Source organism: Chiloscyllium punctatum, chromosome 48 (genome assembly GCF_047496795.1).
Source record: "Chiloscyllium punctatum isolate Juve2018m chromosome 48, sChiPun1.3, whole genome shotgun sequence".
In the NCBI taxonomy this organism is placed as follows: domain Eukaryota; kingdom Metazoa; phylum Chordata; class Chondrichthyes; order Orectolobiformes; family Hemiscylliidae; genus Chiloscyllium; species Chiloscyllium punctatum.
In genome coordinates this window covers 51,432,661-51,493,608 of record NC_092786.1, presented here as the reverse complement: position 1 = coordinate 51,493,608, position 60,948 = coordinate 51,432,661, and the positions used below count along the sequence as shown (strand labels likewise).

General features: G+C 43.3%; 1 protein-coding gene across 1 annotated transcript; it reads left to right on the top strand.

The window, feature by feature from the left end:
• Positions 1-401: 401 nt before the first annotated feature.
• On the top strand, positions 402-43,469 carry st8sia2 (ST8 alpha-N-acetyl-neuraminide alpha-2,8-sialyltransferase 2). Its single transcript, XM_072565208.1, has 6 exons — positions 402-935; positions 8,133-8,195; positions 20,447-20,581; positions 28,504-28,761; positions 33,418-33,711; positions 41,238-43,469. Exons 1-6 carry the CDS (start codon positions 838-840, stop codon positions 41,521-41,523), a joined length of 1,134 nt encoding a protein of 377 aa, XP_072421309.1. The 5' UTR covers positions 402-837; the 3' UTR covers positions 41,524-43,469.
• Positions 43,470-60,948: the final 17,479 nt, after the last annotated feature.

The window sequence follows — 60,948 nt, the reverse complement described above, 5'->3', positions numbered from 1 at the left end:
CAGCGGTTCAAGAAGGTAGCTCATCCCCACCTCCTCACGGGGCAACTAGGGACAAGGGCAGTAAATGCCGACCCAGCCAGTGACACCCATGTCCCACGAGTGAATTTTTAAAAAAGTGGAACAACAGTCGGAAAAATATACTGCGAAAAATCCTCTTTAACCCCTAAAAATAAATTGAAACTGCCCGGAACAAATTTTATTTGTTAATTTTTTTTACTGGTTTTAGCATCAAGTGGATTAATGTAGAAAATGGAATCTCGTGCCCAGTCCCGGACAATAGCCTTATGACTTTAAAGTTGTCAATAATTTGACTGGGTTGGAAATAGGCGGTACACCAGATATACCTGGTTAGAAAGCTCCACATTGATTTTGAATTTTCTTGTAAAGGTTGGGCGGCAGGGTTGTTAAACTGAAATGGGTGAACTGGGAGAAGGCTGGTTTCCACTTTAAGTGCAGCCGTTCCTCATGTTGTAGGTGACACGCCAGTCACCCCTCGTCTTTCCAATCCCTCTAACCTCTGCTAATGAACGTGAACTGGGAGAGTCAGGAGTCCCTCCAGACTCGGGAAACCTTGGAAACGCAGGGAGGAGGAGGAGGAGGAAGAGAGGAGACGCAATCGGGAATTGGGCAGTTGGATTGCAGAGAGTGCATTGAGCTGGGTTTGAATGGGAGACTCACACAGACACAGAGCCCAAACATATCCAGGGAAACCGTGCAGGCACACCGTCCAGGATCAGCAACGCAACTTGTTGTTGGAGAGGCCAGTGTCGACAGTTCCCAGCTCCCTGCGCCCACTTCCAAAAGTCTCTCTTTGTAACCATCACAAAGTGACACAGAATGCGCCTGGAATTCAGCGGCTGGTTGTTCGGGCTGCTCACTATCCTCGCAATCCTTCTTATCCTGGCTGATATTTCCAAAGTGGAGATGGAATTCGGGTAAACGTGTTCCTCTATTTACTCGCGATGTGCTTTTCTCGGCCGAGGTGTCAGTTTGACCTTCTAGGATTTGTTTACAGATGGAGAGATGGTTATAAAGCGGCGCGGGGGTGTTTCACAATTTCTTTTGTCCGCTTTTAAACGCTGCTGCCTTGTGTTACTTTAGTTAATGATTTCCCCATCGAGAGGCAGGCTTCGGGTTCCTGGCTGCTCTTTGTATTGTTCCTCCCCTATAACTCGTTTGAATCAGATGGAAAGTGAATTGATTCTGCGACAGAGTGCGAATGTGCCCCTGTCCCAGACAGACGCTGGGTTAGTTGACCGTTTCTCCTTTAGGAATGTTGTCCCTTCCTTCTCTGTCCCTTCCTTGTATCTTGCCACCATTCTCTTTGTCTGTGATTTCTTCATTCCCCTCCCTCCTTTTCCTCCCTTTGGTTCTCTTTGTTTCAATCTCTCATCACTCCCAATAAAATTATCTTTCATTGACTACCTTCTGTTTTCTTTTCATATCTGGATCCTTCCCTGATCTCTGACTTTGTCTCAGTCTCTTGCTCTTTTGTATGTCTCTCTGTCTTTCACACCCCTCTTTTTCCGGTCTGCCTCTCAGTCTCTGTACCTCTCTCTTCTAGGCTTATTTGTTTATTCTGTTCCCTACTCCTATCTACTGTTGTCTGTGTGTGTATTTGTGTTCTATCTTTCTGTATCTCTGGCATTAGTAATTCGCCCTGTTTTCAGTGCCTTCCCATGGCAGTTCACCATCATTTGGTACAACATTTGTGTCACTTAAACATGAAAGCAAACTGTTCAATGTGACAGTCTGTCTACATTTTCATTGCAATCTGCACTGAGTAACCATCTCTCGCATTACAGGGGGACGTGAAATCAGAGGCAGGAGACAGTGTCTCTGATTTTCACGAAAACAATTACACTTCATCTCATTTTCCAATTTTATCTATTTTTTAAAAAAAATTACTATTAGGGATGTATGAGAGACTTTTTGATCTCATTGTGAAAAGTGGAGCGCCAGGGGAGAATATTCCAGTTTCTGTTTTCCTGGGCATTTTGGGAGGATTCACCTGTGAAAATCTCTGCGAGAAGATTGTGTCTGACCTTAGCATTCTTCGTTTCTTCTCCATGTTGATTTAATAGTTTGTCTTCTCTTATTTCTGAAGGGCTCCACAATCTTAATTCAATCTCTCTGAATTATTTTCCCTAGTTGTACATCTCAAGCCTGTATCTCCTGCTTCATCCTGGACTCAATGGGCCAAATGGCCTCATTCTGCTCCTATATCTTATGGTCTTGTGGATTACTGATCAATCCCCATTTCTTCCACTGAGTATTCAGTCCCTACATTGTCCATGTTTGAAACTCTTGGCTTTCAGAGATCCCAGCTGCCTATGAGTTGGGCGGTGTAGTAGCTTAGTGGTTAGCACTGCTGTCTCACAGTGCTACGGACACAGATTCAACTCCACCATTGGCTGACATTTTGTATGAAGTTTGAATATTCTCCCCATGGCTGCATGGGTTTCCTCTGGGTACAATGCTTTCTTCCCACAGTCTAATGGTGGATTGGCCATGCTAAATTGACCATAGTCTCCAGGGATGTGCAGTCTAGGTGGGTTAGCCATGGCAGATATGGGGGGAGTCTGGATGGAATGCTCTTTGGAGGGTTGATGTGAACTCTATGAGCTGAATGGCCTGCTTCTACATATTCTTTGGGTCTTATTAATCCTTCAACTAACATGATTAAATCACGGTGATCTGGCTATGATTATGTTGCTGTTTGTGGGATCTTGCTGTGCATAGATTGGCTGCTGAGTTCCCTACATTGCCTTTTAAAAATTACTCACTAGGTTGTGAAGCACTTTAGGATGGCTCAAGGTTGTGAAAGGTGGTATATAATTTATTTTAGAATTACACTGCCCTGCTGCCTCTAAGTCTTCTTAAAATCCCCTTTCCCAGTTTAGGATCCTACCATTTGCTCAGTATTTTCCTTTCTACCCCAGTGCTACTGGGCACACTTCCCTACCTGAGGAGTGTGACAGGACAAGCGATGTTCAGTTCTGTCTCACAGGGATTGCCAACTAACTAGTTATGGAACAGACCCTTCAGAAATTTCTTAACAGGAACCAGGCACAGGGCACAGTTCTTCTGCCATGTACCAAGAAAGTCTGTGCCATGAAACAGCTGGGCACAACCAATCAGCCTGGATTTCATCTTCTCACCTGTCTTGATTCCTTGCATTCTGATAGTTTTAATATGTCTGACTTCAGGTCATTTACTGTCACTGAGGTTAATCTGGTAAAGTTTAACTTGTCCACTCATCCACTGGTACATTTGGTGAATGTGGTGCTGAACCACAGAATGGATGAAAGAACCAGAACCAATGATAATATTTCAGGGTGATGACCTATGCTCACAAATCCTGATGAGAGGTTATTGGCCTGAAACATTTGTTCAGATTCTCACTCCACAGACAAGACCGTAACCTGCTAAGTAATTCCTATCAAAAAGAAAATTGGTTTTATTACAGGTATTTTTAATTAAATTGCTCAAGAATGTTACTCGACACCTCTGGAGCAAGTGGGAATTGAACCCACCCTCCAAGCTCAGAGATAAGGACATTACCACAGTGCCACAAGAGCCCTTCCAGCATATTTTTCTTGTTCCTTCTTCCAGATTGTCAACATCTGCAGTCATTTGTGTTTGTTACATCGTTAACTCCTGCTCACTGCTGATTTGAGCTTGAATATCAATTGAAGTGCAGTTCACAGCATCTCTAGGTAAACCTGCTGAGAGATGTCATTATACACCTCTGGAACAGGTGGGACTTGAACTCCAGGTCTTCTGACTCAGAGGTCTGGACACTACCACAGCACCACTAGAGTCCCTTTCATTGTTAGACTTTAATAGGTTAAAAAGCTCCAGCTGGAGTTATGGAGTAACATGAACAACATCCTATTGCATCGAAACACCAAAGGTTAATGTGCAGCTGGAGAACCAAAAAAAAGACAGGTTTGTGAAAACATTGTTCTTTGACATTAGAGGGTCGGGAAAATTGCACTCAAATAAAGCCTTCCAATCCCTGAGTTGGTAGCATTGCGTCAGCATGTTAGTACTTGCTAAGGGTTAAGACCTTGGAGGTCACAGGACCCAGAGAACATGGTGGCCCAGCTGTTGATAGTGTGACAGGGAGGGGAGATGGGCACATATTCACCCTCTTTTTTGTTGGAAATAGCAGGAAAACAATACGTGCACGGAGTTGGCAGTATACCTTTAAACAACTAATTTCTTTCGGGTGAATCAAAGGGACCTGCTCTGATTCAGACTCATTCATCAGGCATACTGTACACCCTGGATAATGGCATCTGGTGCCCCTCATTGAACAAGATGAGCAATGAGGATTTTTAACCCACCTCGACCATTTCTACACACAGCCTAAAGATTTGTCTTTGAATCCGAAGTGTGGAGACATTGACTGTAGTACTGACAGTCTCACGTGCAGACACCTGCCATACTTGACTGTTATGGGTGCAACACTGCAGCAATACTTGGCCAAGATTGGAGACAGTAAGACCCTCCAAACGAATAGGGGTTTTCAGTATGTAACACAGTTAACAATTTTAAATGGAATTCATAACTGGCACTTGTGCCAACTCTACCATCTTGTTTCTGGCAATAATAAAGTCCACTTGCATTGGAAAAAAAAATGTCACTGCTGTCTAACAGTTGGTGGGGGCCCATGCCCAAATTTTATAGGTGCATTATCTTTCAAAACACTTTTGCATTAATCGGCCCCCTCTTGAAATGTCTCCTTATATATGCCTTGACTCTTTTCACTCATTAGGAGTAATCTCTCAGAGCACTTTCTCATAAAGAGGAAGAGGAGATGTGGAAATTATTGCTGCCTATTAATCCTATCAATTTCTTCTCTTCATGTGTAACATTGACTGCCCTTTCTTGTTGCTGACCATCTACCCCAGGACAATTAGAATCGAGAATCTTCAAAAAAAACTCAGCATCAGCTGACCAACAGCTCAACCCCCACCAGATATCGGCTGAGCTCTGGCAGGTCATAACCTAGACCGAACCTAATCTGTAGGTGTACTTAACATTCCAGCATTTGGTTGGGCAAAAGTAGGAGGAAAACCCCTTAATGTTTGCTAGAAAGACTTTTAGTTTGTGAGTATGTTTTAATACTGTTATTAAATTATACAGTTATTAACATGACATAGAGTCACTCACAGCAAGACCCCACGCCACAACTCTCAAGTAGGTGTAGATATCTTCTAATCAATCTGTTCAGAAATGTTACTACACCCCTCCAGGGAATTGAACCCAGGGCTGCCTAGATAGATGTAGGTACACTAACACTGCACCGCAAGAGCCCTTCCCAGGTACTTCAATGATACAGGTCTTACTTATCTCTTTCTTTTTAATATATCCAGAGGTGCTCTTGCACACAATTGAACATTTTCCTCCCATCATCACACATAGCCTTTTTCCATTGATTAATCACCACCTGTAAACTGCTAGCATTTCCAGTTGAATAATTTTACATCCAAAGCCTGTTAAGGCCAATGATGTGAGGGCGCTATGTTGGACTGGGGTGGACAAAGTCAGAAGTCTGACGACACCAGATTAGAGTCCAGCAGGTTTATTTGAAATCACAGCACTCTGAAAGCTTGTGATTTCAAATAAACCTGTTGGCCTATAACCTAGTGTTGTCAGACTTCTGACTTTGTTAAGGGCAATGCAGACTATGAAAGGTAAAGGAGAGAGAGAGGGAGGGACTAAATGGAAATGGGGCAGAGGAAGAGATCTTACTTCTCTATTAATTTCAACCTCATAAGAATTAATTAAAGGCCTCCTCCCTCCAGGCTACAATTTACTCATCTGCAAACAGATGATCCACCCAACAGTTAATCTGTTTATAATCGAGGACATGTACGGATGGGTCAACCTCGGTTCATGACACCCATCAGAGAATCTGTCCCACCCACAAATCACTTGCCTGAAACCTGGATTGCCCTTCCAGCAGCAGCCACAGCCTTGTCCCATTGCTGCTGTTGTACAAAGATTTGAAAGTGTTATTACCAAGGAATGCCTTCAGTACTAACAACCTAAGATGTTGGCATACAGACTAGGTTAGAGATCAGCTTAGGATTGTTAAGGACAAGGGCAGTTAATACTTGGGAATGTCACCACCTACAAGTGCCCCTTCAAGCCACGCACCATCCTGTCTTGAACCTGTATTGCCAATCCTTCACTATTACTGCAACAGAATCCTGGAGCACCCTTCAAAACAGCACTGTGAGCATCTCACAACAAACATGAGAGAGAGGACCAAATTACAATGGAATTGGAGAAAACCACTCCTTAAATATGTGCTTCAATGAGCCTCAGCTGCTCTGTTATTTCTGGAACATGTTCTGATTCATTCTTAAAGGGGCCTTCATTTATAATATGGTCAGTTGCTACAATACTTGAGGAATATTACTAACAAGGCAAGTAAAGTAATTGCATGATAGTTCTCAAAATGTTCCTCTAACCAACCTGGTCAGACATATTATTAAACCCCTCAATAGCAGATGGGACTTGAACCTGGGCCTCCTGATCTGCATTGTTTTAACTGAGGAAGTAACCTAAAATTAAAATAATAGATGGAGGAATTTGAACAAAATCTGTCAGTATGTTTTACATTATTATCATGTGGCAAATTTTAAAGAATAGCTAAATTTAACACAAAAAGTTTTCAAAAAGTAACACTAAAAAGCAGAATCCCATCAAAATTTTAATTATTCTTTTATATTGGAAATCTTTGAAGTTTTGATTGAACAGGAAATAGGAATATGTTGTGGGATGGCTTTCTTTTATTCATTGACTGGATGTGGATATTGTTAGTAAGGTCAGTATCTATTGTCTGTTCCTAATTGCCCATAGAATCATAGAATCTCTACAGTGCAGAAACAGGCCATTTGGCTCATCAAGTCCACACTGACTCTCTGAAGAGCATCCCACCCAGACCCACCCCTTACCCTATCCTCATAGCCCCGTGTTTCCCATGGCTAATCCATCTAACCTACACATCCCTGGACACTATGGGCAATTTAGCATGGCCAATCCACCTAACCTACTCATCCATGGATACTGTGGGCAATTTCGCACGGCCAGTCCACCTAACGTAGACATTTTGGACTGGAGAAAGTGATGATCAGCCAGCTTTCTCAGTACAACTCAATGACTTTCCAGGCTATTGGCAGTTAAGAGTGTACACCATATCTTGGCCTAATAAGCTTGACACCATCCAGGTCAAGCAGCTGACTTGACTGATGCATCCCATTTAACACATTAAACATTTAATCCCTCCACTGCCAATTCAGTGGCAGTAGTGTGCACCACTCATAAGGTGCATTGCAATGAATCACTAGTGGTTCTTCAACAGCAGTTTCCAAACTTGTATGCTCTACCATCTAGAAAGCCAACGGTAGCCGATAAATAGGAACACCAGTGGTGGTGATTAATCGATGGAAAAATGCGCAGATAGTGGGAGGAAAATGTTTAAGTGTGTAAAAGGGCACCTTTGGATATATAAAACACAGAGAGAAATAAGCACTTTATCACCGAACAATTGGAAGTTCACCTGCGAGCTGCTTACCATCCTGATTTGGAAATATCTATCACTGGGTCAAAATTCTGTGGTGTTCCTACATCCAACTAAGTGCAATGGTTCAAGAAGGTAGCTCACCACCAACTTCTAAAGGGCAATTAGGAATGGGCAGTAAAGGCAGCCACACCCACATCCCATGAAGATTCAATGAAAGGTTGGAATGATACATTTCCTTCCTTACAGCGCATTCATGAACAAGTGGATTTTATGGCAATCCCAGTTATTTCACGGTCATCTTTACGAACGTTAACCTTTTGTCTCAGAATTAGTAGAGTGCCCTCTTTTCTGTGTTGGGACTTGAACCACGGTCTTCTGGTCGTTGGTCTGGATTTCTGGAAGGGAGCAGTATTCAGAGGAACAGTGACCGTCGTATTATTTATCACGTAGAAAAACTTGATGAAAAGAGAAAGATTAGAGGTCGGGGCTAAGGGAAAGATCAAAGAGAATATTTCTTTCTTTCACCTTCCAGTCAAAGAGTTGAGTGAGACTGTGTGAGCTGTGAATATATATTCTTTATTCCCTGTAGATTTTCAAATGGAAGGATGGCAATGAGACCAGCCAAGGATTCTCTGCAGAATAAATGCTGTAGGTATGTAAGTTGTGGACATATTCACATTTTTACTCTTTAATTGGGACCATGAGATTTGCATCCCTAGCAAAGATCACAATCCCAAACACTGTCTTGCTTGTGGATGATGTTATTGAGTAATTCGATGTTATTGAGAGATGGCCCTAGGTCTATGCCTGTAATCTCCTCACAGGTTATAAATTTCTCTTGCAGCGCTGGGCATTTATGAAATGTAGATCAGGCATCTCTGCACAAGAAACGATTGAAACATAGACACAATAATTCCACCTTCATGGGGCCCTACTCCTCAATGACATTGCCAAACATTTCCAAGATGTTAGGAAATGAGGACCATCACAAAATCACAAATTGATCGACATCCCAAAGCCAGGAAAGTTGTGAACAGAGGCTCCCAATATGCAGTTTACAAATGGTCTACTGAGGGTCAAAGGTGAAAGGAGAGGTCATAGCTCCCTCAACTTAAGGAGAGTCCAATCAGTGGCTTGATTGAAGAAGGCAAGTCAAAGGAACCAAAGTCTGTTTAAATGTAAACAGAAAATGCTGGAAATTCTCAGCTGGTTAGATGGCATGTGTGGAGAAAGAAGCTACATGTTGATGTTTTGATGGGGTATCTTCAAGGATTAATGAGAGTTCAGGAGTGCACTCTGGTGTCCTGGAGATTATCTGTTCTCCAACCAATGCCTCAAGTTAATGTTGTTCATGGGATCTTGCTGTGCTTAAATTGACCCGCACATTTCCTACATTGCAACAGCGCAGCAACTACTCTTCAAAATGTATTTAACTGGGACTTTTCCTGGTGTTGAATGGTGACATGTAGATGCAAATCCCCTTTCTCTCTCTACACACCATCCTGACTTGGAAATATATAATGATCCCCTCACCATTGCTGTGTTAAAAGTCTGGAACGTCCTTCCTAGTAGCACTATGGGTGCCTCTACAGCTGAAAGACTTTATCCAAGGCAATTTGGGATGGGCAATAATTGCTGCTGTAGCCAGTGACACATCCAATAAACAAATAAAGCAAACTTGTAATTCTTAGACTCCAAATTATAGACCATTTACACAGCGGCTTCTCAGCTGACGTCTAGCTATCACGCTGTTTACACGGAGTTTCAGGCATGGCACTGCAAATATCATCTTGTCGCTCTGTCTCCAGCCTGTTCACATACACAACATTCCTCTGGGGTTTAAGCAGATACTAATGTGTCTCTGCAGAGCCTGTCACTGGCACATGTTGTGAATGTTCTCCCACTGCTGTTTGTATTTCACAGCATCACACACTATTGTCAGCAACCAACCCTCACTTTGAGTGTGATTTCTGCATGGGCTGTGAGTTTCTGCATTGGGTCTTATGTGACTGAGCAGATTCTCAACTCCCATATCTTTGGGAACATGGGGCAGGATGTCTCAAATGGTCGTGAGATCTGGAGGGCAGGATTTAAGTTACTTCCTTTTCCTTCTCTTCCACCAATTTGCCTCATCATTAAGTCATCAGGACTCCATGAGACTAAGATGTCAGAGCAGAAGTAGGCAGTTCAGCCTATCACAGTTGCCCTGCCATTCAATGACATCATGGTTGATCGGATAATCCTCAACTCCACTTTCCTCCTTTTACCCTTACTGATTAAAAAGCTGCCTGTCTCAACTTTGAATATACATAATGACCCAGCTTTGACAGCCCTCTGTGGTAAAGAATTCACTACCCACTGGGAGAAAAGGATCCTCCTTATCCCTGTCTTAAATATGCAACTCCTCATTCCAAGATGATGCCCTCTCATCCTAGAGGGACTTGGGGAAACAATCTGTCCACATCTTCCTTTCAAGTCCTATAAGAATTTTATGTTTCATTAAGGCCACCTTTCATTCTTCGCTATCCTACAGGGTACAGATCCAATTTACTCAACCTCTCCTCTTTAGGCATTTGGAGGGTCTGCCTTATGTGCCCTCCCTGCTCTGCATCCATTGCCAATCTATTTTTCCTTAGATAAGGGGCTCTGAACTGTTCAGTGTTCCAGCTGTGGTCTGACTTGTGTTTCATACAGTTTTAGCACGTCCCTACTTTTCCCACTGAAATAAAGTCCAACGTCCCATTTGCCCGACCTTTTTCACTTACGATGGCAAATGTACCAGCTGCAAGTTCCTCCCAAAGTCAGGCGCTACCCTGACTGAGAACTACATCACCATTTCCTCATGGTCACTGTGTCAAAATCCTGCAACTCCCTCCTGTTGGCTCTGGAAAGGTAACAGAAGGTAGCTCATCCCCACATTCTTAAGGGTAATTAGCGATGGACAATAAGTGCTGACCCAGTCAGCGACATCTATATCCTGGAAGTGGATGCAAAAGTTAATAAGTGTGATGTAGCTCTTTGGACAAGTTGCAGCCATTGTGAATAATTGATAGCAAGTTGCTGCCAGCTGAGATCATTCCAATTGTCAAGGTGAGAAAAGTTCTGGATTAGTGGTGCTGGAAGAGCACAGCCATTCAGGCAGCATCCAAGGAGCTTCGAAATCGATGTTTCGGGCAAAAGCCCTTACTCACTGCCCTATCACTGTGGTGACTGTAACTCACTGCCCTGACACTGTGATCTCTGTAGGGCTTTTGTCCGAAACGTCGATTTCGAAGCTCCTTGGATGCTGCCTGAACTGCTGTGCTCTTCCAACACCACTAATCCAGAATCTGGTTTCCAGCATCTGCAGTTATTGTTTTTACCAGGGTATGAAAGTTGCAATTGCACTAGCTGTGTCTCTGTGACTGTAATGTAAAACAGGGTGAATTCGACAGCACCAGTTATGTAGTGGGTGTCAACAGGAGTAGGCCATTCAGCCCATCGAGTCTGCTGCACTGTTTAATACAATCATGACTGATCAAATAAGTAAAACCATTTCGGTTCATATTAATCTAGGAAGTGTGGACTGGTTGGAAATCTGAGCCAGTCTTGCATATCTACCTATAATGCACCGCAGAATAAAGACCTGATCCAGCAGAAGATAAACCCTGTTGTTTAAGGTAAATTGGAAGCAGTTGGACCAGTACAGTTATCCCCAATGTGTGACACCAGTTGTCACTAATAGGTGAATGTGAGGACTGCAGATGCTGGAGATCAGAGCTGAAAATGTGTTGCTGGAAAAGCGCAGCAGGTCAGGCAGCATCCAAGGAACAGGAGAATCGACGGTTCGGGCATAAGCTCTTCTTCAGGAATGAGGAAAGTGTGTCCAGCAGGCTAAGATAAAAGGTAGGGAGGAGGGACTTGGGGGAGGGGCGTTGGAAATGCGATAGGTGGAAGGAGGTCAAGGTGAGGGTGATAGGCTGGAGTGGGGTGGGGGCGGAGAGGTCAGGAAGAAGATTGCAGGTTAGGAAGGCGGTGCTGAGTTCGAGGGATTTGACTGAGACAAGGTGGGGGGAGGGGAAATGAGGAAACTGGAGAAATCTGAGTTCATCCCTTGTGGTTGGAGGGTTCCTAGGCGGAAGATGAGGCGCTCTTCCTCCAACCGTCGTGTTGCTATTGTCTGGTGATGGAGGAGTCCAAGGACCTGCATGTCCTTGGTGGAGTGGGAGGGGGAGTTGAGGTGTTGAGCTACGGGGTGGTTGGGTTGGTTGGTCCGGGTGTCCCAGAGCTGTTCTCTGAAACGTTCTGCAAGTAGGCAGCCTGTTTCCCCAATATAGAGGAGGTCACATCGGGTGCAGCGGATGCAATAGATGATGTGTGTGGAGATGCAAATGAATTTGTGGCGGATATGGCGTTTAGCCTCAGTGGTAAGGGAGGCGCGGTAGTAGTTTGGCGAAGGGAGGCGCGGTAGTAGTTTGGCGCACCAACCTTTACACCACTGAGGCTAAACGCCAGCTCGCGGACACCACCTCCTACTGCCTCCTTGACCATGACCCCACCTCCCACCACCAAACCATCATCTCCCAGACCATCACCTCAGGGGATCTCCCATCCACCGCTTCCAACCTCATAGTCCCACAACCCCGCACTGCCCGTTTCTACCTCCTGCCCAAAATCCACAAACCTGACTGCCCCGGCCGACCCATTGTCTCAGCCTGCTCCTGCCCCACTGAACTTATCTCTGCATACCTTGACAAGGTCCTGTCCCCATTAGTCCAAGAACTCCCCACCTACGTTCGGGACACCACCTACGCCCTCCACCTCCTCCATGATTTGCGCTTCCCCGGTCCCTAACGCCTTATCTTCACCATGGACATCCAGTCCCTGTACACCTCCATCCCCCATCACGAAGGACTCAAAGCCCTCCAATTCTTCCTTTCCCGCCGTACCAACCAGTACCCTTCCACTGACACCCTCCTTCGACTGACTGAACTGGTCCTCACCCTGAACAACTTCTCTTTCCAATCCTCCCACTTTCTCCAAACCAAAGGAGTAGCCATGGGCACCCACATGGGCCCTAGCTATTCCTGCCTCTTCGTAGGATATGTGGAACAGTCCATCTTCCGCAGCTACACTGGCACCACCCCCCACCTTTTCCTCCGCTACATCGATGACTGTATCGGCGCTGCCTCGTGCTCCCACGAGGAGGTTGAACAGTTCATCCACTTTATCAACACCTTCCACCCCGACCTCAAATTCACCTGGACCGTCTCAGACTCCTCCCTCCCCTTCCTAGACCTTTCCATTTCTATCTCTGGCGACCGATCAACACGGACATTTAATATAAACCGACCGACTCCCACAGCTACCTAGACTACACCTCCTCCCACCCTGCCCCCTGTAAAAACGCCATTCCATATTCCCAATTCCTTCGTCTCCGCCGCATCTGCTCTCAGGAGGACCAGTTCCAAAACCGTACAACCCAGATGGCCTCCTTCTTCAAGGACCGCAATTTCCCCCCAGACATGGTCGACGATGCCCTCCACCGCATCTCTTCCACTTCCCGCTCTTCCACCCTTGAGTCCCGCCCCTCCAACCGCCACCAGGACAGAACCCCACTGGTCCTCACCTACCACCCCACCAACCTCCATGTACAGCATATCATCCACCGTCATTTCTGCCACCTCCAAACGGACCCCACCACCAGGGACATATTTCCCATCCCTCCCCTATCAGCGTTCTGAAAAGACCACTCCCTCCGTGACTCCCTCGTCAGGTCCACACACCCCACCAACCCAACCTCCACTCCCGGCACCTTCCCCTGCAACCGCAAGAAATGCAAAACTTGCGCCCACACCTCCCCCCTTACTTCCCTCCAAGGCCCCAAGGGATACTTCCATATCCGCCACAAATTCACTTGCATCTCCACACACATCATCTATTGCATCCGCTGCACCCGATGTGGCCTCCTCTATATTGGGGAAACAGGCCGCCGACTTGCGGAACGTTTCAGAGAACACCTCTGGGACACCCGGACCAACCAACCCAACCACCCCGTAGCTCAACACTTCAACTCCCCCTCCCACTCCACCAAGGACATGCAGGTCCTTGGACTCCTCCATCACCAGACCATGGCAACACGACGGTTGGAGGAAGAGCGCCTCATCTTCCACCTAGGAACCCTCCAACCACAAGGGATGAACTCAGATTTCTCCAGTTTCCTCATTTCCCTTCCCCCCCACCTTGTCTCATTCAAATCCCTTGAACTCAGCACCGCCTTCCTAACCTGCAATCTTCTTCCTGACCTCTCCGCCCCCACCCCACTCCGGCCTATCCCCCTCACCTTGACCTCCTTACACCTATCGCATTTACAACGCCCCTCCCCCAAGTCCCTCCTCCCTACCTTTTATCTTAGCTTGCTGGACACACTTTCCTCATTCCTGAAGAAGGGCTTATGCCCGAAACGTCGATTCTCCTGCTCCTTGGATGCTGCCTGACCTGCTGCACTTTTCCAGCAACACATTTTCAGCACTAGTAGGTGAATGCATGGCCTAATGTGGCAATGAGTCGAGAGTGTGGTGCTGGCAAAGCACAGCTGGTCAGGCAGCATCTGAGGAGCAGGAGAGGTGTCATTTCGGGCATAAGCCCTTCATCAGCCAATGCAACCATTTTCATATTACAGTTTTCCTCAGCCAGAACAACAATAACAATGCTACAATTAGCCAGGATTACTACTCAAACTCTCTGATCAGTTACCTCCACCCCCAGCCCCCCCACCGCCCCCCCACTCCCCAACCCAAGCTTGGACATACAACTGTTGTTTTAAAGCTGGACTCCACATTGCAATTTCTCTCATCCTTGAGGAATCCAGTGAGCAAATTTGAGAAAGGGAAAGGTTGTGACAACAGATATATGAAGAAATCAAAAGAATTCACCAACAATTTAAAAAATCCCAAATAATAAGCCTTATGGCAAAGCCAATTTGTGCTTTTTTGGTGAAGAGGCAGAGCTAGAGAGATGTAAAGATTCAGCCCCAAGTCATGATCATCAGGATGTGGGTGATGACTGGAGCTGACTTAAGGAGTAGCTTTTTACCCTTGGGTCACATCTGGTGGGTCACCTCTGGGTGGGGCACACTCCAAGCTGGCCTCAGTGAAATTCACATGAAAGCGATACATGGTAGTGAGGTGGGATTCAGCCTGGGGTTTCCTCACCTCAGAGTCTGCTTTCCTTCCCCGCTGTGCCTGCATCTTTCTTTCTCACCCCTTTCTCTCTCTTTCTCACCCCTTTCTCTCTCTTTCTCACCCCTTATCCCTCTATGTCCTTCTCTCCCCTCTCTGAGACTCCCTCACTCTGTTGCACCCCAGCCCCTTTAACTTCAAGAAGATTATCAGGGGGCGAGAAGTTTGCACTGTAGAGATTTCCTCCAGCGCTATTTACAGATTACTTACAGATTACAGATTACTTACAGTGTGGAAACAGACCCTTCGGCCCAGCAAGTCCACACCTACCTGCCGAATCGCAACCCACCCAGACCCATTCCCCTACATTTACCCCTTCACCTAACCTATGGGCAATTTAGCATGGCCAATTCACCTAACCTACGCATTTTTGGACTGTGGGAGGAAACCGGAGCACCCGGAGGAAACCCACGCAGACACGGGGAGGATGTGCAAACTCCACACAGTCAGTCGCCTGAGGCAGGAAATGAACCCAGGTTTCTGGCGCTGTGAGGCAGCAGTGCTAACCACTGAGCCACCGTGCCGCCCACAAGCAAACATTTCTCATTGAAATTAAAGTAGACAATTTTTAATTTCCCAGGGAGACTTAAAAGCAATTTGGCAAAGGCAATTCCTTTTTTGGAAATGAAATGAAATAATAATTAACAGGAGGGGATCTGGCAACCTGACTATCACTCCCTCCCATCCCCTCTATGTCATGACTCCGAGTTCCTCTCCATCTTCTAACTCTCATCAGCTTCCCCCCCCACAGGGTGACTCTAATCTCCTTCCCCTCCTCCCCAAACTGGAGTTTCCCTAACAGCCTCCTGATGCCAGAACCGTACCACACTCTCAGTGCCACAACTACAGGTCTCAAGCTGCAGTTACAGGCCAGGACTGAACTGTGTTCGTTGTTGATAAACTCACCTTACAGTAGCAGGGAAAGGAGCTCTGGGTGAAGGAGCAGCTCATTGCAAAAATCTTCCACTCCACGTTGACCTGTATTTGAAACTTCTGCTCTGTGATTAAGCTGTAAAGCTAAGCAGGTTTTGGGCCCTGTATGAACCATAGGCCATAGGGCCTACATCCCTGTGTTAAAGGAGGAAGTGAGGACTGCAGATGCTGGAGTTTTATCAGAGGTGAGAGTGTGGCGCTAGAAAAGCGCAGCAGGTCAGGCAACACCTGAGGAACAGAAGAATTGACGTTTCTGGCAAAAGCCCTTCATCAGGCATTCCTCATGCTCAAAACATCGATTCCGCTGCTCCTCAGATGCTACCTGACCTGCTGTACCTTTCTAGCACCACACTCTCATCGCTATGTTAAAGCCAGACCAGGCCCCAGTTGTGGTGCTCCCTTTAGGAACCCATGCACGAAGTGGGTCAGTACTGAAAAAGGGTGATTCCCCTTGTGAGAAATCCAAAATGAATTGGGGGGGGGGGAGGCATTGTTGCAGAGAATGGCCATCGCCCATTGAAGACACAGGTGAGGAAGAATGTCTTCTTTCAGAAGGTCATGAATCTAAACTTTTCTTCTACAGGAAGCTGTGGAGGCTTGGATATTGAATATATTCTAGGCTGTGATGGACACATCTTTGAACTCAAGGGAAATCACGAGGTTATGGGGAGCAAGCAGGAAAGTGGAATTGAGGCCAAGTTTGCATGAATCATGATTTTATCGAACAACAGAGCAGGTCTGAGGGATCTATTAGTGTCATAGAGTTGTACAGCACGGAAACAGACCTTTCGGTACAACTAAATATCCTAAACTGATCGAGGCCCACTTGCCAGGAATTGGCCCATATCCCTCTAAACCCTTCCTATTGGGTACCCTTCCAGATGTCTTTTGAATATTGTAATTATACCTGTCTGCACGACTTCCTCTGGCAGCTTGTTCCATACACGTACCACCCTCTGTGTGAAAAGGTTGCCCCTTAGCTCTGTTTTATATCTTTCCCCTCTCACCTTAAAGCTAAGCCCGTTAGTTTTGGACTCCCCTACACTAAGTTTAAAAAAAAGACCTTGGCTATTCACCCTATCGATGCCACTTATGATTTTATAAACCTCTCTAAGATCAACCCCTCAGCTTCCTACGCTCCAGAAAAAAATAGCCCCAGACTATTCAGTCTCTCCCTATAGCTTCCAGTCCGGCAACATGCTTGTAAATCTTTTCTGAGCACTTTAAAGTATTCTATATGCTCCTTAGATTTTAACAAATCTGAGGTCCCACAGGCACCTCTGCAATCCATTTGGCAGCAGGAGTCAGTGCCATAAGGAGCATTGGAGAGAAAAAGAAAGCAAGAATAAACAAACTGTAGAGAAACTGGCACCGGGAGCAGGACTGACTTGAGGTGTCGTTTTCAAAGTTGTCACGGTAAAAACAAGACACGACAGCTGAGATGGTCCCCAGCTGCTGTGTCCATTCATTCAGTGGAATCAAGCCGAAGCTGATGCCCAGAGCAGCATCAGACTTGCCTTAAATAGCAGGCTATTTCTGATTAAGATCCTTGGCCCCTACTGAGAGCAAAGGAGCTGAGCAATTGACCCTCTTTCACTTGGTTTGACCCTGCAGCTGCTCAGGCCTGGCTGATTTATCAGATGTGTTTTACTCCAGCACACCTCAGCCTTCACTAGTGAGAATATCCACTCCAGCACCCAGCTTATATCAGGTGGTCATTTTGAATTTGGTCCAAATATTGGTTCAACCTTTAAATAATGGTTTTAAACATATGATAACAGGAAAAATAATTTCGCATCGGAATCCCACAGGCCAGAATTCAAGGAGCATTTCAGCTCACTGGGAATGTTTGAAAAATCCACCTCCGGGATATGGGCGTCACTGACCAAGCCAGCATTTATTACCCATCCCTGGATACTCCTTGAGAAGAAGATGGTGAACTGCATTCTTGAATTGCTGCAGTTTATATGCTGTGGGTAGACCTGCAATGCCTTTAGGGAGGGAATTCCAAGAGTTTGACCCAGTGACAGTGAAGGAATGGCGATATATTTCCAAGTCCGACATCAATACAGGTTGATCAACTTTGCTTGCAGGAAGTAGCTTTTGGAATTGGTAAAGTGTGAACAAAATTTACGAACCTTTTACATGTCTAAATGTTGCCCACTGATTCTGATGGAAATTAAGCCTGTGCGTACACTTATGTGTGAACATGAATTGAGAATGGAGTCAGGCTAATCTGTGATGCTATCTCTGGTTGAATATCCATCAAACCCTCATGTACTGGGCTGGTGCACTAAGAAAAGTCCCCTGTGTTGGTATAGGAGGGCAACCAGCACCTACAGGACCAGCAAACGTCAACAGCAGGGGAATGCTGGGATTGTTTTCACTGCAGTGTAGGATGTTGAGGGGTGACCTTACTGAGGCTTATCTAATCATGAGGGACATTGATAAGGTGAATAGTCTTTTCCTTAAGGTGGGGGAGTTCAAAACCCGGGAGCATATTTTTAAGGTGAGAGGGCGTGAGGGCAACATTTTTTACATAGAGAGTGGTTCGTGTGTGGAATGATCTGCCAGAGGAAGTGATGGATGCAAGTACAGTTTCAACATTTTTTAAAAAATTTGAGTAAGTACATAAATAAGAAAGGTTTGGAGAGATATGGGCCACATTTAGACAAGCGGGACTAGTTTAGTTTGGACGCATGGAAAGCGTGAATTGGTTGGACCAAAAGGTTTGTTTCCATGCTATATGACTCTATGATGCGGAGGTGCTGGTGTTGGACTGGAATGGACAAAGTTAAAAATCACACAACACCAGGTTATAGTCCAACTGATGTTTCGGAAGTACCAGCTTTCAGAGCACTGCTCCTTTATCAGGTAGCTGTGGAGTAGGATCCTAGGACACAGAATATATATAAAAGACCATAGTGTCATACAGCTGTCCGAAGAGTTACCTGATGAAGGAGCAGTGCTCTGGAAGCTGATACTTCCAAACAAATCTGTTGGTCTAGAACCTGGTGATTTCTATCTATGACTCTAAGAAGAGGGATTTCCAGCGCTCTCTCTTTTCTTCCAAACATCAAAGATTAGTAAGGGATAAAAATGTTTCTTTTGAAATGACTTTGCTCCAACTCTGTGCCCAAAGTCTGATTTTTCCAGCAGTCCATAAAGTAATCCCGATTCAAAGAGCCAAATTGAAATATTTAAATGCAGGTCCTAAAATACATTTATGCCTCATCTGAAGCTATTTTAGTTCCCCGCTGCAGTGTGGCTGAACATTGAGCTGTCAGATGAGCTGTTCTGAATGGAATCACTGCAGGGTTGCCTCATATAAGGGAGACAACCCTTCCTTCCTCCCACTTATCCTACACTGTTCTTTTGCTGCCCACCCCCACCTTTTGTGACCCCCCTCAGCTCCTCTGAGAAATGAGCTGCCTTGCTTTAACCACCAAGGATTTACGTGCTGTTGGTTGCTGTTCATATGAACATAAAACCTGACTACATAAATGGCTTCATGACAACATCATCGGGCACATGGGCCAAATGCGTGATTTCTGCCTCCTCAAAGTTCGCCTGCCACCCTTCGGAGCTTTTGAACTTATTTTGTCACAGCCATGAGGGGAGTGCAGATGTGAAGGTCTGTGCAGGAGGAATCTGCGGGCAAGGCAGGAGCCATTAGCCATGAGCAACTCATGGGGAGCTCAGCAGATTTCAGAGGTGTGAGAGGCTGCAGGCAGTTGAATGAATATATAATTACTCCCCACGGTGCGAGTGCACAGCAGAGGGCTCTAACAGGGTCTGTGTATCAGAAGCACACAGCAGTGCTGACAGTCCGTGCAGAATGCAAACCAGTAGTGTCTCGCTGGGAGTCAAACCACAAACTGTAAGCAGCAAAGAATGATGCTGATCCTTATCCAGAAGGTAGACATCCTACACCCATCTACCAGCTTGCCTCTCTGTAGGAATATTCACAAACATATAAGCAATGCAATGTTATTTAGATTTTGTCTTGATGTAAAGCTTCTCTCCGGATATCAGATTTCCATTAAAGTTTTAAAAATCTGCATGTACATCCCTGTTACATCAGTGTAACAGACTCTAGATCAAAATATACAGGCCATAGATCAGTGGGCCAATAGCAACATTTATGCTTCATACAAGCACCTTTTTTATTTGCCTGTTTCATCAACATATCTTTCTATTCCTGTCTCGTTCCATGCTTACCTGGTTTTCCATGTATATACATTACTGCCATCCACCTCAATAACTCATGGGGGATTGAGTTTCACATTTTTACCACACTCTCGGTGAAGAATTTTTACCCTGGTTTACATTACTTAGATTCTTTAAAGAGCACTTTATTATATTGTTAAAAAAGTACAATGTCTTTCAGACAACTTGTTTGCTTGTTAAGTGATTTTTACACAGAGTAAGAGAGTCCAGTTTACAATCCTTGCAACTCCTGGTAATCCAATCCACCCAGCCCAGATTGTTTAGTTCCAGTTTTAATCATTTTTATGAATTGTTGAATTCTCCAGTTTGAAATCTGTGGGTTTGAAGATTACAAAAAGGGCTGGTTTTTAGTTTTCTCCTTAGTCAGGTTAATTAAAAATCAATCCATACTTCAGTTGTCCGTCTTTGTTAAAGAATTTCTGTGTGTGTGTGTGTGTGTGTTGGTTTTAGTCACCAGCATGAGAGCTCTTCAATTATTGCACTGTGCAGCTCTTTAAAATCAATGCTTGTAATTGCCCAGGGGACAAATAAGCACAAACACCTCATCCACTGTACCCCAGGAGAGGACTGGGAGGAAGGAGAACGTCCAACCACAGGCAAAACTTCTTGATATTCCAGAATGGAAGCATAATACAACGCTAACTGCAAGGATAAGGTAAACTCTTCAATTCAATTTCTAAGATTTGACTAATAAAATAAAAATACACATTAATAAGAAATTGAATGTAAGAGTAATAAGAGAAAAGATGTTGACTAATCTCACAAATCAAATTAAACAGCTAAAATTAAAGTTCTGATTCTTCTTCCTTGATCTTTTGAAAGGTTCAGCTTTGCTAAAATGGTTACCATCCGGTCCTTCCTAATGCTCTATCCTTTGTATACAAAACAGGAAAAAAACTATAGCTCTTATATTTCTATAGTTCCTTGCATGATAGCAGGACATTCCAAAGTGTTTCACCGTCATTGAAGTGCTCTTAAAGTGTGCATTGTGTTGCACAGCAGAAACCAGGACATCCACTATTTGCATGAAGTAAGATTCGACAAACACAATGAGGGCAATGATGACCTCATCTGTAATCAGATAATGACAAACAAAAGCAATGGAAATACTCAGTATTTCCAGCAGAATCTGCTGAGAGAAAGAGTTAACCCTTTGAGCTGAACTTTAGATCATAGACCACAGAATCTCTACATTGTGAAAACAGGCCCTTTGGCCCAACAAGTCCACACCAACCCTCTGAAGAGTAACCCAACCAGACCTATTCTCCTATCCTATTATCCTACATTTACCCTGACTAATGCACCTAACCTACGCATACCTGAACACCATGGGCAATCTTAGCATGGCCAATTCACCTAACCTGACCATTTTTGGATTGTGGGAGGAAACCGGAGCACTCTGAGGAAACCCATGCAGAATGTGCAAACCCCACACAGACAGTCGCCCAAAGGCTGGAATTGAACCTTGCTCCCTGACGCTGTGAGGCAGCAGTGCTAACCACTGAGCAGGTCGGCCATTTGGCCCATCAAGTCCACACCAACCCTCCAATAAACATTCTACCCTGACCCACCCCCTACCATATCCCTGTTATCCTGCATTTACCCTGGCTAATGAGATGATGCTGTCCAAGACATCAGTCTAGAGCACAACTGATGGAGGGTTGCACTGTTCAAGTGGTGTCTTTAGGATGAGACATTAAAAGAAACCTCCATCTGCTCTCTTTGATGAATGTAAAAGATCCCATGGCCCATGGGGGGATGGGGGGTTGGGATTGGTGGCATTTTCTTTCGTGACCCATACCTTATTTATCCTCAATCAGCATCACTGGAAATGACTGCCTGGTCATTATCTCTTTGCTCTTTGTGAAGCTTTCTGTATGCAATCATTTGTTGTGTTTTCTACATACCAACAGTGATTAAACTTCCACAGTACTTTGTTGTATGCAAAGGGCTTTGGAAAGTTGTAAAGGGTTTTGAAAAGTTCGAAAGTCAAGAAAGATGCTGTGGAAATGCAAGTATTTCTTTCTTTCTAATGAGCCATCAGCTTTACTACTCAGAAAATTAAAAGTGATTTGAGGAGTGTTGGATTGCTGACAAACTAATCATTAAGATCACTGCTGTGCTCCAGACACTAGGTCACTTTTCCTGATCCTTGCTACTATTTCGGATACAAGTAGTCATAGACATATGTCGGCTCCCAATCCTTCAACTCAAACTTAAAATTCTTATTCTTCTATTCAAATTCCTCTATTGCTTCCCATCCCCAGCTGTGTAACCTCTTCCAGTTTTACAATCCTCCTGAGAAATCTGCTCCAATTCTGGCCTCCTGCGCATCTTCAATTTCCTTCACCTCTCTAATGACAGCTATGCTTTCAGTTTCCGAAATTCTGGCATTCTGTCCCGTGACTGTTTGTTGAAGGTATTCTTTTGAAACTTGCTTCTGTATCTAAGCTTTTAGTGAACTGCCCAAATATATTGTTACGTGGCTCAATGTGGAATTTTGTTTGATTATACTCTTGGGAGGCAACATGGGATATTTAAGTACTTTAAGGGTGCTATATAAACCATTGTTTGGACTTATATCTGTAGCTTTTTTCATGAGTGTGCGTTCTTATTGCAGTGCTTTCATTCCCCAGTCATCTCTCACTGATAAAATCACATTAAATAGACCTTACTTCCCTTTTCACCCAATCCATTGAGTTTGAGTCATTCTGTGTGAAGATGGTGTGTGAACTAACAAAGTGGTGACTCCAGGTTCAAATGTTTAATTCAGTTGAGGTTTCTGTTAATTAAGCCTGAGATGTGTTCACCGTCAGTGGAGGTGTAATGGTCCAGGGAATTGGAATAGGCACAGAGTGCCAATATTCACAGAGTGTTGTCAAGACTCTGTTTGCAGGATACGCCAGTCAAGAGTCATTGATGCAGCTGAACCCAGGTTGCAACTGGTTCATTGTCCTGAGGGAGTATTTCAACTGGCAAGGCTGGTTGGAGGAAAACCTTGAGAAAATGGGGAATGAGTTTGGTATAGCAAAGTGCCACATGTTCTGAAATAACAAGCTTGTGAGGAGAATTGTAACTTACAGCAGAAAGCAGGCAGGTTAAGGAGAAAGAAGGAATTAAAGGCATAAAAAGGAACGGGGGGGGGGGGGCAGGGCAAATGAACATGACTGGGCTGCAGACAATGTATGCAAATCTGCAACGTATTCAAAATAAATATTGAGGACTGGGATCATTAACTAAAATGGAGCGATGTATGGTTGCAATGTCGACCGAACCTTAAATCCAGTAAGGCTGAATGGAATGAGGGTGCATGACAGAAAATTAGAACAGAGGCAAATCAATTCATCTTCAACTTGACAGTACTTGGAGTATTATACTCCTGGAACTGCTTTTATTTTCTCCTTGCATAAATAATTTGGATGTAGGCACTAAAAGGAATGCTAATGAAGATCGCGACTGATACCAAATTAGGGACATGGCAAATACAGATTGCAGAAGTGTGTAAACAGGGAGGCAGAACTGGTGATGATTTGAATAGAGATTATTGCGGCAAAACCGTAAAGAAGTAATTTCTGTAAACAGGATACTGAAGGATGAATGCCTTAAATAGCAACACTTTCGATGAAATTGGGGAACAGAGATGCCTGGGCATCCAGATAATCAGGTGGAAGTGGGTACTGCAGATATTGGAGATTAGAATCATGATCAGAGTGGTGCTGGAAAAGCACAGCAGGTCAGGCAGCATCCAAGGAGCTGGAAAATCAATGTTTCAGGCAAATGCCTTTCATCAGGACCATTCCTGATGAAGGGCTTTTGCCCGAAACGTCCATTTCCCTGCTCCTCGGATGCTGCCTGACCTGCTGTGCTTTTCCAGCACCACTCTAATCTTGATCCAGATAATTAGATCTATAAAATGCAGGATTAATAGGCTATCAAGCAGACACAAATAGAATTATGGTCATTATTCACGGGTATTGAAGATGGAAACAATGTTGAATTTGGGTAAGAGATTGATTAGGTTACATGTGGAGTTTTGTGTACAGTGTGAAATAGGAAAGATATTAGGGTCATGGAAGCAAGAATTCACTGGGAATGAACGAATACATTTCCTAAATAGGGAAGGATAAGAAATCAAGCGTAAAGAAGATATCCAAACTCTGAATAGCTTGTAGAAATGTAAAATGAAAGATGATTGTCCCTTAGTACTAGTGCTCATCAAGGTTACTGGCACAGCTGGATACATAATAACAAGGGATGTAGATTCAGGATTAGCACTTGAGGAATGAAAGAAAAGTGGAAGAAAATATTTATCATCCAGGATTACCAGAACATGAGATGCTGCTTTATTTGTGATCATAAAGCAATTTGTAAGGGAACAGAATAAATCTTTGAAAAGAAAAGTTTTAAAAGCATTTATAGGAGGAGACAAATAGGAGTTGAATGGTTCTTCACTTGAAAAGATAACACTAAGAAACAATAGCTTAACTTAGAATCTCCAAGCAGTGCATTGATGAAGGAGGCTGGTTAGCTCATCATGTTTATGCAGGTTCTTTGAAACAGCTCTCTGTCACTCTTCCCTGTGCTTCTGCCATAGTATGGCAATTTCTTTTTCATTTTCACGTGTTTGTCCAATTCTCTTGTGAATGTTATGATTGAATCAGCTTTTATCAGCCTTTCAAGCAATACATTCCAAGTCATAACAACTCACACTGTGTATCTCAAGTACTCCATATCCTCTCTGATTTTCCTACCAATTACCTATGCTAAATCTCTACTCCTGATTCCAGATTCACCCACTAATGGAAACCTTTTTTCCTGTAACGGCTCAGTCTTGAATGAATGTATTTAATGAGCTCTTGACTTCCCCTACATGTCCCTAAGGAGAACACTCTGAACTCCTCAAGTCTGTCCACGTAACTGAAGTCATTGTGATAGTGTCACGGGTAATAAGGTCACTGGACTAGTAACCCAAAGGCCCAGGTTAATGCTCGAAGGAATGTGACTTTCAGTGGCAGCTGATGAATTAAAATTCAACTAATAAATCTGGAACGTGAAGTTAATTCCAATGATGATGTTATGACAGCTCCTGTTTTTATTGTTGTTCACTAGTGTCCTTTCAAGAAGGAAATCTGCCATCTTTATTTAAAATAAGTCAGCTCTGACGAAGAGTCATCTAGATTCAAAATGTTAGCTTGCTTTCCACAGATGCTGTCTGACCCGCTATGATCTCCAGCATTTTTGGTTTTCAGTACAGATTCTTGCACCGACAGTAATTTGCTCCTGCCATCTTCACTTGGTCTGCCTACATGTGTCTCCGCCCACAGCAATGTGGTTGTCAATATGGAGTCCACCTGAATTAGCCTGGCAACACACTTTAAGGCAATAAGGGATGGGTAACAAATGCTGGCCTTATCAAAGGTGCCCACAACTCATGAAGGAAGGAAGAGAAAATGAACTTGTAAATTTTTCAACTTCCATACTAAGATCATTACTTGTTCCTGCTGTGCCCATAATTGGACATAATAATATAGCTAAGGTCTAACCAATGATTTATAAAGGTCAATCATCACTTTCTCACTCTTGTACTCTATGCGTCATCTTTTCTGTAATTTCAGTGATTTGTACTGCAGAATCTCCATTATCTGCCATTAGAGGGACCTCTGGTGGATAACAGAGTCTGGCAAATAGCCTAAGAGACCCTATATCCAGATGATATTTAGATTTAGATTACTTGACAAAACATTTTGCAGCGTGTGCAGATAGGGTCATGTTCTCCCTTTCCACAAATAGATTGTTCGTGGAAAGCAAACCTATCATTTGAATCCTCCAGTCAGTGTGTGAAACTAAAATCATACAATGACTACACTTCAGAATTACTTAATTGGTTGTATAGTGCTTAAAGGTTGCCCTGAAGTCACGAGAAACTTCCATAAATGTAAATCTTTCTTCAAAGTTTTCCAGATAATACGAGGAAGTGAATTCCCAGCTATCCATTAGCCTTTTTGTAGGTCCAAGAACCCAGAGTCTGTGAACAAAAAAAAGTCCATTGAATTTTAGCAAACCTGAATCTGAGCTCCCAAAAATATTTCTCTTGAGACTTTGAGGAAAGGGGAAAGAGGATTAAGAATATTGGAAACCAGAAGTAGCTGAGACAAGGAAGTGGATTAATTAAAGGCTAATCATGAGCTGGGGAGATGGTGGCATAGCACTAATGGCATTGAACGGTTAATTAGTCATTCCTGAAGCCCAGTCTATTGCTTTCGGGACATGAGTTCAAATCTCATCATGGTATCTGGTGGAATTTATATAACGGTGGTTTTGGTAAACCTGCAAACTATCAGCATTTGCTATATTAACCCATCTGGTTCATCAATGTCAACTTGGGAAAGAAATCTGCCATTTGTACTTGGTCTGTCTTAAATGTGACTCCAACCCGCCAGCAATGTTGTTGACTCTCAACTGCCTTCTGAAAAACCATTCAGTTTAAGGTAATTGGGATGGGATGGGGAACAAATATCAGCCTGTTAGTGACATCATGAAAGAGTAAAGGGAAACAAAATCATATTTCTGCTTGGTGTGGCTGATGATGCTCCAATTACAATAAATATTGCTTTCATTGACACAAAACTACCTATCAAATTGTTTAAATGTTATAATTTTACATTTGGTTGGGAATGGTACTGCAGTGTTTACACAGCTGGAATGAGACCCAGGCTGCCATAAGCATGTGGATAAGTAGATGGTTACAGCCATCCTCCTTTCCCTCCTGGCTCTATGGGGGCTACTTGGTCACAAGCAGTAGGGGAAAGCCATGAGAAATAGTCTGACAACAAGGGGCTCTTGTCTTAGACAAGATAGCAGGAGAAAGTGAGGAATGCAGATGCTGAACATCAGAGTCAAGAGTGTGGTGCTGGAAAAGCACAGCAGGTCAAGCAGCATCCGAGGAGAGGGAGAATCAACGTATCAGGCAAAAGCCCTTCATCAGGAGCAGTCCTGTTGAAGAGCTTTTGCCCGAAACGTTGATTCTCCTGCTCCGCAGATGCTGTGCATTTCCAGTACCACACTCTCGACTTAGACAAGATAGCAATCAGGTATGAGTTAGATGAGTAAGATAGACATTGTTACAAAGACCATTGGGAAAATCTTCCTCAAGGTCTAGACTTGTTCCACCCATCCGCACCCATGTTGTTGTGACAACATCAGATTGGATGGGGCTTAATGCGGTCTTCAGCATTAACCTTTCCAGAATCATTGTCAAAACGGTGGCGCTGGAAAAACACTGCAGGTTAGGTAGCATTCAGGGAGCAGGAGAGTTGATGATTCATCAGGAATGAGAAGGGCTTATGCCCAAAACCTCGACTCTCCTGCTCCTTGGATGCTGCCTGACCTGCAGTGCTTTTCCAGTGCCACACTTTTCAACTCTAATCTCCAACATCTGCAGATCTCACTTTCTCCTTTTCAGAACTATTAGCTTACACAGCACTGCTAGTATCTGATAAGGTGTGGGGGGGGAAGGGGCTTTCAATGCCATTGGTTGAAGCTTCTTTTGTTTCTGTTGGTTGATTATCACTTGGGTTTGTACTCCATCCACCAGCGATGCTGCACAGTCACGATGTCATGACTTCCTCAATGTTGAGGCTCTGTGTAACTTGCATTAAAGCTTCTCCTCATTTATATTGTGATTTTGTGCTTTTCATGGCTCTGGGATTTTACAGAAAAATGCTGTCTAGTAGGTGATACAACGTGACCTGCATTGTTTTGGGAGTGATCTTATGTATGTTACAATTCTCCCCTATATATTATAGTAATTTAACATCTATGTTAAAGTGCTGCTCACTGCGTACCCAGCTCCTGGCTCATAAATGTTCCCATGTTCCCTGTATATCACAACAGTCGTTCATGAATGTTAATACATTGCTTCATACGTATATGATGCTACTTGTGTACTGCATATTCCAATGGGGATTGTTTCTACATCTGAGAAGGATAAAGTTGCAGGATTAAGGAGGAAGAATACAGGAGTGAAACTGATCAGATAGCTTTTTCAAAGAGCTAGCAGAGACATGAAGGGTTGAATGGTCTTGGGCGGCACGGTGGCTTAATAGTTAGCACTGCAGCCTCACAGCACCAGGGACCCGACTTTGATACCTTCATCGGGTGACTGGCTGTGTGGAATTTGCAGATTCTGTGTGGGATTCCTCCCACTATACAAAGATGCACAGGTTAGGTGAATTGGCTGTACTTAATTGCCCGTATTGTTCAGGGATGTCTAAGTTAGATGCATTAGTTGGGGGTAAATATAGAGTAGGGGCATAGGTATAGGTGGGTTACTCTTCAGAGGGTCGATATGGACTTGTTGGGCTGAAGGGCCTGTTTCCATACTGTAGAGAATCTAATCTTCACTTGAAGTGCATACTTTTATAATTGATGTGCTACTCCTGAGCTAGGCCAATTGCTGGCAGATGTAATTTGCATGTAGTGTAAGACTAAATGTATTTAAATGTACATTAATATAAATGTCTCAGCCTTCATTTTACTGTCATTTAAAATGTGCTATGTTCTTTTTTTTGTTCCTAGAAAAGACATACTAAAGTTCCTGGATGCAGAAAAAGACATTTCGGTTCTGAAGGGCAAACTGAAGGCAGGGGATATTATTCATTATATATTTGACAGGGACAGGACCCTGAATATATCCCATACTCTGTACGAGCTGCTACCAAGGACATCACCAATGAAAAATAAGCATTTCAGACAGTGTGCAATTGTAGGAAATTCTGGGATTCTGCTCAAGAGTGGCTGTGGGCAAGAGATTGACGCTCACCAATTTGTAATAAGGTAATACCTAAAAAGCTGGTGTGCACATAGAAACAGTACAAAAATCATAAAACATGTGCACGTTTATATTGAGATGCTTGATTGTATTAAAACTGCAAATAGAACATACTCAGGATCCTTTGAATGGAATCCCAGCTTAATCCCATAGTGGTTTAATGACTTCTGAGTCAGAAACTTAGAATTCAAGCTCTTTTTGTGATTTAGGGAAACAAATCCACCATCCATACCTGGTCTGGCCTACATGTGACTCCAGATCTGCAGTAATGTATTAACCTTTAACTGCTCTCTGAAATAGCCAAGCAAACCATTCTGGTTTAGGGCAGACAGGGAACAGGCAACAAATGTGATGCTTGCAAGCCATGGAGAAGAAAAGGATTTTTTTTTAAAAATACTAAAATGGTCCATATTGCTGAAAGAAACAAGATAGGTTCTTGAAGCTTTTCATCTTGCACTCATCAGGACTGATGCAAGAATTCCAGATTTCAAAGGGAATAACAATTTATACTATGCAAGAACGTTGAATTTTTTTCAGCAATCCTCAGGTTATGCACTATCGTGGGACAAAATGATTTATATTCTAAACTGTACTTGGTAACAGTGATACTCTAGTTATATTTAACCAACTGCTGAGACTGTAATCACAAATGGACTTACTGAGTATCAATAACTTTAGATTGATTGAATATCCATTACACTGGATATATATTAACCCTGTATGAATTCAGTTCATGTTAAGGTAACAGAACAGATACACACATTACAAAGGTAGTTAATAAAGGCAGATTACCACACTTTTTAAAACTGGCAAACAAAGCTCTGGCTTCATTTCTGAAATGTTAGAACTGAGAATCAAAGAATCGCTATAGTGCAGAAGCAGACCATTCAACCCACATTGACACTCCAAACAGCATCCCACCTAGACCCAACCCTCCTTCCCTACCTCTGTAACCCTGCATTTTCCTTGGCTAATCTACCTTGCTTGCACATCCCTGTGTGTGACAATACAGGACAATTTAGTGTGGCCAATCCACCTACCCTGTACATCTTTGGAGAGTGGGGGGAAACCAGAACACCCGGAGAAAAGCCACAGGGAGAATGTGCAAAATTTCACACAGACAATCACCTCTGATTGAAATCAAACCCGGGTCCCTGGCACTGTAAGGCAATAGTGCTAACCAATGTACCACCATGCTGCCCTTACGTAAAATGTGTTCTAGCCTTGATTGGAATAGTATGGATTTTATGATCTTCATGTTATTGCTAAGAAAGGGAGTAACTGAGATTCATAATTACAAGGTGGTCACTAGTACATTCAGTTGAGAAATTAGGAGAAACATCTTCACTCAAACAGTGATGAGAATGTGGAGTTCACTACAATAATTCAGGTGAGTAACATAGATGCAGTCAAGCAGAAGTTAGGTAAGCATGAGGGACAGAGAGGGCATGTTGATGGTATAGGATGTAGAAATGGGATGAGGAAAATCAAAGAACAAGGACAAAGGCAATTGTGCAAGTTATTACTTTGGGAAATGATAACCTGACCCTGACAGGATGGGAGAGAGCAGAAATCTAAACCAGTGAATTAGCAAATACACTAGAGGTTACAAAAGTAATAAGGTGATAAAATTAAAGGCTGTATATCTGAATGCATGTAGCTTCCAAAGAAAACAGATTATCTGATAGTGCAAATAGAAATCAATAAGTGTCATAGCTACAGGATGACATGGATTGGGCTTGGAATATTGCAAATTTGATGATCTTTGGCAGAACAGGAAGCTAGGAAGAGGTGGGGGCATGGCTCTGTTAATTCATAACGTGAGCATATTATAGAGGGATGACCTAATTTTAGGATGAGGATGTCGACGTAGTTTCGCTGGAGGTGAAAGGTCAGAAGGGCAAGAAGTCACTTGTGGCATTACTGTGAAGTGATAAGTAGGCTGGTTTTTAGAGGATTATGCACTCTCTCCAATCCTCACCTTTGGCACTGTGTGATGCCTTGGTGAAGTCATTCAAATGTTCTCTGTGACTTTCTGAATAAACGTTCTCCACATTGCTTGGTCAATCAGGGTTTCCGATGCTCAAGCAATTATATTTGCCCTCTCCTGGGTTGCTTTGAGGACATGCTGCATTCTCCAGTCTAAAGGCTTGTGAGCTGCAAAGTTCCGACAGCACTGGCTTAAGTCCCATCACGAAGTTTTAACTGGATTAACCGCTAATCGACAAAAACGCTTCTCCTGCTTCTGTAGGAATTCAAATCTTCTCCAGATTGGTCTCCATTTACTTTTAACAATTAAAAAGATATAGGTAAGTCAGGGAAAGGTTTCCATGGTTATAGTGCTGCTTTTCCAAGAATCGATTTATTGTCCATAATCTGACTGTAATAGCAAAGCCACACTTTATATTTTTTATATAAATTGATCATTTATTTTACTGTAAAATTGATACCATAGATCAAGGGTCAAATATTTGTGAAGCAATTTAAAATTCACATTTATAAACACTTAGGATTGATTCATTTCATCTATTAATCTCTATTAATCAAACATTTCACATAATACAGACTACACTGTGGTGAATTTCACCAACTATTTCAAATGTTTTTCATTATTGACACACTTTATACTTTGTTCCAGCATCTTGGATTCCACTTGCCGCTAATTAAACTCATTAAGACCTCTTTATAAAAACAGCTGGAATGTCTGAACCCTTGACCTTTTTCCATTGTTCTTGATTTGCTCCTTTTCTTCATCTTCTGATTGTATTGATTCTTCAAGAATGCTGGCAGAGCTATGACGATTCATAGTGAACTTCCATTAATTCCTCTTTCGGATGCAGTCTGACCTATTGTATACCTCCAATATCTGTGCATGTGAAAGACATCTCTACAAATTCTTTATTTGCCTTCTTCATCTTTTTCTCTCTTTTTCTTCTTTTCTTTTTTTTCAATTCGGTTGAATGAAGGTGATGTACAGATCAGCTATGGTCTCATACAGTGATGAACCAGGCTCAAGATACTTTGTTTCCAGAGTACAATATGTTTTAATTGACAGCCACCCCCTCTGCATACCAAATCTTTTTTCTTTATTTTGTTTGCATTGTGTGAAAGGAACAAAAGTATCTATGTGCTTCATTTCTCTTGGTTCCCTGCAGAGAATTGTTGGCTCGGTTTCTTTTATTTTGGATTCTTTGTGAGTTCCACCTTCGCACTTAGTCACAGCAAGTATGAAGTCTGTGGTACCTGAAAACGGGATGGTTGCCAGCTCTATTCCTGGAGGTTCTGTCACGTGACTTCTTATTTGCAGTGCCGCCCCCATACTCTCACCACTGGTCATCCAACACATCTGTCTTCGCTATGCCCCATCTTCCCATGCCGACTGAGAAGAGATCAAACATACTGTTACTGTTGTTTGTGATATTTGGCTCTCAATCAAACTGTCTTTATCTATCATCCATGCAATTTATTTTTCAACTAATGAGTGGGAAGTTTTAAAGAGAATTAAGAGGTGCTTTGTAATGTCCTTACTCCTGAGTTGCTTGCAGATTAATTCTTGGAGACAAAACTAGCTTTGTGGATTGACAGCTGTGGGTAACAGGGATTGTCCTCATCTCTTGTCCTGATATCCCTCCCATTCCTTGCCCCTCCCAAACCGCTAACAAGCTTTAATACAGCTATGAGTTGGCCAATAACTGGTGGGAGCTGTAGCCACCTTTGAAGTCATGGTGCTGACCACAACAATATGGTTAATGATGTCGGAAATGCACAGATTCTCTTCAGCATCTCGAAAGAGAACAGGCAGTTTAAGATTGAGGGTATAGACCCTTTCATCGCAACTGGGAACTAGAAGTGACTGAGTCCCTTCTCAGGGGTAAAGAAATAAAGGGCACGAGGCAGAGTCGAGAATTGTGACTTCCGATATCTTTCACAGGAAAGCAAAAGTTACTTCAAACTACATTGCTGCATCTTCACAGTCACTGGGTTGAAATCTTGGAACTCTCCACCAAACACACACTGCACCTGCCCATACACCCTGAGGTCAACAGCAGTTCAAGAAAACTGCTTACCACCACCTTCTCAAGGATAATTAACAATCTGCAATAAATGTTGGCCTGGCAAGTGGCACCACATCCCATGAACAAATAAACAATAAATTTGAGGGAAGACGTTTTGTAAAAGATGAAGACAGGGAGAAGTTTTTTTCTAAAATCATGACATTGAGATTCAGTTATGCAGGAAACACAAACCACAATGCAATAAGTGATAGTTCATGTTTGGCCAGGCCACCAAGAGAATACATAACCTCTCCCTCAAATAGTAAACAGTAAATGCTTTCGGAACCAGACATATAGGACTCTGACTTAAACCACATTCAAAGGGACTGTGTCACTGACACAGCAGCACTCCCTTGGGAGTCCAATAAAGCATCACTGTGATTATGTGATCGAATCCTGGCATGGGGCACCAGTTCAACATTATCAGCTAAGGCAAACTGATTCTATAAATTGTACACTATTTGTGGAGCAAAGGGTCTTGATGGTCCCAAGGGGTTTTTTCTTATTACATACTAACATATATCCTTCCATTCCAGACTGGGTGATAGGTCATACACTGTTGTGGGAACTGTGAATGATTAACTTGCAGATTTATTCTTTTCAAAGATGCAATCTTGCCCCAGTGGAAGAATATGCACAAGACGTTGGTTTGAAGACCGATTTAGTAACAATGAACCCGTCAGTGGTGCAGCGTGCATTCGAAGATTTGAAGAATGAGACGTGGAAGGAGAAACTGCTTCACCGGCTAAAAATGTTGGACGGCGGAATTCTCTGGATCCCCGCGTTTATGGCTAAGGGGGGAGAGGAGCGAGTCGAATGGGTGAACAACCTCATCGTAAAACATAAGCTCCATTTGCAAACCGCTTACCCATCACTGAGGCTCTTACACGCTGTGCGAGGGTGAGTGCCTGCTCTTCTAAGGAGCCCACGTCTGCCCTGTGACCCAGCCCCCAAAACTGTTAGTTTGATTCGTTTTCTGATTGTTAAGTCACTGCTGTCCAGAGGGAGTACTGCCTCCTCAGACAGACTTGTCTGAGCTTCTGCTGCGTGTACACTGCTCTTGGTAACAAGTTAGAGCTTGCCGCCTGTTAATTAGGTCACGGCCCCAGCAGAACATAATGAGATTAAAGTGAAAGTGTTAAAAATCGAGGTGCTGGAAATGTTTGTGCACCAGTGATTTGGGCTCATTGTCCATTCATGGAGGATGTGGCAACTAGCAAAGAGTGAAAATCAGAGCGAGGAGTTCTTTGTGCTAAAACTTGGTCTACTGTTGCAATGACAAAGATTTTGTAAAATCCTCTAGCATTGAATCTCAGTGGATGAAATGTTCCAAAGAATTAAAATCTGAGCTCCAAATTTATCAAGTATTTACCAATTGACCACAAATCTCCTTCATTCAAATTTAGTCGACGAAAACAGTGATCTTACTTGCAAACATGATCTAACTTAACACATCAGAAACCAACTCTGATATTGCAGGTACAAAATCAATGTTGTCACTTCAGTGCAGTATTGAGTGCTAACTCCCTTCAGTTAAAACTTTAATTGTGGCCCAGTCTGCTCTGAGGTGAACATAACAGACTCTGATGCAGTATTTTGAAGGTGAGCGAGGGAGTTCTCTCCAGCGACCCGTATTTATCCCTCAATTAACATCGTACAAACTGCCTAGCTGATAAGTACCACATGACTGTGCGGGTTTGTTGTGTGGGTGATTAGCTGTGGTTTTCCCTACGTTACAGCGTCGAGTACACTTCAGAAGTGTTGTGAGAGGTCTAATGGTCATGTAAAATGCATATCTTCATTAAGTGGAGGAACATTGGGCTTAGCTAAAACTTTTGAATCACCTACTAACACAAGATGTTTAGACACACTAAGAGAGTGTCAGCTTTGATTTTTGCACCTTGGATCTGGAGTGTGACTTGAACCAAGATCTTTATGATTCAGCAGGTGTTGGAGGAAGGCGTGCACACAGGACTGTCTATCCATTGCAATGAATGAAAACAAAAATTATAAATCACACAACACCAGGTTATAGTCCAACAGGTTTACTTGGAAACATTAGCTTTGGAGCGCCACTCCTTCATCAGGTGGTTGAAGGAGCAGTGCTCCGAAAGCTAGTGCTTCCAACTAAACCTGTTGGAGTATAACCTGGTGGTGTATGATTTGTAACTGTGTACACCCCAGTCCAACAATGGCATCTCCAAATAATGAAAGCAAAGTATGTGAAGTGTGTTTGCTTATTTCATTGTCATAATGCTCCAACCATTTCATTCATGCAACTGGTCCTGGTGTTTATATGTGATCATGCATGTGTGCCTATAGAATCATTGAATCCCCATAGTGTGGAAACAGGCCCAACAAGTCCACACTGACCCTCTGAAGTGTAACCTGCCCAGACCCATTCCCCTACCCTATTACTCTACATTTACCCCTGACTAATGCACCTAACCTACACATCCTTGAACTCTATGGGCAATTTAGCATGGCCAATTCACCTAACCTGCACATCTTTGGATTGTGGGAGGAAACGAGAGCACCCGGAGGAAACCCACGCAGACACAGTGAGAATGTGCAAACTCCACACAGTCGCTGGAATTGAACCTGGGTCCCTGACGCTGTGAGGCATATAGATTCTCCCCCTACTTCGTGGAGGGGCATCAAGGCCAAGCACAGCTGAAATTATTAAGCTCAGCATACAAGACATTGCATTTACATAGCACCTTTACCAGAGTAAAATGTCAAAGGCAAAATTTGATACTGAGCCACATAAGAAGATATTAAGACAGAAAACCAACCTTTCTTGAAGAGGTAGCCTACAATTATTGTTGAAGAGGAGAAAGAGGTAGAGCAAGTTAGGGAGAGACTGTGCCAAGAAGGCTGAAAGATGTGGCCATCAATGTGGGAGAGAATGGAATAGTGGGCAATGTGAGAACATGGAAGGATTGGAAAACAAGGATGATATTTTAATAACTGAGCTGTTGCCAGTTTGCAAATCAATGGCAGTCAGTTAGTACAGGTACAACAGGTGAGTAGGATTTGTTTCGGGTTAGAATACAAATGGTGGTGGCGAATCGGGTGAGCTCAAGTTTCCAATGAGTAAGTGGCAGGAACTTGGCTGGGAGAACAAAGATATAATCAAGATTAGATGTAAAGTTAAGTTGCCATCATCTTAACAGACCATAGGGCTGCTCTCTCATTATAGACTGGTGGTGGTGATTTAGCCTGAGGATCACCATACCTCAGGTGAGGGGAAAGGTTGAGAAGGAGAGTCGGTTACATTAGCCTCAGCTGGCGATGGGAATTTAACCCACGCTGTTAGCATCACATTAGTTTGCAAGCCAACCATACAGCCAACTGAGCTAAACCAAACCCCCTTCCAGACTAGCTGTAGTGAAGTCAGGATGAAGGGTTCAACAATAGGTGAGCTAATGGAGGTGGGCTTTGACTTAGGTAAAGTTCCGGTAAAGTTGATGGCTATATGATCGGAAGCAGATGGAAAGCCAAAGCTGACCCTTCAATGTGCACAATGTTAGAGGTGCAGTCTTTCCTCCGAGGTGTGAAAGCAAGGTCCTACCTGTTTGCTCAGATCGATGTAAAAGATCCCATGTTACTGTTTAGAAGAGGAGTAGGGGGGTTATTTCTAGAGCCCTGACCAATATTTACCCCTTAATCAACATCTGGTCATTATCATATTGTTAACCGTATTCATCCAAATATAAGTATTAATCTATGATGATGGTGATGCAAATAAAGGAGAAGCAAAACAAATCGAACCTCTTCTTGGGAGGCTTTCATCAATTGCATTTTGTTGTCACTGTACAAACACATGTCATGCTTACAGTGTTTCCAACCCTTTGGTATTTGAGATAAGCCTTTTACTAATTGGTCACAACAATTTCGGGCAAGACAACACAATTGCAGGAACCTTCCCCTCACCTTACTTGCTTCCTGTAAGAATCTTTGTCATATACATCTGCTAACAGCTGAACATCTTTTCTCAACTTCGAAGCAACGTGAGTGAATGTGTGGGCACTTGACTGGCTAGAGCAGTAATAGGGATGTTTCTGTAATGAGTCACTCTATCACCATGCGTTCCTGCTCTGGGGTTTTTTCTAAAATTAAGTTTTTTCTTAATTGGTAGATTACTTGACATGTACAGAAAGTAAATCATTTTAAAATCTGAACAGTTTTTCCAGCTTCAAACCATATTAACACCTCAGCACATAATGAGATTTGGCAACAATGTGGATTGACTTGGCTTTGTAACAAGATGTTCTGAGACAAATTCATGAAATTAATTCTTCAGCCAATCAGGGAAATATTTGCTGGCTAACATTACATTATTAACCTGAAGAGGTGAAAATGTTAACTGCCAGCAGGAATTAATTTATTTTAAGTTTTAAACTTCCTGTACTTAGGTGTTAAAAATAATATTCTGAAAGAGTGTGGTTGTCTCCTCAATAACGAATGCAGCATTCATCGAAATCCAATTATTTGATTGGTGTGGTTGGGATAGAAAATACATACTATTTTAAGCAACTTTGAATATCATGGTTAATGGACTTTTCATTTTGGAAAGAAAAGCAAAATTAAAGTGACCAAAAATCTCCTCAAACTCCTGGAATAATTGTTCTCTCTCATACCCAGAATAATCTGTCTGCCTCAGTTGACAGATTGACAGCACCTCCTCCAACTTTCCAACTTATCCCTGAGCAGTCCCACCTCTGACATGTTGAGTTTGCACTGGCACCCTTCCCCATCTCCTCCATTCCAGTTCAAAGCATGCCTCATTTTTTGCCATTCTCACTGGGGCTGTTCTTTCCTCCCCATTTCCCATTCCTGTTTCGCAATCTTGCATTCAAATTGCGCAATTTCTTCAACCTTTGCTAATACTGTATGCTCTTCCACTCCTGTCATTCTCACCCTCATACAATCTTCCTCTGTCTCCTGTTACCCTCGCTGTTCATTCCACCATTGTTAGCCCTGCCTTTGACTCCCCAGACACACTGGAATTGACTTGTATTCCCTTTGCTCTGCAGTACCTACAGCAACTGGCGGTGTAAGGCCAGAAGACTGTATTTGTTTATCTTGCATCTTTCAGTGTCTTAGGATAAGGTGCTTGACAGGCAGTAAGTTACTTGTGATTTTTGAGAAGATTTATAGCTCAGGTTGAGGTTCAGGTTGTAAGTTTGCTCGCTGAACTGGAAGGTTTGTTTTCAGACGTTTGATCACCATGTGAGGTAACATCATCAGTGAGCCTCTGGTGAAGCACTGGTATTCTGTCCTGCTTTCTATTTATGTGTCTTGGTCTGTTAAGGTGGGTGATATCATTGCCAGTTCTTTTTCTCAGAGGTTGGTAAATGGGGTCCAAGTCGCTGTGTTTTTGATGGAGTTCTGGTTTGAATGCCAGGTCACTAGGAATTCCAGTGCATGTCTCTCTTTGGCCTGTCCTGGGATGGATGTGTTGTCCCAGTCGAAGTGGTGTCCTTCTTTGTCTGTGTGTAAGGATACTAGTGATAGTGAGTCATGTCTTTTGGTGTTCGTGTATCCTGGTGGCTAGTTTCCTGCCTGTCTGTCTGATGTAGTGTTTGTTACAGTCCTTGTATGGTATTTTGTAAAGGGCATTTGTTTTGCTGGTTGTTGGTATAGGGCCATTTAGGTTCATCAGTAGCTGTTTCAGTGTGTTGGTAGATTCGTGGGCTACTAGAATGCCAAGGGGTTGGAATAGACTGGTCGTCATCTCCAAGGTGTCTTTGATATATGGTAGTGAGGCTAGAGTCTCTGGGCATGTTGTGTTTACTTGTTTGGGTTTGTTGTTTAAGAATCAGTGGACTGTGTTTATTGAATACCCATTGTTCTTGAATATGCTGTATACATATTTTTCTTCTGCTGCCCATAGTCCTGGGTGCTGCAGTGTGTTGTGACCTGTTTAAATAATGTCCTGATGCAGCTCCGTTTGTGAGCGTTAGGATGATTGCTCTGTAGTTCTGAAGTATCTGGTCAGTATGTGTTGCATTACTGCTTCTGCTAGGAAGCCTGATATTGGTGATCCCATGTTCTGTTGATTTTTTTTTTGTAGATCTTATCATTGAAGGTGAATTGGATAGTGAGGCACAGGTCTTCCAGCTTGAGGGTGTTGTCCTTGCTGATGAAGTTTGTGCTGTCTGGTGTTAGTGTCCTTGGTTTGTCTAGTAGTGTGGTCAGTGTTTCTTTGGCCAGGTTAATGTTAATTGTTGTGAACAGGGTTCTTACATCAAAGGAGACCATTATTTTGTCGCCTTCTATTTTGGTGTCTTTGATAACATTCAGGAATTCTTGGGTGGAGTGGATGGAGTGGCATGAGTCTGTGTGTTGGTGAGCTGGGAAGTGAGACTATGGATCAGAGGGGGCCCCTGGTTTGTGTACTTTAGGTAATCCATAGAAGCGAGGTATGTTGGATCCATCAGGTTTCATTTTTTCAAGACACCTTTGTCATCACAAATCGGAACAAATTAGAGGAAACCTACAACATCATCAACAACTTGCTTATTGGCATAAAGTTCACAAAAGAGGAGAATAACAACAGACTCTTTGACCTCAGTTCACTCAAGCTACTGCAGCTCCTTTCTCTTACCACAATCCCACTGTTTCAGTATGTTAATTTTGATTAATTTTTCTGCTCTGTCTTGTCAGTGTTAGAAGGGTCAACAAGAACAGCTCCAGGCTTAATTGCGAGTAGGCATTGCAGATTCGGTTTTGTGTGCTTCCCCACTAGTGGAAAGTTGGCTTATTGATGAGGAAAGGACCCAGAAGGAAAAGATTGAACTGGGGTTTGTGCTAAACTGTAGGCCAGCAATAAAACCTTGTAAATTTCTGAAAGTATTTCACTGGCCAATTCAACAAGTGAAGTTTGTTAAACATGTTTGATTCCTGATCCTCAATGCCTTAAGTTTAAAATTCTGAACCTGGACTTTTAAATCTAGAAAGGGTTCCCTTTTAAGAACTAATACACAGGGCAAAGAACAACAAAGTTCATTTCAGATACCTGATGTGGACTCTGCCTTGACTTCCCATTTACCTGTTGCCATCTCCTCCAGCCTCTGCTCAACATTTTAAATCTCTGCCTTGACTTCTTTACAGGTAACCTATTCTTCTCCTAAGTTAATGGCTAGAAAGCTAAGTGAAAAGAATCCATTGGCATTTGCTCAGTAGCCAGCTTGTAAGCTCTTCAGACCCCATTAAGATCTAGTTGCCTGGCAACTCAGGGCAGCTACACAATAGTACCAAGCAATCTAGATCGATGTCCAGTTTTATCTACAGCATTTCAGATTGACTGTGCCTTGCTGCAAAGCTCAGTGGTGTGTGCACCAGAGGTGTTGACACTGTCAGTGGGAAATCTTTCACTTTACTCTGCCTTTGACTGGAGTCTCTGTAAGGAATCTCATTGCCTGGAAACAGAAGAGCCAGTCAGAGAAAAGAACCACAGCAACTGGAGAATTTGTATTTAGAGGAATGATTTTAATTGTTACATTTGTCTGCTCATACACAACAGCCTAGTTCAACAATACCCTTCGAACCTTTTCTGGAATTAAAAGTCATGGTTCAGAATATTAAACTTAAGACATCGAGAATCGGCCATCAAACATGTTTAACAAAGTTCACTTGTTGAATTGGACAGAGAACACAATATGTAAAGGAGAACTGGAAAAGCTTGTCTATAGAATCCAAAAGAAAATGTGAACAGTTCATTTGAAGAACAAAGTGGAAGGAAATACTTCCATTTATCTCGCCACTGTCCTGATCGCAGGATGTCTCAAAGCACCGACTGCAAATGAAGTATGGCATTGGAAATAGATTTCCACTTTTCCTTAGACTCACAAATAGTGCCAGAGGACTGGAGAATTCTGAATGTTGTACCCCTTTTCAAAAATGGGTGTAAAGATAAGCCAGTTTAACTTCGGTGGTGGAAGGCTTTTAGAAATGATAACTCAGGATAAAATTTGTAGTCACTTGCACAAATGCGAAGTAATTGTGAAAAGTCTGCATGAATTTGCCACTCCACAGATGGTGCCAGAACTGCTGAGTTTTTCCAGTACTCTGCTTTTTCCCCCAGATCTCCAGCGTCCACAGTGCAGTTTGCTTCTATTTTGGAGTTTTCAAAATTACTTTGTGTTTAACGAACTTGTTTGAGTTTTTTGATGAGGTACCAGGGAGGGATTCTGCGGGTAAAAGACTATTGGTATATCACACAACAGACAAGTTGAGCAAAGTTACAGCACTTGGTAAAAAGGGACAATAGCAATGTGGATGTGAAATTGGCTGAGAGACAGGAAAAAGTGACTAGTGGTGAATGGTTATTTTTTGGCCTGCAGGAAGATGTATAATAGTTTCCCAGTAATTATAGATTGTTGAGGATTGGTAAAGTAACGGATTTCTTTCCTTCCTAGGTACTGGTTAACTAACAAGGTCCTGATTAAACGCCCCACAACTGGCCTGTTGATGTATACTCTCGCCACTCGGTTCTGCGATGAAATCCATCTCTACGGCTTCTGGCCCTTCCCTAAGGACCAAAAGGGAAATGCGGTGAAATACCACTATTATGACAGCCTGACGTACGAGTATAACTCAAGGGCTACTCCACACACAATGCCACTGGAGTTCAAGACACTACGGAATATGCATCTCCAGGGAGCATTGAAACTCAACGTTGGAGCCTGCAGATTGACAACATAAGACTAGCAAGAAGGTAGAGCGAGGGGGAAGACTTGTCTTTTGTGCCCAGTGCTGTGGCATCATCAAAGAAAAGGGAAGATAAAAAGCCAGCCTCATACAGAGGGAATCAATCACTCAGTGATTGGCCTCTGGTGGACAAGCCATCAACATCTGGACACACTCTGAGAGCGTTAACATAACAACGGGAACACAAACATTTTGTTGTCATTGATGCAAGTCAGAAGGACCAACCTGAAGGTACGACCACAGGATTGGACTCTTGTGAGCAAAATGCAGCAAGGTTTCTTCAAAGAGCTGGGTTTTCATCTGTTAAGATAGAACCTGGTCAGAGCAAACACGAGTATAGGAAACTTGAAATATAAACAAGTACGTTACGAGAAATGTAATCTTATTTTGTCGTTGAGACTTGTGAGGGACTTCCAGGAAACTACAGTGAACACTCTCACCAACAAATACAATTTGAAGAAAAATGACAAAAGAGAAATAATTTGTTTAGTTTGAATGTATACTCAAAGAATTCTGACACTTCAATGTGAAGAACTAAATCTCAACAACTTGCAAGTCTAAATGAAAGAAGTGAAAATTAGTCTTTGTTGCGTAAGAAAAGTTCAAGAGAATAGTCCAGAAGTTGGAGTTTTAAGTGATTAATGCAAATTTTCCAGATCACTGTTGTGTGAAATCTACTATTGACTATTACAAAGGGTCTGCTGCTCTCTGTATAAGACATCTGTTGTTCCAAACAATGGATATTGGCCACTAGACTGTGCTGCAATTTACTGCAATATGGAGTCAGCTGTTCCTCCAGTGGAAAGAATGCAGCTCTCTGTAACAGACAAGGACTGCATTTCAATATTGCAAAGGGTCTGTAATTCACTATAGTACAGGATTTGCAATTCGCTATATTCTAGGGGCTGTAATTCACTATTACACAGTCTGTAATTCATTATATTACAGGGTCTCCAATTCATCATATTACACATATGCAATTCACAAATTACAGGGTCTACAACAAAATAGAGTTGGTTTTCTCTATAGCTGTTTTTCAATATGAAGCATTCTCTAAAAGACACACATTGCTGATACTGCCAATTCTTTGCAATATTTAGAGAATGTAGTCTTCTCCGGAGTATACCATTCTCTATAACAAGTGCATATGGGATTTGCCATTCCCAAGATGACACGAGGAGTTTTCCATTCTCTATGCCACACTGTACAGAACAATTGGCAGCTTTCAGACTGCCTCATGATGTTTCACTCTGATTCTCTATGGTTACCTCAGTAGCATAACTACAGGTGCTTATCTACATGGGTCAAACAACAAACCCTTGTGGAGCAAACATTTGGGTGCAACTGCATTTAATGGTGTGGGAAAAATTAGTATTGGAACTATCACAAGAAGGTGACAAAGGTTCTGAAAGCTTCCTTACAGTGGAAGTGGAAGGTAATTCTGAAGTGGATAATTCAGTGGTGAGCTGACGGTATATGCTGGAGCCGATATTCTCTTTAATTTACACAGGATCTACTGCTGTCCATAATATACAGTTGGGCAGCTGTTCTTTATAGCTTTGTTTCAAACAACTGAACTGATATTCTCTGCACTACACCCTTGGGCTGCTATGCCATTTTCCATCAAATACAAAGGTTTGCTGTTCCCTCAAATATACAGTAAAGTTGATACTTTCTATAACATGCACTGAGCCTGATTATTTTGGAACTAAACTACTAGCACAATAAAGCACAGCCCATTTCACCAATGCCAGTCTTTTGAAAAAGCTATCCACTTTCTCATAGCTCTGCACACATTTTCCTTTCCAAGTGTTTCACCAGTTCTCTTTTAGAAGTTACTATTGAATCAGTTTCCACTATCCTTTCGGGCAATATGTTTCAAATCAAAACAGTTCGCTGCATAAAATTAGCTCCCATTCAATCCCTCTGGTTCTTTTACCAATTCCCTTATCCACATAGTTTTCTATTCTCTACCACATACATCAGGCCTGCCATAAGTTTTACTCTTACTCTGCCACTAGGAGACGTCATGGTGATCTAATGAGCAATTATAAAAATGGCTGCACGGTCAGAGCTTAGAGTCATAGAGATGTACAGCATGGAAACAGACCCTTCGGTCCAACCCGTCCATGCCAACCAGATATCCCAACCCAATCTAATCCTACCTGCCAGCACCCAGCCCATATCCCTCCAAACTCTTCCTATCCATATACCCATCCAAATGCCTCTTAAATGTTGCAATTGTACCAGTCCCCACCACTTCCTCTGGCAACTCATTCCATACACGTACCACCCTCCGCGTGAAAAAATTGTCCCTTAGGTCTCTTTTATATCTTTCCCCTCTCACCCTAAACCTATGCCCTCTAGTTCTGGACTCCCCGACCCCAGGGAAAAGACTTTGTCTATTTATCCTATCTATGCCCCTCATGATTTTGTAAACCTCTATAAGGTCACCCCTCAGCCTTGCTTGTGTTGTATTTATTGCATTTTTATTTGCCCATGCCTATTCTTGCCCAGGGACTCACAAGGGTAGAAACAGACCATTCAGCCCATTAAGTCTACCCAAATCTGAAGAGTATCCCACTCAGACCCAACCCCTTTCCCTATCCCCGTAAGCTCACATCTTCCATGGCTAATCCTCCCATCCCTGAACACTATGGGCAATTTAGCATGGCAATCTACCTAACCTGCACATCTTTGGATTGAGGGAAGAAACCAAAGCATCCAGAGGAAATCCACACAGACACGGGGAGATTGTGCAAACTCCACACAGACAGTGGCACAAGGGTGGGACCTGGGTCCTTGGCAGTGTGAGGAAGCAGTGCTAACCACTGAGCTACCCCAAATTTTACATGACAGTACAATTATCATGGTATCCTGCAGCACTCCCCCCAAATGGCCATTTGCTAGGTGTGATTTTCAGTAGTCATCAAAGAATTTAATGTCAAAAGAAATCCTGGTCATTGCTTAAAGTATTTTACTATGAATAACTTTTGAAGCACGGTGTCAATTGTTACAGAAGGCAAATTAGACAGTCACCCTGCATTAACAAGCTTCCACAAGCAGCACTGTGTTGGATGGCAGGTAATCTTTATTTGCTGCTAATGGTCAAGGGAGAAGTGCTGGCCAGGACCCAGGGACATTCTCTGCTCTCCTATCAGTTCTTTAATGTACCAGAGAAGACCTACAGCCGACTCAACCTTTCTTTAATTATCAAAATGAAGCCTGATGCAGCCACCACCACAGGTAGGGTAAAGAGATGGATCCCAAATCCACTGCATCCATGACATGGATTGAATTGTGTACTGTTAGCACCAACTGATCCACACCAGTCTGAGCAACTGCACCCTCCAGCTGCAAAGAAGTCTGAGTTACTTTTGGCAATATTTCCGAAGTTGATCGTATTGTCACTGGAAGGGTCTGTTTCCATGCTGTATGAGTCTATGACTAGTAATTCAGAGATCCAAATAATGCTTTGGGGACTTGGATCCAAATCTGATTTTGGCTGATGACAAAGTTTGAATTCAGTTAATAGATCTGTAATTTTAAAAAGGGGAAAAATTAGCCTAATGGCAACCAGGAAACATTTGTGGCATAGTGGTAGTGTCCTTACCTCTGAACCAGAAGGCCTGCATTCACATTCACCTACTCCAGAGGTGTATAAAAATGACTCCAAACTGATTTACTAAAAAATATCTTTATGTCCCCTAATGTTGTTCAGGGAAGCAAAATATCTAAAATTTGCAGGTGGTCTGGCTGACATGTGACTCCAGACCACCTGCAGTGTGGTTGACTCTGAACTGCCCTCTGAAATGGCCCAACAATGGTCCAGTCAGTTCAAGGAAAATTAGGAATGTGGACCAAATGCTGGCCTTGACAGTGATGCCAAATTGTATGAATGAATAAAGAAATGTATGGTGTCCTTTGCAGCTGAACAATGACGTTAGAAGCTCCAATTTCTTTCTATTAAATGGCTGACCAGGAAATCCACCTATTCTTGCTGCCTGCCATTGACGTCCATTGGGAGAACTGTCAACTTGAGCGCCTTTTGGGCAAGGCTCTGAATGCACATTCCTTTGTTTTCAAACCTTGGAGTGGAACTTGAACCTGCAGCTTCTGGATCAGAGAGAGGGACACTACACACAAGCCATATCCTTCCAAAATCAAAAACGGAAATTACTGGTAAAGCTCAGAAGGTCTGGCAGCATCTGTGGAGAGAAATCAAGAGTTTTGGGTCACGTGACCTTTCCTCAGAATTGGCTGTAATTAGGAAATTGCTGGTTTGTATACAGAAGATAGGGTGGGGGGAGGGGGTAAAGGCCAAATAATAGGCAGGGATAGAGCCCAAAGAAAGAGAAGATCAGTTGGACAGACAAAGGAGTGGATAACGATTGGGCCGCAGGGTGAACTCCCACCGACTGCCTTTCCAGTCCCTCCCCTTCCCTTCCATTCCTCTGGCTGACCCTTTCTTCCTACAACCAACCAAATTAATTCCTCCAATCAGCCAATCAGGCTGTACCCTCTACTGTTCACCTATCACTACCCCATCACTTGCCCTTCTCTCCACCCAAAACCTTCCCTCAACCCCCCCACCCCTTTATCCACAGCTCTCCCTACCCCCACCCCCAGTCCTGAAGAAGGGTTACACCCGAAATACAGTAGACTAGATTGAGTGATGTTCAGGTAAAGTGCTGCTTCACCCAGAAGGTGTGTTTGGGCCCTTGGATGCTGAGGAGGGAGGAAGTAAATGGGCAGGTGTTACACTTTCTGCGGTCGCAGGGTAAGGTGCTGTTGGGGAGTCGGGGGATGTTGGGAGTGAAGGAAGAATGGATCAGGGTGCTGCTATGGAAGGCTGACAAGGGAAGGGTGGCATCTCACAGGAGGTGGCAGAAATGATGGCGAATGATCCTCTGGATGTGGATGCTGGTGGGAGGGTAGGGAAAGACAAGGTGGAGCCCTACTGCTGATGCAGGAAGGAAGAGAGGAGCTGAGGGCTAAAGTGTGGGAGATGGGTCAGACCCAGCTGAATGCCATTTCAACAACTGTCAAAAATACACATCATTAAATGCATGGATGAAAGCCTGCAGGCTTGGTTAGTCCTTTCAAACTTCACTGATAAGCATATCTACTCAGTTCTTACCCTGGTCCAGCAAAGCTCGGTAACAGAGGCTAGATTGATCTTACCTTCGTTTGCTGTCAATACACTCAACGGCAAGTGTCCCTGGAGAATGATTGTGAGTCGAACTGTATTTTCTTCCCTGCTCTCTAGTCTCAATGCAATCAACTTATAGAATTGCAACTGCCTGGAGGAGAGACTGGGAGTGGAATTCGGAACCTTTCTTTGATTGAAAGCTTCTCCCTCTATGGTCAGAAGTTTGATTCACTCTCCACTCCCCACTCCTCCTTTCAGACATTCCACAAAACTGACCTCTTCAACTAAGCTGCTGATTGGCCTGAATGTTTCTCCTGTATCAACTTTTGTTCAATAAAGCCCCATGAACTATCTGGGGTATTTGACCATATGACAGCTACCAAATAAATACAAATAAAAGTAGATTTTTTTGGAGGAGATTTCAGACAAAGAGGGAAGAGTTGGACATTAATCTGGAAATAGAGGCCAAATCTCCAAAGAAAGCACTGTGGAGTGTTGCTGAATCAATACACTCAGGCATGTTTATCAATAGTAGCTAGCTCCAATGAAGAGCTCCATAAAAAGGCAATTTACAATTCATTGCCATTAGGCACCAACAAGATCAGTATGTTAAAAACTAATAACACTAGGACAACAGTAGGGGTTGTAACCAACGTCCCCATGATACCTTAAAGAAGTGCATACTTGGGTATTGTGTGAGGACAGGAATAGTCTAACTTGAACCAAACACTTGTTTCATGTTATTCTCCTGGATTGATTTTTCACTTCAGGATTAGAGAGCAATTATCCAGAATCATTTTCTCTTAATTGCCCCAGGAGGCTGCTCTGGATTTGTGCCTTTCGGAGGGAATGAGCATGACATCTCTTTGAAGTACACTCAGCACCAGGACTGTATCTGGGTCAATGCTTCAGTGAATAATCAACACAGATGAATAATTCAGGCTACACAATGCATTCACTAGTGTTTAGTTGCTTGTGATATGCAAAGTTGCTGTGTATGCTTCATTTACCATAAAGATTCTTTTTGATGTATTCCAAATGCTTGCACAGTCTAAATTTTGCATATTCTAAAAATAGCCACATTTCCTTTACCACATTTTAAACTTCCTGCTGCTCTTGAGATTGATTGAGATGGTTGAATTGTCTTGCAGCTATACGCACAATACACTCAGAGCAATGTCATGGATTTTTCAAGTTTGGGTTTTATCTTTCTTCATTTTATATTTACACGCTAAAAGAATCACAATAATGAAGTAGGGACACCCCACCTCTAGCCTTGCTCCCAAACTGGTGACTTTGTTTGCTAATACTACAGTAGCTTCAGCTCTTTTTTCCAAAGGTATGTCCAACTCACAGCACCACAACCTTCAGGAGGGATAGGACAAGGAAGCTGCTTCTGAATCTGCTCCCAGCTGCAACAAGGATTGAATCCCAAGATGCTAGCACCAGTTTGGCTGACACTGGCGATTCAGCTTTCCCAAAGATTCTCAGCTGCTGTGGCAACATAAGAGTTTTAGATGTGTGTTGTCGTGTGGACCTCTGGGTTATGATAGTAAACACCCCAATGTTCCTTCCAGCAAATAGCTGACTAGAAATCTCGCCCATACTTACTGCCTTCTAGTGTCGTATGTTGCAAGGGTTGATACTTTCCCATTTGGAAACATAATGACTGAACTTTCCTTGGTCTTCAGGTCCTACAATGGAACTCCTTGCTTAGAGGCAGGACACTACCTTCTGTTCCACAATACCTCTATAAGGCTATATGGTGGAGGCAATTAGCCCTTTGCTATTGTCACTGGTGATTTGCTCCTCCTTGTTTGAAGGTGACTCTAGAATTGCTCTAGTATTTTGCCCAAAGGACCATTCGAAAAGCATGAATCAAGGGCCAAGGCAGTGAGTGCAAGCAGCACTTGACAGTGAAGTCAAGTTTTTTGGGGGCGGTGTAGTGGCGGTGGTGGTGGAGAATGACACTGGAGTTGAGTCCAATATTGCTCTGTCTGATGTACCCCATCCCTGGACACCATGCACTTTCCAGCAGACGTCATCACATGTCATTCTGGAGCATGGAAGGTAATTGAACTTGTCTTCCTTATATGGAGGATTGCTGAATTGTGCATGGCATTGACTTTCCTCTACTTCTGGTATGATGGGACTATCCTCCAGTGTGGCAGTGTGGAGCAATCTCCCAGTCTCGTGATCCTCAAGGTGAAGCCTGGCATGGTCTGGAGCCAGGGTAGACTGGAGGCTAGGTGCCAGTATTATATAGGTTAGAAGGCTGCTGTTCTGGATTTTTATTTCTGCAATATTTTATTTCTCTATTTTCTAAGATCTTGTAATTATAGAAACTGTACCTAGGTACCTTTGCATCTAAGATGGTGCTGTAAGTGGCCACGTATAAACTTTTCACTATACAGATCATTCAGCTGTAACACCACAGTTGTGTTCCGCTGCAATCTCATGTTATAGAAAATTGCACTATGGAAAACGGCGATAGAAAATCGCACTGAAGAAGATCGTGAATAGAAAATCATTGCACCCATTCAGCAGAAAGTTCATGTTATCCAAACAATGTCCACAATTCTTCAATCGCGTTACAGCCAATTTGTGCTGACAAAACGTGCGTTACAGCAGAACAATGAGTATATGTGATAATAAAGTTAATTCAATTCAAAAATGATCAGTCACTTCTCTTATATTACTTCCATATTGTATTCGTAAATATAAACAAACAGTGCAGATGGTAAGAGAAAGGTAAAGGTAAACTGTAATGAAAGGGCATTTTGTACACAACGTTGTAAGTGAAAGGTGGTTCTTCAGCTGGCAGTATTTCCTGTGGTTTTTTTCCGCTCTGCTCTTGCAGTGTGTTGTTTCATTTTCACAGCAGAGTTAGTCACTCGTCTTCTGGTTTGTTCAGAAAGCTTCTTGCTGGGCTTTTCAATTTCCCTGTTTTAATTAGTGCCAGGGGGCTACACTGCCACTTAGGGTTAATGGCTCTTTTGGAGCAACCTTTCTCCAGGAAATACGTTTTCTGGTACAGTGTTGCTTTGCTGCAATATTTAAACAGGTGAAGCATTCTGGCAAACCTGAATATTTAATACTGGTTTATCTTAAACTCTTAGAAAGCCAACATGTTCTTACTATTTTCTACCTGTACATCAAAAGAAACCATTCTGCATCCATGGTCTGCACTCTCCTATGCCTTCTCCAAACTGGTGTCAATTATTTAAGACCTTTAGGCAGTACTTTAATTTTCAACATCAATCACAGTGATGAGAAGGGAACCTCACTAGGAGCAAATTAAATTAATTTTGATTTTCACTGAAAATGTCATTAGACAGAATGCTATTTTCGTCTCAGAGACCAGGAACAGACGAGGTCAATTGAGGCATCCATTGTCATCGCCATTTCTCTTATCTGCGTTCACATCAACCGATTTGGTGCAACCTCCATCAACATTTAGGATCTTCCTGGATCTGGCTCCCTGGAAGGTAGTAAGGAGAGGAAAGACTGGCTTAACTCAGCGCTCCTATCCGAGGAGTTCTGAAGCCATATGTGGCACCTGAACTGCTGAGATTACAGAAAACAATAAAATGTGACTAAGCCATAATTCCCTTGAAACTGCTTCACTGTTCAATCAGATCATGGTTGAACTTGCATCAACTGCTTTCCTTCCCTATTCCATATACCTTGGTTGCCTTGATGCTCAAAGTCTTATTCATCTGAGTATATGCAACAAAATGAGCAGCTACGGTTCACTGGAGTGTAGTATTCCAAAGTTATTTCTCCTCACCGAAGTTCAAGATGAACAATGCCTTATCCTGAGACAATGAGGTCGGGGGAAGTAGTCTCTCAGTATCAACCCTGTTTCAGTGAAATTCTGGCTTATGTTTCTAAACCCTAATATAGGCACATTCTCTTCAATCTCTTCTTTAGGACAGCCAAGAAAATGTTCTCAGGAATCTCAATTGCAACCCTTCCAAGGCTAGTGTATCCTTTATTGATAAGAAATCAAAACCTGAACACAGTATTTCAGGAGTGGGTCGCATCAGAACATTGTATAAATGCATTGAAATAACAACGAACGTTTATACACTGTAGTACCTTTTAATGATGTAAAACATCTCGAGTCACTCCACAGGGGCATAATAAAAGTCAAGAATTCACAAGCCATTCAAGGACATATTAGGGCAGAGAGACAAAAGCTTGGTCAGAGAGATGAGATTTGAAGGGGTGTTTTAAAGGGAGAAAGTGAAGTTACTCCACTGAGGCTGGTATCCCATCACCAATTCACCCTTTACTTACACACAGAGAGTCCTGAACACTGTGTGTGTGTGTGTGTGTGTGTGTGTGTGTGTAGGTGTCGGACACAGTGAAAAACAACAGGTGTGTAAATCTTTATTTATATTCCACCACCAGGAAGAAAGGAAACACCCGAGTGGCCAGTGACAAGCAGTGCCCTTCTCAAAGGACAATGCTGCGTTACCAAACAGTGAAGGGGAGGGCAGGGATTACAACAAAATAGAGTTAGAGGGGAAAATAATACACTCTACTCCCTGCGGTGACCACCTTTCCCTGAAAATCTCGTGGGTGTTGGTGGACACCGCGTGCTCCATCTCCAGGGACACCCGGGCTCGAACGTAAGAGGGACAGGCAATCGGCCCTAACGACACCCGTCGGTCCGCTGCCTGGATCTGTTTATGGCCAGTTTAGCCAGGCCCTGGAGCAGCCCCACGAGGAGGTCCTCTGACCTATCCTCCCCCCCTCCACACCAGGTGCCCAAACATCAGGAGCGTTGCACTGAAGTGCAACAAAAATACTCTTGGTTATATATTTTTTCTTCTTCAGAAGTCAGTCTCCTCTCCTCTCCTCAACACAGAAAAGTGGAGAGTCCTTCATTCACTGGTTCAGCTCCCTCAGAGGCAGCTCTCAGAGTGAGCAGATTCTCTGACACTGCTGTTTTTTTTCTTTCTTTTTCTTTCCCCAGCACCCATGTCGTGTGTGTGTGCAGGTGTCAGACACAGTGAAAAACATAAATGTGTAAATCTTTATTTATATTCCACCACCAGGAAAAAAGGAAACACCCGAGTGGCCAGTGACAAGCAGTGTCCTTCACATCGAAGGGCAATGCTGTGTGATCAAACAGTGAGGGGGAGGGCAGGGATTAAATCAAAATAGAGTTGGAGGGGGAAATAATGCACTTCACTCCCTGCAGCGCCCACCTCTCCTTGAACAACTCCAGAGTGTTGGTGGACACCGCGTGCTCCTACTCCAAGGACACCTGGCTCTAACGTAACCCTGGAAGAGGGGCAGGCAGTCGGCCCTAACAACCCCCTCCACGGCCGCTGCCTGGACCTCTTTATGGCCAGTTTGGCAAGGCCCAGGAGCAGACCCACGAGGAGGTCACTCTCCTGCTGATTATTTTTTTTCTTTAAACCCCCACACTACTGCCTAACTGCAGTAGTGCTTATTTTTTCCCCAGCACCCATGGTGTGTGTGTGTGTGCAGGGGTGAGACACAGTGAGAGAAAAACTGTTGTTGATTTTTTTTTGACAAGTAGTGCCCTTCACAAAAGGCAATGCAATCTCCTGTATTTTTTTGACCCCCACACTACCGCCTAACCATGGTAGTGTTTATTTTTTCCCCAGCACCCATGGTGTGTGTGTGCAGGTGCGAGACACAGTGAGAGACACAAGGTGCACAAATCTTTATTCAATTTCCACCACCAGGAAGATAGGAAAACACCCAAGTGGCCAGTGACAAGCACTGCCCTTCACATCGAAGGGCAATGCTGTGTGATCAAAACAGTGAAGGGGAGGGTAGGGACTAAATCAAAATAGAGTTGGAGGGGGAAATAATGTACTCCAGTCCCTGCGGCGCTCACCTCTCCCTGAATGACTCCAGGGTGTTGGTGGAGACCGCGTACTCCTTCTCCAAGGACACCCGTGCTCTAACGTAACCGCGGAAGAGGGGCGGGCAGTCAGCCCTAACGACTCCCTCCACGGCCCGCTGCCTGGACCTCTTTATGGCCAGTATGGCTAGGCCCTGGAGCAGACTTACGAGGAGGTCACTCTCCTGCTGATATCTGTCAGCCATGGCTCTCTGATTGGACCAGATTAACAGCCCCAATCAGGGAACTCGCATTCTATGAGGCCCACCTGGCTGAGTTTGTTACAATCGCTGTACGAAAGGAAATCAAGGAAAGGTTTCAGAGAGAATTCCAAAGCTCATGGCCTTGGCAGCTGAACGCACCAGCACCCATCATGGAATCATTAAAATTAGAGCACAGAATCTTTCTAGCCCCTGAACAACATGGACTATGGTGAGAAATTTGGAAAAATTGGATGTGTTGACATAGAGCCACAGAGACATACAGCACAAAAGAGGTCTTTCAGCCCATCATGTCTGCACTGATCTATCTAAACTCATCCCACTTTCCATCACTTGCCGATTGCTTGAATGTATGCCATTTCAAATTATTAAAGATAATAATTGCCTATACTACCCTCCCAAGCAATATATTCTAGTTTCCCACCATCCTCTGGGTGAAGAAAGCTTTCTTCAAATCTCCTCTAAACATTATGCCTTTCTATTTAAAATCAAATCTCCACATTACTGACCCTTCAACTCTGGGGAACAGCTGTTTCCCATCCATCCTGCCCATACCCCTCATAATTGTATGCACCTCAAGCAGGTCCCCTCTCAGCCTTTTGAGCTCCAAACAAAATAACCTAGGTTTGACTAGCCTCTCTTCATAACAAAAATGCTCCAACCCAGACAACATCCTGGTGATCTCATCTGCACCCCTCCAGTGCAATCCTAATCTACCTGGTGTGGTGACAGTACTCCAGCTGTGGCCTAACCAAAGTTTTGTACAGCACCAACATGACCTCCCTGTTTTTACAATCTATGCCACAACTGATAAAGACAAATGCCCCTTTTGCCTTCTTTATTACCCTATTAACCTGTTCTGCCACCTTCAGCGATCTAAGGAAAAGCACCCCAAGGCTCCTCTGTTCCTTTGAGCTTCCCACTGTCCTGCCATTCATTGAGTACTGTTTTGTCTTGTACTGCTTTCAAAGTACTTCACTCACACTTTTCAGGGTTAAATGCCATCTCCTTCCGATTTGTCTATCTGAACAGGTTGTTTATGTCTTCCTGTTACCTAAGACCTTCTTCCTCACTATTAAACACCTGGCCAACTTATTTACCTCCCCGCCCAACATTATCAGCTATTACATTTATATAGATCCAGCAAATACCTTTCTGAAGCTGACACCAAAAGTCTGGTCCCCACTGAGTGTTGGATGCAAGATAGGATTCTCACTAGTGAGTGGCAAGAGACCCTTATTACTGCCTAGAATCTCACTTCTTTAGTAGGCAGTTTCCCATTCTCCCAGCTAGTGGATAGAAACTAAACAGCAACCTTCTCCAACATGGAAGTCAAAGTGGTTATCAGGCCGTTCCAGCTCGCTGCTTGCTCCATCTTGGGATCTAGCACCAGCATCTCAGGGCATTCTCCATGGGCAATAGCCATGTGCACCCCATATCTATTAGCATTGGCATCTGACACATATCAGACTCATCGTATCATCAAGGCATAGCTCTCATCCACTTACTACACTTCGGAGCACAACAGCACCTACCATTGGAATGTTGTGGCAAGGCCACCTCTTTGCAGGGACAAATACCAGCTATAATATGCCTGGTTGTTTAAGAATATCTACAACTATGTGGGGTGCAAATGCTGTTCACAAGCTATCTTGACCATTCTATCGGTCATTGGGGATAAAGTCATCTCTGTGAAAAAGTAATCACAGACCTTTAAAAATTGCACCTATGGGCTAGAAGGCTCAATGTTAATGCAATATTTCAGACTGTATGGAGTCACCAAACTGACTTGTCACCTTAAACTGTAACTATAATGCAAAACACTCTCGATGCAAAAATACCTGTCATGGGTGATATGGGGATAAAAGCACAAGGACTCACTTAGAAATTCGCACTGTTCTTTGCAACGTGACTAGTGTTACATTCACTAGAATAAGGTCCAATGTCAAAGGACTGCATGGAACCACACCATAGCCATCACTGTCGGAGAGCTCCACATCCCACTCTATAAAGGATTATGCTGAACTAACATTCGGAAGATTCAAACTTGACTGCTCACACTATTAAATGACCCATCCTGTTTATAGTATTCCCCACACAGGCTCATTGGAAGTGAGACCAATGGAAACAGCCACAGCAGGGGTCATCATCTCAGCTTCTGTGTTAGAATTAAGGTAGAGAAGAAATGAGGAGGGACAGATATGCCAGCAAGCAACCTCTGGCAGATAATGAGCCACCTCCACGTGAGGGGGTCATACCTGAAGCACTTCTCAGGATGTACAGGAGATTCAGAGTCTATTGTTCTCAGTGCCATTTCCTCCAGATAAATGAGGCCCAACATTGTTGCAGACTGAGAATGTCCCAGGACAATGTCACAGAGCTATACCAGTCGGTGGAGCAGGAACTGTGATATGGAGTGGGATCAAGGAGCTGCTGGGAACCTGCGTGGGATTTCAATTGTCCACTCAGATCGGGGCTGAAACCAAAGCAACTTGCAGCAGAGCACACTATTTTATCTCATTTCCCCACAAAGAGGTCCATGCTGCAGCCCAGGCAGTAGGTTTTGAGAACATAATCATCTTCTGCAAAGGGCAGGGTACTTTCTATTATACACAAATTGCATTAAGATGGTAATATCAATGCAGCAATCAACTTCCTCAATAGAAAAGGGTTCCATTCCAGTGTGCAAGGCATCTGTGATCACCAGGTCCATATCTTGGAAGCTTCTGACACATTACCTGGGAACTGCCATCACACTGATATCTTGGAGAACTCTCATGTTCCTCCTGCATGTCAAAGGTCAGATGCCTTACAGGGATTGTTACTCGGCATCAAAATCTACCCTCTGTGATGTGTAATGGAGTACCCTGACTAAATGTGGTCTTCAAAAGGCAAACATTAAGTTGCTGTGGAGGGACAAATGCTGCTTCTGTTTGCTTGATTTTTGTTAGATTTTGCTGCTTTTGACAGGAAATGACTGCTTTGGTGATCTTTGGTCTCACGTCAAACAATGATATGATGCCAGATTACAGTGGGTAATGTAGAAAGAGTAGCAGTGACTGGGACAAGGTTGGAATATGGGATTTGGCCAAGGACAGGTAAGCTGGGTTACTTGGTGCACTTGTGAAACTAGGTTGCGCCATTTATGTCTCCTGAACAGTATGGATTTGTGGATGCTCTCCCACTAAGTGCACAGTGAATGACTACAGTTCAAAGATGGCACTGGCATTTGGGTTCCTGGGGTAGCTCAGCAGTGGCCACATCTTGCAACAATAGTGAGTCGGAGAATTGGGTAAGCATTCAGACAAGAAGAGCACCCCAGGAGTGTGGTACTAAGTTAAGAAGGTATGTTTGGGAATGAGAGCATAAGATTCACCAAACTCACTGAGCCTTGCAAAAGAAAAACCCTGCGTGAAATTTGACAAAAATGACACTGTTTTGATCGAATTTGACAATTTTTGGTCAGGATGAACCCAAGGATGTTCAAGAGATCAGAATTAGTGAAGTACGGATGTGTGGGAGAATTTTAGCCAGGAGGAGATTACTGAGATTTGTCAAAAAAAACTGGCAATTTTAAAAGATAAGCTCTGCTTACGTCAAGAGCCAATGTAGCTCAGCACACACAGGAGAGATGAACAGGATTCGATACAAGTTAGGACACTGGCAGCAGAGTTTTGGCTGACTTCAATTTTATGGAGACTGGGGGAATCTATGATGGCGGCGATCTGAGAAGATCACACTGCAGAGCTTCGCATCGCAGCAGGAGCAGGATGGTCCTTTAACCCACCCAACCCAGGTCTTCAGGATTTCTTGGGGCGTTGGAAAGATTGTGGAGCCCCAAGAAACATTTAAAAATTGACTGACCTGTATTTTCAGCTGTCCAGAAATGCCTAAAAAGGGAGGAGGAGCACCTGAGGCCGGGCCTGCAGCTCAGCCTGCAGCAGCCTTGGAGCCGATTACTCTCCAGGACCTGGTGAACCAGCTCTCGAAATCTCGCGAGATGTTGGGGAAACAGATTGAAGAGAAGCTGGCTCCAGTCTCTCTCATGCTGCAGAAACATGAGCAGCAGCTGGGAGACCTGGAGAAGAGGACGGATGAGGTGGAGCACAGGGTCACAGTGGTGGAAGCTGATGCCAGTTCATTCAAAGAAGAGACCCAAGCCCTGAAGACACAGGATCGTAATGTGCGTGACCAAGTGGATGATCTTGAAAACAGGGGCAGAAGAAAAAACATTCGGATTATCGGTCTGCCTGAGGGTAAGGAAGGTGAGCGGCCTGTGGAATTTGTTGAAGATAGGCTTCCAAAATTCCTTGACCTGGAGACTGGCATGAGAGGATTGAAGATAGAGAGGGCTCACTGGGTCGCAGCACGGAGGTCGGGTCTGGGTCAACACCCTCGTCCTTTCCTGGTGCAGTTCCATCATTACCAGGATAAGGAGAGAGTCATGGAGGCTTCCAGACTCCAGGGGAAGGATCCAAAGGCCGTAATTTACGAGGGGTCTAAGATCATGTTTTTTCAGGACTTTTCAGCGGCGGTGATCCAGAAACGAAAATTATATGATGGTATCAAGAGAAGATTGAAGGAGCTTGGGATTCAGTACTCCCTGAGATATCTGGCAGTGCTTCGGATCACCTTAGATGGATCCATGCATCTCTTTGACACATCGGAGAAGGCAAGAGACTTTGTGGACAAATTAACCTAATTTAAAAATTTTAGTTTGTATAAATATCGTTGCTTGGGTATGCGTTTATCATTCTGTAAAAGAAATGGAGGAAATCCGGTTGGAACTTTGTTTTTCCCCTTTTTTTTCCTCTATTGATAATAATTTGGTTCAAACTATGTCTGGCGGTGGTTAAGATGTACATTTTAAATTTCTAAGTTAGGACATCCCAAAGGATGGGTGGGGTATTTATTCCCCCTTTTTAAAATAAAATAATGTTTTTTTATTCATATTGATATTCTATGGGGTGTTTATTCTTTTTAGCTTGTGCTTGCGATGCGGCTCTAGCTGGGAGAAGTGAAGGTGGTTGAGATGGTTAGATGCCTATTTATGGGCAGTTCGGGATGGGTAGTTGCCCCCTCCGGGCAGGGGGTGAGTTCCCCTACTCAGCGCTATTGGAACTTTATATGTTGGTTTGTTTTCTGGTTTTTGTTGTTTTTTTATTTTTAATAATTTTGTATGTTTGTTAAATGTAGTGGTTTTAGTTTATGTAGTTTTTATATTTGGTGGACCATGCGACACTAAGGCTCAGCAATTTGTGGTTCGGATTCCTCCTCTATGGAATTTAAATGTAATTGCAGAAGATTATGGCTAATGATTTCATTAAATGGTGTACCTGGAATATCAAGGGAAGTCACTCACCAATTAAGAGGAAGAAGGTACTCTTGAGTCTTAGAAAGGAGAAGGTCGATATAGCTTTGTTACAGGAGACACATTTGGATGACAAGGAGCATCTGAAATTACAGCAGAATGGCTTTGACCGAGTTTATTTTTCACCATTTAATACCAGAAGTAGGGAAGTGGCTATATTGGTAAGGAAAAATCTCTCATTTAAATTGTTGGAATGTGTTAAAGACATATACGGGAGGTTTGTAATTCTTAAAGCCTTGAAAAATGGAAGAATATGGCATTTTAAATGTTTATTGTCCCCCAGCTCATCCTCTTAAATTCTTGATAGATGCTTTTTCTAAACTGATAAGTCTCAAGTCTCGGCACAGTAGGGGGAGATTTTAACTGTCTCATGGACCCCACAGTAGACAGGTTGCCTCAAGGTCCCTTGATACCCTCTGCACAAACTAAACAGTTATTGGGTTTGTGTGGGGAATTAGGATTGGTGGACGTCTGGAGGTGTTTCCACCCTACAGGTAGGAATTTCACATTTTTCTCCAATCCGCACAGATGTCACACGAGGATTGATCTTTTTCCGACCCCTGCGGTAACCCTGGATCCAGTGGCATCCTGTACGATTGGTAATATTGCCATCTCTGATCATGGTCCAGTGTACCTCATGGTTAAAATTAAGGATGTTACAGTGGATTCAAGGTACTGGCGAATGGACCCCTTTATTCTCATGGACAGCAAGTTTGTGGAATATTTCTCTAGGGAATTTCAGGCATTCCTATACATCAACATAGGCTCGGTTGATAGCTCATCTGTTCTCTGGGAAACTGCCAAAGCTTATGCCAGAGGGTTAGTTATTTCATATTCCACAAGTAGGAAGCGGCAGAAAGGTGAGCAGCAACGTCTTCTTGAAGCACGGTTGAAGGCAGCCGAGAAGGCCTATTTTGACAGACCCTCATTGGTCAAACTACAGAGGATTACGGCATTGCAGTCTGCACTAAATTCCGTGCTCACGCAGCCGGCAAAGAAGGAGCTGGCTTTTGCAAAGCAAAGGTTATACGAGCATGGTGACAAGCCAGGCAAATACTTAGCATACCTTGCCAGAAAGAGAAGTGCCCCACAAATGGTTACAGTGATTAGGGAAGGGTCTGGGAACCTAACATGTGATTCTAAAAAGATTAATGTGGCGTTCCAGAGAGTCTACTCTAAGTTTTATCAGTCTGAGAATTGTGAGGAGGGGCAAGCCAAAATGGAATCCTTTTTTAGAGATCTGAAGCTCCCGGGTGTGACTCCCGAACAACAGCCCTTTCTCAATGCCCCATTATCAGAGCAAGAAGTGCAGGAAGCTGTGAGGCAGCTTCAGAGTGGAAAGGCACCCAGCCCTGATGGGACTTCCCAGTGAATTCTATAAGGAATTTATAAGTATACTGTCAGGCCTGATGCTGAATATGTTTAATGATTCATACAGTCATGTTTGTCTCCCAGCATCTCTGAGAGAGGCCAATATTTGACTTATCCTTAAAAAAGGGAAGGATCCGGAAGACTGTGCTTCATGCAGGCCCATCTCGCTCTTAAATGTGGACTTTAAGATCCTCTCTAAGGCTCTTGCGTTAAGGCAGGAGACTGTGTTACCCTCTATTATTAAGGAGGATCAGACGGGCTTCATAAAGGGTCGCAGATCCTCCAATAACGTTAGGAGACTGCTTAACGTAATTCAAGCATGCCAACAGCAGTCAATACAGGGATTGGTGATTTCTTTAGATGCAGAGAAGGCATTTGACCGAGTTGAGTGGCCGTAACTTTTCTATACTCTAGACCGGTTTGGTCTGGGCGAAGTTTTCATAAGATGGGTAAAGGTTCTCTACAGTGTACCTCTCACTGCGGTCATTACCAACGGGGTACGATCAAGCAATTTTAATAATTCTAGGGGCAGCCGGCAGGGCTGTCCCCTTTCACCATTACTTTTTACGTTAGTGATTGAACCGTTGGCAGAGGCCATTCGTGGGGATCTCAATATATCAGCTCCAGAAGTGGGGTCAAAATTACATAAGATCGCGCTGTATGCAGATGATGTTCTAATTTTCTTGACAAATCCAGCAGTCTCAGTACCTTGCCTGTTATAATGCATTCACACGTTTGGCGCTTTTTCAGGGTATAAGATTAATTTTGCTAAATCAGAGGCTATGCCTATGGGTGGTCTTACGAAAGAGTTGGTTCTTGAGAGTGACTATAGATTCCCATTTAGGTGGTAACAGGGGGGGTTTGTGTATTTGGGCATATTCATTACTCCAGTTCTGGATTGGCTGTTCAAAGCGAATTTTACTCAATTATTTGAAAAAATTAAACAAGATCTCCAAAGATGGGAGGCACTTCCACTCTCATGGTTGGTTCAGATAGCGCTTATTAAGATGAATATTCTCCCACGTTTGCTATACCCTATACGGATGCTCCCCCTGATTTTCAATAAACAAACACTCAGGAGACTGAACAGTTGGTTCAGCTCCTTTATCTGGCACTGTAAACAGCCCCTCATTAATTAGCCAAACTGCAGTTGCCTCACAGATTGGGGGGAGTAGACCTTCCGGACATTAAAAATTACCAATTAAGCTCGCTTTTAACCTATGTAAGTGATTGAAAGAGGGTCCCCACAAGCCCAATATGGCTAGATATTGAAGCCTTCCAGGCAAGGTGCCCCCTTACCAGTTTGCTATTTTTGGACAAGGTGAGGACAGTTAGGGAATATTGCCATAACCCAATAGTCATCAATACTGTTAAAGCATGGAGGGTAATTTGGCAGAGAGAAGGTAATATTGGCAAA

Bases quoted from the DNA above. Each gene is read 5' to 3' on its own strand.
- st8sia2 (XM_072565208.1), top strand. From the start codon at position 838: ATGCGCCTGGAATTCAGCGGCTGGTTGTTCGGGCTGCTCACTATCCTC. The intron at 936-8,132 runs GTAAACGTGTTC...TATTCCCTGTAG, and splicing joins AAAGTGGAGATGGAATTCGG to ATTTTCAAATGGAAGGATGG. The intron at 8,196-20,446 runs GTATGTAAGTTG...GTAATTGCCCAG, and splicing joins CTGCAGAATAAATGCTGTAG to GGGACAAATAAGCACAAACA.